This window comes from Dioscorea cayenensis, chromosome 10, assembly GCF_009730915.1.
Source record: "Dioscorea cayenensis subsp. rotundata cultivar TDr96_F1 chromosome 10, TDr96_F1_v2_PseudoChromosome.rev07_lg8_w22 25.fasta, whole genome shotgun sequence".
In the NCBI taxonomy this organism is placed as follows: domain Eukaryota; kingdom Viridiplantae; phylum Streptophyta; class Magnoliopsida; order Dioscoreales; family Dioscoreaceae; genus Dioscorea; species Dioscorea cayenensis.
This window is the reverse complement of record NC_052480.1, coordinates 10,826,859-10,885,137: the sequence shown is the minus strand read 5'-3', so window position 1 is coordinate 10,885,137 and position 58,279 is coordinate 10,826,859. Positions and strand designations below refer to the sequence as shown.

General features: G+C 34.5%; 1 protein-coding gene, 1 long non-coding RNA gene and 5 other non-coding genes across 7 annotated transcripts; 5 read left to right on the top strand and 2 right to left on the bottom strand.

The window, feature by feature from the left end:
- The first annotated feature begins 6,910 nt into the window (after window positions 1-6,910).
- Window positions 6,911-18,413, top strand: LOC120270821 (PLASMODESMATA CALLOSE-BINDING PROTEIN 3-like). Its single transcript, XM_039277886.1, has 3 exons — window positions 6,911-7,264; window positions 8,714-8,747; window positions 17,968-18,413. Exons 1-3 carry the CDS (start codon window positions 6,937-6,939, stop codon window positions 18,188-18,190), a joined length of 585 nt encoding a protein of 194 aa, XP_039133820.1. The 5' UTR covers window positions 6,911-6,936; the 3' UTR covers window positions 18,191-18,413.
- Window positions 18,414-23,919: 5,506 nt separating this feature from the next.
- LOC120271382 lies at window positions 23,920-24,021 on the bottom strand. The gene has a single exon (XR_005539993.1). It is a non-coding gene; the product is annotated as a small nucleolar RNA R71 (small nucleolar RNA).
- Window positions 24,022-38,442: 14,421 nt separating this feature from the next.
- On the top strand, window positions 38,443-38,530 carry LOC120271414. The gene has a single exon (XR_005540022.1). It is a non-coding gene; the product is annotated as a small nucleolar RNA U31b (small nucleolar RNA).
- Window positions 38,531-38,589: 59 nt separating this feature from the next.
- Window positions 38,590-38,679, top strand: LOC120271396. Its single transcript, XR_005540006.1, has one exon. It is a non-coding gene; the product is annotated as a small nucleolar RNA Z195/SNORD33/SNORD32 family (small nucleolar RNA).
- A 62-nt stretch (window positions 38,680-38,741) lies between these two features.
- Window positions 38,742-38,829, top strand: LOC120271397. Its single transcript, XR_005540007.1, has one exon. It is a non-coding gene; the product is annotated as a small nucleolar RNA Z196/R39/R59 family (small nucleolar RNA).
- A 66-nt stretch (window positions 38,830-38,895) lies between these two features.
- Window positions 38,896-39,044, top strand: LOC120271412. The gene has a single exon (XR_005540020.1). It is a non-coding gene; the product is annotated as a small nucleolar RNA F1/F2/snoR5a (small nucleolar RNA).
- A 2,000-nt stretch (window positions 39,045-41,044) lies between these two features.
- Window positions 41,045-44,125, bottom strand: LOC120270106. The gene is made up of 3 exons (XR_005539557.1): window positions 43,868-44,125; window positions 41,581-41,640; window positions 41,045-41,509 (listed from the first exon to the last, which is right to left on the bottom strand). It is a non-coding gene; the product is annotated as an uncharacterized LOC120270106 (long non-coding RNA).
- Window positions 44,126-58,279: the final 14,154 nt, after the last annotated feature.

Sequence of the window (58,279 nt, the reverse complement as noted above, 5' to 3'; positions counted from 1 at the left end):
ATGACTCCATCCTCAGTTCTCCCAAATTGCAAACAGACATCAGAAGAGCCACTCAAATACCTGAATATCCACTGAACTGCTCTCCAATGTTCCTTACCTGGGTTTGCCATATATCTACTAACTGCACTTACTGCAAATGATAGATTTGGGCAAGAACAAATCATAGCATACATGAGGGATCCCATGGCACTAGAGTATGGAACTCATGACATATAGTCAACTTCATCATCTGTCAAAGGAGATAAAGCTGATGAAAGTCTAAAATGGGTTGCTAATGGAGTACAAACAGATTTGGCATGCTGCATGTTGAATTTGTGAAGCACCTTATTGATATACTCCTTCTGACTAAGGTACAACTTGACTGCTTATCTATCTCTAAGAATCTCCATACCAAGAATCCTCCTGGCAGATCCTAAGTCCTTCATCTCAAACTCTCTTCTAAGCTGGACTTTAACTTTTTGAATTTCTTCCTTGTTCTTAGCTGCGATCAGCATATCATCAACGTATAAAAGGAGATAGACAAGTGACCCATCCATAGACTTTCGGAAGTAGACACAACAGTCATAACTACATCTCTTAAAACTTTAAGTGATCATGAATGAGTCAAACCTTTTGTACCATTGTCTTGGAGACTGTTTCAGGCCATAAAGGGACCTTTTCAGTAAACACACATAGTCCTCTTTTCCTGGGACCACAAACCCTTCGGGTTGATGCATATAGATATCTTCCTCAAGTTCTCCATGTAAAAAAGCAGTTTTTACATCCAACTGTTCTAATTCAAAATCATGCATTACCACAATGCCGAGCAAAGATCTTATAGAGCTATGTTTTACAACTGGTGAAAACACATTTGTGAAGTCGACACCTGGAATCTGACTATAACCCTTTGCAACAAGCCTTGCTTTGTATCTGTCTTCTTCAACTGCTAGTATACCTGTTTTTCTCTTGAATACCCATTTGCAACGAATTACTTTCTTGTTCTTGGGAAGTATCACCAAATTCCAGGTGCAATTTTTATGAAGAGATTCCATCTCTTCATGCATTGCAGTCATCCATCTGTCAGAATCCATAGAACTAATTGCCTCTGCATAGATGGAAGGCTCTTCAGTTGAGTCAATATCTTCAGCAACACTCAAGGCATAAGCAACCAAATCAGCTTTACCAAATCTCTGTGGTTTTTTTTATTGTTCTTCTGTCTCTATCTCTAGCAATAGTATATTGTGTGGTTGATTGTGGTGGTGGTTGTAATTGATCTAGAGTGTGAGCATCATCTTGCTCATCTAAGCATGATTGAGAAGAAGACGTAGGTACAGGTTCTGAAATCTGAAGCTCCATATGCATCCCTGACTTTTGTAGGGTTGTATCACAAGAGTCATGAGTTGGAAAACCTCTTAACATAGTAGCTTCATCAAATATAACGTCTCTGCTCACAATGGTTTTATGAGTCTCCAGACACCATAACTTGTATCCTTTAACACCAGATTTATAGCCAAGAAATACACATTTCACTGATCTTGGTTCAAGTTTTCCATTGTTGACGTGAGCGTAAGCAGGGCAGCCGAAAATCTTTAAATCAGAATAAATAGCAGGAGTGTCGGACCATACCTCAATAGGAGTCTTTTTGTTGAGAGCAATCGAGGGAGATCGATTGATGAGGAAACAAGCTGTAGAAGCTGCTTCTGCCCAAAAAGAGTTTTTCAAACCAGCATTAGAAAGCATACACCGAACCTTCTCCATGATGGTTCTATTCATCCGTTCTGCAACACCGTTTTGCTGTGGAGTTCCAATAACCGTATGGTGTCTAACAATTCCTTCTGACTTGCATAATGTATCAAATTCATTTGAACAAAACTCTAAGCCATTATCTGTGCGAAGGCGCTTTATCTGCTTCCCTGTCTGTTTTTCAATCATAACTTTCCATTCATTGAATGTCGCCAAAACATCGCTCTTGTGCTTCAAAAAGAATGGCCAAACTCTTCTAGAGAAATCATCAATAATGGTCATCATATAACTGGCACCTCCATTTGAAGGAACTTTTGAAGGTCCCCAAAGATCAGAATGCAAGTACTCAAGTGTGCCTTTAGTGTTGTGAATGCCTTTCGAGAATTTAACACGCTTTTGCTTGCCGAAAACACAGTGTTCACAAAACTCTAACTTGCTAATACTCTGACCATCTAGAAGTCCTCTTTTGCTCAATTCAGCCATGCCATTCTCACTCATATGCCCCAGACGCATGTGCCACAATTTTGTAACATCACTCTCTGGCATGGCCTTAGAGACAACAGCTGCATCACCAGTAACTGTAGTACCTTGCAAAACATATAACTTGGCAGTTTTTCTCTGCCCTTTCATCACAACAAGAGCGCCTTTGCTAACCTTCAAGACTCCACCTTCACCAGTGTATCTATACCCTTTAGAATCAAGAGTACTTAGTGAAATGAGATTTCTCTTCAAATCTGGGACATGTTTCACATCTCCTAATGTTCTAACAACCCCATCAAACATCCTAATCTTGATAGTACCAACACCAACAATTCTACATGATGCATCATTGCCCATTAGAATAACACCTCCATTTACAGTTTCATATGTTGAAAACCAGTCCCGATTGGGACACATATGAAATGTACAGCCAGAATTAAGAATCCATTCATCAGAAGATTTGGAGTTGTCATCAAAAACAACAAGGAGTTCTCCATCACTATAATTTTCTTCTATAACACTGACTTGAACAGAGTTAGCAAGTTGTTTACCTTTATTCTGATTCACAGCAAACTGATTGTTCTTATTCTTATTCTGTAATTTATAACAATCAGAAATAACATGTCCCTTTTTCTTGCAATACCTATAAATCTTGTTTTTATTCTGAGACTTTGATCTTCTTCTTTCATGATTTACAAGGCACTTTTCTTTACCCCTTCCTCTAACAATGAGACCTTCTACTTTTGCTTCAGAATTAGTAACAAGTTGCTTTATTGTTTCTTTAGAGTGCAGGGATTCATAACCCTCTTCTAAGGTAAGAGAATCACGGCTATACAAAATGGTGTCTCTAAAAGTCGTATATGAAGAAGGCAACGAACATAGTAGAATCAGTCCTAAATCCTCTTCATCGTATTTGACCTCCATCGTCTCTAAATCAGAAACAATTTCTTTAAAAATAGAAATATGGTCAATAACAGATGTACCTTCCATCATACGATGAGAGTATAATCGTTGCTTCAGATGCAATTTTCTCGGTAGACTTTTCGTCATACACAATTGCTCCAGCTTCAACCATAATGCAGCAGCACTCTTCTCCTTGAGAACATCTTGCAAAATATCGTTTGATAGATGAAGATGAATCTGAGACATAGCTTTGTGATCCCTTTTAATCTTCTCATCTCCTGTCCAAGAAGAGGGCATCTTCTCAAAACCTAACAGAGCTTCATCCAGATCCATCTGAGTAAGGACAGCCCTCATCTTGACTTGCCATAAAGTAAACCTAGTGTTGCGATCCAACAACGGAATATCGTATCTCATGGACGCCATATCTCTGATACCAGTTTGAAAAGAAAAACAACATGAAAAAGACATAAAGGTTTAACGTGGAAAACCCAGAATGGGAAAAACCACGGGCAGAGGGGCAGCAGAAGTTCACTACTTTGAAGATTGGTACAAAGAGGAGATGAAGAAGAAGGCTGCTGAATTCCTGACCAATTTCACACATACCCAGCAAACCTTCTTCTCTACTTTCCTTTTTAAAGTGACCCTTAGATACACTGTACATCAATATGAAAATAAGCCTTAGACCAACATTACAAAAAAAAAGGCCCAAAAAGACATACATGATCATATAGAAAAATAAGGCCCAGAACAATTGTTCTCATGCCTTTGGTCACAGCATCTCCAGGTCTGGTTATGAATTCAGGTCACAATCTATTTGAAAAGAAAAACAACCTGAAAAAGACACAAAGGTTTAACGTGGAAAACCCAGAATGGGAAAAACCACGGGCAGAGGGGCAGCAGAAGTTCACTACTTTGAAGATTGGTACAAAGAGGAGATGAAGAAGAAGGGCTGTCAATTCCCCGACCAATTTCACACATACCCAGCAAACCTTCTTCTCTACTTTCCTTTTTAAAGTGACCCTTAGATACACTGTACATCAATATGAAAATAAGCCTTAGACCAACATTACAAAAAAAAAGGCCCAAAAAGACATACATGATCATACAGAAAAATAAGGCCCAGAACAATTGTTCTCATGCCTTTGGTCACAGTATCTCTAGGTCTGGTTATGAATTCAGGTCACAATCACTAACAGCTCACAACCTCCGTGGTGACATCTTACCATGGCCGTTGTCCACCTTTACCACACCCATTATCAAGTCATGTCAGTGTGGAATCACAGAGAGTAACAAAAGAAGTCATAACGACCTCAACAACTGCCGTTGTGAATCATAACGGCTATGATCAATCTACACAACGCCAAGATGGACTGTGCTAGGACGCGGCTTAGGGCCTAAGAAACCAACTTAGTCACTATGGCCTCCATAATGGGCGTGGTAAGGCTGTGACAGACTCGATATTATAAAAACCTATGGTTTACTTTTCAAAAGGAGGTTCTTTTGCCGAATTTGGGAGAGTGACTGGTTTCTAAACACCTATGAGGTTGGAGATGAGTTCCATCAAGATTTTAGCAAATTCCCTCTAGTTTCTCAAGGGGAAGTCAACGAGCATTGATAGTGGAGGGTGCTCGAAGAGATTCGGCGCAGTCTCGACGATATTGGGATCCTCTCAACTTCAACCATCAGAGATCTATTGGAGGGAGTTAGTTTAGGAATTCTTTATTCTTTGCTCTTGTGGATTTATCATTATTTAAATCTTTATTCTTGATCTATAGGACCCCAATTCGAGAGGAAGTATATGTCTAGGTACTTTGACCATTACTTGTGAGTTCTTTATTGACAAGTTGATTGATCTTTCTAGTTATTTGTGATTCATTGCATGGTTGCTTGTCGATTATTTTGTTGATGTGTGAGGAAGAGATTCCCACGCATTAGAATATACATGCTTTGTTAGATCTATGCACACGCTAAGATATTAGGTATTGCTAGATTTTTAGATTAGGTTTGGATTAGGGTTGGAATTAGCCTTTTAGAGGAATTCTTGTTCTTAAGGTGAACATAGGAGGCTGGGACAGGAAGAGATTCTATCTTAAGTTACTAGTGTTTCAGACCTAGTTACCAAGAGATTGGGACCAATAGGATTCTAATTTCCCCTGGTCTAATACTAGAACATAATTGTTATAATTCAACGTAGATCATAAGTAATTGCTAAGTAAATTTCCATATGATCACCCACTCCTTCCAATTGTGCTTAACGATCCTCAATTGTATCATGTTGATTAATTTGTATAAGTAAACTTAAGAAACACCGCAGACGTTTGGAATATTGATTAGGCAAAAAAGAAGTAATAGGAACCTCTCACCACTCCCTGAGGAATAAAACCCTCGTGCTTACCCATGAGGTACTACTTGACGATCCGTTCACTTGCAATATAAACAAACTAAAACACCGACCATTTGTCAAGTTACTAACTTGGATTTAGTGTTTGATTACTGTTTGTGTGTGATAGTCTAACTACATATTATAACATCAATAAGGTTGGATGACACTAGGGGTTGTAATGGTGGCGAAGATGGCCATAAGAGACCGAGGGTGAGAACTTGTGGAAAAGAAGATATAAGTAGAAAAGTTGGATATAAGCATTTTTTTTAATAATAAAAAAATGTTAACTAGTTTTTATGGTTAAAATGTAGGGCTAAGACAAGTAGAGTAACCATCAGCTTACAGACAACACAAAAATAGAGGACCATTGACGAACCTATTTAAATAAGATTAAAATCAACCAAATTGCTCATTAACAAGCTTTTCACATATTCATATGAAAACTCGAGAGCTTCTTAAGTAGAAACTTATCTACTTAAGCAAACTATAATGAGAAAATTTAGTTTAAATTTAAGAAAAATAACCTATATATAGATTAATGATGCCAATCTAAACAAAATGCTTAAGTTTGCACCCAAAAAACATAAAAATAAAACGTAACATGTCGCATACATTATCAAAGCTCCTAACTTTATTGTTTTTTTTATCCTTTTTAGGCAGTTTTACGGGAATGAGCAAAAAAGGATCCCGTCCATCCCAGCGCTAACCTGATATAAATTTATATAATGTTATATCATTAGTTTTTAATTTAAATTTTTAATAAATAAATTACATGATGGTAAAAAAATAAATTATCCGTTCACAATGTTTCAATATAATTTTTTATTTTATTTTTACCTTTATTTTATATAGTTGTTTAAATTGCTCTTATATAACATACAGTTGAACTGATGTAAAGATAGGTCATGCCTCGACTCATGGGAGAATTGTGTAGCCGTTCTATACCCACCCTATTACCATCCCCTGTTGAGAGATAAAACATCAAAAGCATATGAGGGAAAATATGGAAGAAAAACCGAGGAGAAAAATACCAAGTACCTCAGTAAATATGTACCATGTATGAAATTTCAAAAAGCAATCCTTTTCCGAAATTACAATTAATCTAGGTTTTTACTTTAAAAGACATTAGATGTCACTTTGAGAAATATTTGTCTTAAAAAAAATGAAGATAACATGTGTTTTTTCCAATGATATAATCACATTTTTTTTATGCTTTTATTTATTTATTTATTTAAAGCAAATTAGAAAAATACCTGAGATGCTCAACTTCATACCAAATCTAAACTGATCCTTATCTAGTTTGTGTAATAATAATAAAAGGGTATATATGGTATTTCGGGTTTTATCCAATTTCACAAAGTAACAGGGACTTGAGCACGAAAATGCCCTCCCGATATAAAGCATTAAACACAAAAAACAAAAGAAGAAAGGCGAAATAGCGAGGGGAAATGGGGGTGAATTCACTGGCGGTGCGCGCAGTGGTGGGAGTGCTCACGATGATGGGAGGGATAGGGTTTATGGGGATCGCCGAAGGGGGCACATGGTGCGTGGCGGTGAGCTCCGCTACGGCTAAGGCTTTGCAGGTGGCGCTGGATTACGCCTGCGGGCCTGGAGGTGCCGATTGCGTTCCGATCCAGATCGACGGCCTCTGCTATCTCCCTAACTCTCTGGCTGCTCACGCCTCCTATGCGTTCAACAGCTGCTTCCAGCGCTCCGGACAGGCGCCCGGGTCTTGTGACTTCGCCGGCACCGCCACCACCTCCATCACCGACCCTAGTTCGTTCTCTTTCTCTCTCTTCCTGATTTCTTTCGATTTGGATCGTCCGATGAGAATTTGGGGGCATCTCGAGAAATTACTTTTGGGTTTTTGAATTTTTTTTTCGTATTTTGAGCTTTTGAACAGAAGGAGGCCATTTGTTCTTTTTCTCTTTTGGTTTTCCTTTTCATATTTGGGAGAATCTTTTGTGTTTTTTTTAGTATCGGAGAAATGACATTCAGAGATTAGGGAAACGTGTGCAGCAGATTTTGAAATATGAATTTACTGAATTGGTACTCTGCTTCACAGTAATAAAAATGTGAAATGTACGGCGAAATGTAATTTCAGAAAGGAATCCGTTCTAAGATTTTTAAGAATAAAAAAGCAATTTTTTTCCTTGTAGTTTCCTTTTTTTTCTTTTTTCTTTTTCATTTTTTCTAGGAAATCTTCTGTTTTTGGTTATGGATGTAAGTTACCGAATCGGTGTAGGCGAGGTGGGGAAACGTATATTGAGTTGCGGGGAAACACATATTTAAAAGTGAAACGCAAGATTTTTTTCTTTTTATTATTATTATTATTATTATTATTAATTTGTCAAAAAAATTATTATTATTATTATTATTATTATTATTTATTATTATTATTTTTATGGGGTATCCGTTGCTAGTATTGTTGTGTCCGGAATTTAAACTTCCTGTACCAATATCTTTCGCATTGGGTTATGAATCTTTTCGTTGTCTTTTTTTTTTCTTGATTTGTAGTGTTTTGAATATCTGATTTTGGGAAACAAGTCAGAAATAGTAAGGGAAACGACATAAGAGAACGTGGAAACGTAGTTGAGGAGGTTTTGAAGAGTGAAAGCTGCCAGTTCGGAGACTTAAAAAAAAGCAAATTTTTAATGATTTTTTATGCTTTATATTTCATAAATTTCAGCAAAAAAAGAGTCGGGGCACTATTAAAAGGTTTTAGATGGGATATTAGGGGAATAATTTGTCTGGGAATCGATTCCATGGTTTTATTCTTTTTTGAATAAGTAAAGCTATGTTCTGGCTGTAATTAACTAATTATGAAGACTGTGGGCTATGGTTTAATTACTGTCATGCTCCGAATTCTTTTAAGTCCTTTTATGTTTATGTGGCGGTAATGTTAAGAAATTTACGAAATTGTAAAAAAAGATTTACAAAAGGTAGTATATATATTATTATACCTTTAAACAAAATTAGTGTTGAGCATTTCTCATAATTAATAGTTTAAGTAAAATTAGAATTCTCGGTAAAATTATAAAGTTTTTCCTTTTCTCCGACAATTAGATTCAACAGCAAACAACTATATTCTTTTGGTTTGTTTTCAATATCCGTCTCTTTTATTTTTTCCATCTTCTTCTTCTCCTCCTCCTCCATCCAATGCATTTATCTGATAAATTTTTAATGTTAAGGTTTTGTTTATAAGTTGATTTTAATTGGTTTCAGGTTATGGATCTTGCACGTACCCATCATCTCGCAGGTGTGGCTACTATCTTTTCCTTTGATATATATATATATATATATTCTTGTGGTTTATTATTTGGTGATTTTCTCATTGCAAATAGTTGTACCTTTCCGTATCTATGCATAGACTAGGCTCTTTCCTTATGTTTGAAATGTTCTTTGTCACATTGGTGGTGGAAATTAGTCTTAGTTTTTATACAAATTCAATTGAACTCCACTAGAAGTAATGAACTATTGTTGGATTAAAATAATTTTTCTCTTAATATTTTAAAAATGTTCAATTTACTCAGAATACTTTGTATTTATATTTTTGCATTTGTATCTCAAGTTATAAGGCACCCTAATGACGAACAGTCTCAAACATGTGATTTATTTCTGTCTTTTGGTTTGGTTGAATGAGCTTAGGTTGAGTAGCATGTAATAAAAAATATTTTCCAAAATATTGTCTTTTGATTTTGTTTGATCTGATGTCATAGCATAAGTTGCTAAGTTGGCTTACCTGTGATGTTGAAATATTTCTAGTTTTGATGTAGAAATATATAGGTGTTGATGATTCACGTTTGCTAAATAGTGTTAGTGGGACGTGGATAAGAATGGCAAGTAATCATGAATTGGGGAAACTTGAATCTATTGAAACCTGGACATGTATATATGGATATAACCAAAAAGTATATGCACATTGAAAAGGTTAATATACATAAATACATACATATTTGAACATATATATGTAGATATATTAGAAAAATTGAACTTTGTGTAGGGGATTTATATCATATTCAAATCTATAATAAAGTTATGAAATTATGTGAAAATAAGAATTAAAATGATTAGAAAAATGAGAATCATTTTATTAAGTTCAAAAAATGTAAAAATATATTGATTTTAAAAAGACATGAATCATCCAAGGTACTGAAAAAAAATTAAAATTGTGTTTGAAAATCAAAAAGAAAAAAAATTAAGGTGTAGAGTGGAATGGAAAGGAAATAGCAAAATTACAACTCTACTGTTGAAATAAAGGTAAAAGTCCACATTTGTTCCCCAAACAATTCACCAAAACAATACACCAAAAATCAGTTTGATCCTTTGTGAGAATAGGAGAAATAATTTGTATATCTCATTAGTAAAGGAGTATAAAGATATATATAGAGAAATACTAGGGTTTTGTGGTATGGGCCCAATATGGCCCATTAACTAAATATAAACTATAACATAACTCTAACACTCCCCCTCAAGCTGGAGCATATATATCGAGCATGCCCAGCTTGTTACATAGATTACTAAAGACTTTAACATTTAAACCTTTGGTGAAGATATCCGCCAGTTGCTCAGACGACTGGTTATACGGCGTAGAGATGACTCCCTTTAGTACAATATCATGAACATAGTGACAATCAACCTCCACATGCTTGGTACGCTCATGGAATGTTGGATTATTTGCAATGAAGATGGCGGTCTGGTTATCACACAACATCTGCATAGGTATTGTGATAGGGAATCCCAACTCAGATAGAAAAGACTGCACCCAAACCATCTCACAAGCTGTCTGTGCCATCGATCTGTACTCTGCTTCTGCACTTGATCTCGAAACCACATTTTGTTTCTTGCTTCGCCAAGTAACCAAGTTTCCACCGACATACGTACAGAAGCCCGACGTAGACTTTCTGTCTCCTCTATCACCAGCATAACCCGAGTTAGAATATGCTGTAACGTCTAGGTGACCATGATTTTTGTAGAAGACCTTTCTCAGGGGAGCTCCTTTAACATATCGCAAGAACCCTCGAGGCACTCGCCCGGTGAACTTCTCGTGGCTCATGCATAAACTGACTCAGGAGTCCAACTGCGTAACATATATCAGGACGAGTAATAGTTAGATAAATGAGCTTGCCAGATCAAACGTCTGTATTGACCCGGGATCTTTGAGAAATGGGGAATATGTCTCCCAAAAGGGTGGATCGCCCTTTCGATAGGTGTATTCTCCGGTTTTACAACCCAATAAACCGATCTCCTCAAGTAAGTCCAACACATATTTCCATGTGAGGCGTCATCTTTCCTTTGGCATATGCAGAACTCAATACCAAGGAAGTATCCGGGTAGTCCCATGTCTCGTGTAACGAAATGTTTCATTAAATGCTCCTTAGTTCTCTGAATTCCCTGGCGATCACTACTCGTCAACAAGATGTCATCGACATATACCGCAAGTACAACACAACCGGATGAAGTGTTCTTATAGAACACGGAATGATCCACATTACACTGCGAAAACCATCTGCAGATTGCAATTACACTAAATTTGTCAAACCATGCACGAGGACTTTGTTTTCGGACCATAGATCGCTTTCTTGAGCTGACAGACTAGATTCTCCCCCTGAGCAACATACCCCGGAGGTTGCTCCATAAACACTGTCTCAACTAAGTCTCCATGAGAAAGACATTCTTCACATCAAGTTGATGAGTGTCCATGATCGATTCATAGCTACCGAAGCGGTAGAATCGCGAATGGAATTCAGACGAGCAACTGGTGAAAAAGTCTCAGCATAATCAACACCATAAGTCTGAGTAAAACCACGGCCCACTAACTGGGCTTTGTAGCGATCAACTGTACCACCCGCTTTGTGCTTGAGCAGAGAGACCCATCGGCAGTGACGATCTTTCGGCATCGCAGGCGAGGCACAGCGCCCATGTACCACGAGATCTCGAGGCTTCCATTTCCTCATCCATTGCCGTTTGCCATTGTGGAAGCAAAGCGCGCATCCCGTAGTTCACGGGAATTGACTCGATGAGACAAGGAAAGAGCAAATGTGCGGAAGGACGGGTGAAGATTATCATAAGAAACAAAAAGGGAGATGGGATGTTTAGTACAAGAACGAATACCTTTGCGAAAAGCGATGGGAAGATCAAGAGACGGATCTGCATGGTCCGGGAGAGGACCGGAGGGGGCGGAGCTGGCGCTGGTAGACGTTGGCGTCGATGATAAACTCGTCCCAAAAGCGACCAACATCCGTATCCAGATGGAGGGCGTCACACTAGGCATAGGCAGGCGGAGGGGACCGAGGGAGCAGGGATGGGAGAACAATATCGGATAGCGTAGTTAACATATCATGAGAAAGCGAATCGGAGAAAAAAATGATTGAGACTCAAAAAGCGTGACATCCATAGACACAAAATACTTCCGACTAGTCGGATGAAACAACCCGAGTATCACGTTAGGGCGCGGGAATAACCAACAAAAACACATTTAAGCGCACGTGGGCGCAACTTGTCCAAACTAGGAGTTAAATCTTGAACAAAACCAACACAACCGAAAACACGAGGGGATAAGTGAAACAACTCGGTATTAGGTAGAAGACGACGTAAAGGAACCTCTCCCCCTAAGGGTGCAGAAGGCATACGATTAATAAGATAGACTGCAGTCAAGATAGCATCAGACCACAAATACATAGGAACATTACGCTCTACCAAGAGAGTGCGTGCAACATCCAAGATGTGACGATGCTTTCTTTCAGCTACTCCATTTTGTTGAGAAGTGTGTGGACGGTGGTTTGATGAATAATCCCAAAGGGACGCTACATAAAGAATTTCTGACGTGAAGAGACAAATTCTAAAGCATTATCGGTGCGAAGACATTTGAGAACAATGGAAAATTGATTTTTTATTTCCAAAATGAATTTTTTTGAAGGACATCGCTAATGAACCGAGCGGTCTTTTTAACAAATATACCCAAGACACTCGGGAAAAAAATCATCAACAAACACAACATAGTAACGATGACCCGGAAATAGACGCGACCTTAGAAGGTCCCCAAACATCACAATGAACTAAATCAAATAACGACCGACTAGACACTAGAGTAGAACGTTTAAAGGTAGCACGATGATGTTTACCCAACTGACACGACTCACATTGAAACGACTCGACCCGAATCCAAGGCAAAGTTTGCTGAAGACGACTAAGAGAAGTGTGACCCAATCTACAGTGCCATATGAGTGATGACTCGGAGTCAGAAACAGATGCTGCTAAACCACGAGGAATATCATCACGCACCAACGTATATACGCCGTCACCACGATTACGCCCCAAACCAATCCTCTTCCCTGTCTGCAGATCCTGAAAAATACAGTGAAAAGGGAAAAATGATACACTACAATTCAAATGTTTGGTGATCGCGTAAACGAGATAGCAAGTTGACGGAAATTCGGTACATAAAAGAACATCATTTAGTCTAAGCCGAGAGGAAGCTCGCGACTCCCTCTCCGGACACTAAGCACGATCGTCCATCCAGGATTGCCACGGAATGAAAAATAGATGGAGAAAGATTTTTGGAAAAAAAGATTTTTGTACACTGCATGTGAGAAGAGGCCCCGAGTCGATAATCCAGAGCTGTCCCTTGAAGCAAGAAAGGCATTACCCGAGGAAAGCGGAAGAAGAGGCGTGGTGTGAGACGCTGCCACATGAGTCTGCTGGAACCGTCAAAGTCGACCGAGAGATAGTGGCTATTCGAGCACTAGAAGTGGGTGACGGATCGACCACCTCGGTACTAGCATTGGCCATGCTGAGGCGACTCATGCTTATCCCAACAACGATCCTCAGTGTGGCCTAGCCGTCGACGGAAAAGTACACACAAACCTATTCCGAGAATCACCACGGCCGGCTCCTCGACCACCACGAGAGGAGCCTTTACCACCACGCCCACGAGAAGCTAGCAAAGCGGACTGATCGGAGGACACAGCAGGCGATGGAGATGTGGATGTAGAAGGCAGGCGAAGGGACGCGAGCATAAGCAGCGAGCAAGATCGGGCATTCTCTCGGAACTCGAGAATCGAGCCCTTCACTCTGGTTTTGCATCTCAGCGGGGAGCCCGGGAAAGATATCACGATGACTGCAACTTCATTCCCGGTAATGCGAAGGGTGGCGGATCAAGAACTAATGGGTCGGTAAATATCTAGCTCATCCAACAGGCTACGGATGTGAGTGAAGAACTAAGGGGCGGTACGATCGCCTTGACGGGCTGTAAACAGTTGCTCATACAACTCAAAAACACGATAGATATTATTTTCATTTCCATATGTCAATCTGCACATCTCCCAAATTGCCTTTGCAGTAGTCAACATCACCACACTTCGGGCAATATCCGACTCCATACTACCGGTCAACCATGAGCGCACTGCAGCATCCTCAGCAAGCCAATCAGCATACTTGGCATCTTTCGAGTCCGGCGGATCTGCCGTGAGGTACGATGATTTCTTATAAGCCATAAGGAACTGCTCAAAACTTTGCGCCCAAAAAACATAGTTCATTCCATCCAACTTTTGCGAGGTACAATGGAGATTCTTAACTAAAGAATCATGAAACGAAGACATGACGACGACAAGACAAATCCTTCAGCAACACGACAAGGGCATCACTGGTGAGGGCTGAGGAACATCACCAGGTGACCATAGACCAACGAGAACGGCAATAGATGAACAGCGGCTGGTGGTAGAGGTGGCGGCGGTGGGTGGAAGACTAGGGTTTGGAGTGGCGGTGGCGGCGGCGAGGGTTTTGGGTGGCGGCTAGGGTTTAACCTAGAGCTCTGGTACCATGTGAGAATAGGAGAAATAATTTGTATATTTCATTAGTAAATAAGTACAAGGATATATATAGAGAAATACTAGGGTTTTGTGGTATGGGCCCAGTATGGCCCATTAACCAAATATAAACTATAACATAACTCTAACACATGAAAACCAACCGAGATTAGTCTTTATAAACATCACACTAAGGCGATTAGATCGCTCCCATTTTTCATAAAGATCAATCTCATCTGAAAGGTTGGATTCATTAATGGGAGGTGGTTCATCCTTCCTAATTGCATAATCAATGCCCATTCACCTTAAATGAAGAAGAATTCTCTTCTTCATAACTTTATAATTATCATCTTTTAATTTAGGAATATCACATTTTATGTCAAAGAAATTCACAGGTTAAATAACTGCTAAACCAATTATTGTACATGCTTAATATGTTACAGATTTTGAGGCAAATAAACATATATCATGTTTTACCAATGTAAAACATGTGATACAAAGAATAAATCAAACAATAAGAATTACATGTGGGCTAAATTCCAAAATTAATGATTCATTTGTCTTTCATGATGAAAATATCAAATTAATTCCATTTTTTAATCCTTATGGGCAAATTAAGAAAAATTACATGATATTTCATCCTAATTAATCATACAAATACAACAAAACTTTTGTGGGATAATTTTGTTGTATTACATACAATTAATCACAAGCTGATGACATATACTTTACATGACCATGATGACTTGCTGCATATAATTAATCAAAAGATGTTGTGGCTGGCCTTTGATTAATCAAAATGTAGATCACTAGGCATTAGACGGTTCATGAATAAATAGATTCACACACATGGATCAATTTTCTACTAGCAAACTTCAAGATATAAGCATTAGGATAATAACAATTTAACCACAGACCACTACTATTAGTTTGCAAAATTCAAATAAACACCCAAACATAAGACACATATCAAGGCAGAGGCAAATATGGCTCTGATACCCAATGTTAGAAATTAGCAACTCAAATCTAACGAATGTTTGAAAAACTAAATCTGAAATTTAACAGATATGCATAAATTCTATATGTTCAACAAAATGTGGAAGTAAAAAAAAATATTTAAATGGAGGAACATTTGATAATAGTCCAAACAAGAGAAGAACAAACAGATAAATGCCAAAAAAGACTTCAAATTCACCATTCAAGACCCAGTTACACAAGGAATCCAAGCTCTAGAAACCAAATTCAGCATCAAAGATCCAGAAAAAGAAAGAATAAAACGAAACCAGACAAACATCTCAAGAGAAACTAAAGCTCATCAACAAGAACATCAACAAGGTCCAAGAAATCAAATTAAATCAAACACGAACCTTTTTTCCTGAAGAAATCGAAAGATGAGAGCATTAAACTGATCGGTGGTAAGCTCGGCGAAGACATTAGCATTGGGGAAGAAGATCAACCTTGAAGATGGGATCAGAGAACGAGACGGAGATGGTGGGCTATTGGAGGAGGGAATTGGAAGGTTTGAATCTGCGAGCTTGTTGGTATCGATGGAGCCATTCATGTCTGATTCCATTGTGCCTAACTCAGTGATGAATTGCTGACTCGAAGTTTCAGACTCCAAAAGGTTTTAAATATGTACAAATTAATAATGCGCGTATAAATACTCTAACTAAAGGGTTTTGTTTTTTGCCCCTGTAAAAAAAAACCTCTTTCACATAAAGTAAATTCAAGTGGAGGAACAAAAGGGTTTGAATCTTCTGTTTGTTCTTCAAGTGGCATTTCTGTGTTTTTTTTTTGGCAATTTAAAACCAATTTGAGGACCAAAATAATTTTGGGTATAATTAGAGGACCAAAAGTGCACTTTCACATAAAGTAAATTCAAGTTGAGGAACATGTTATTAAGCTTGTATCCAAAATTGTAGCAGATTATATTTAAAGTGATGCATTAAGCAAAATTTTCTGTTGATATGTTTTATCTTGTAAGTTGAAATAAAGCCTCTACATGTTTTCAATAAATTAAAAAAAAAAAACTTAATTACATCATTAACTCCTATAACTTGTTTATACAATAATATTATAATGTATAAGGACCAAGACTGTCTTTAAGACTTAATTATATAGGTCTTTGTCTTTGTCGTGTACATATATACCCCTATAATTGGATTTAGTTTCTATTAAATTAATTTGAAGTTTTAATGATGATATATAGCTTCTTCTTTGCATCATTTTCACTAGCGTTTTACTCATTGTGTTGTTTATAGGTGCATAGAACTTCCTAAAATCATCATTATGTATGCAGATAACACTTCAATGTCATTTATCACTCTAAACCTGAATTAAACTATAGTTAAGTTCTACCAATGTCTCTCTTGCTAATCATATTTTCAAATTTATGAAACCTAAATTATGAGCATGGAAAGAAAAAAGTCTTTTGATTTCTACTGGGAGAGGAAATCTTGATCTGCTCTAATTTGTTCTTTGAATACATATTGTTAGTGAAATCTTTTCTTGGGTTTATCAAAAAGTTTCATTTAAAATGTATGTAGAATATCCCTATGCATTCATATAAACATGACTTTAAGTTTATTGTTAAGGTAACAGCCTCGTATAATCCTTGATATAATGTATAAGCCATGGTGGTGTAGCATGAATAGCATACAATGTTGACCTTAATGGATCAATTCGACCCTTGGTTTGTTTCTCTGGTCATTTTTGTTGAGTTTAATTGGTATTTTTTTAGAGTTCCAACTTTGGACTATAAATTAACCACATTTGATCAGTAACAGAGAAATATTAGTCCTTACATTTCACGACATAATGTGTGAAATTCAGTATGAGATCTTTCAGATTCCATCTGGTTGTAAATTTTATTCAGGATGAATATAAAATCGCATCTCCATAGAAGATTAGGACTTTGTGATTTTGAAGAAATAAATGAAGAACTTTCAGTCTGGGCCTCCGGTTCTGAGTTTCTAGATTGAAAGAACATGGAAGCAAGAAATGAAAAAAGACGGGGATTTGTTGTTGTTTTTTTTTTTTTTGTCAAATTAAGAAAATAAGATGGATAAGCAGCTAAAATGAGATGTACCAATAAAATTTTTTCTTCGGTTTCCCTTCAAGTTCAGTATTTACTCAGTTTTCTCCTCCATTGAGTTGGTTTTGGTGCTACTCTAAATTTGTGTGATATTGCCTCATGTAGGAGCTTCACTAAAACCAAGTATGCTTAAGTATCTATAATTCGTCTTACATGCTTTACTCTCCTGATCACTAGGTCAAAATAACTGCATTTTTTGTTGGTTTCTGGTTGATAAATTTTATATTGTAAAGCAACTTAAATCGGTGGCATACATTGTGGTGGACTAGAAGCCCTTTGCTGATTATGTTTTAATTGTGCTTATGCAGCCTATTATTAGTTAAAATTATTGTGATAATTCCCGTATTATAGGAGCTTATAGTAGGGAATTATTACACTAATATGCTTCAGTGACCAAGTATAACTCCAGTATGGTTCTTTGTCCTAATCAATTTAACTGCGTGTTAGAATAATCAATTTCAAGCATATCCAGCCAATTTGTATTGTTTTTATTTTTCCTGTATTTCAGTATGACTTCACTGGTCATTCTTTTTCTGAACTCTCTGGCTGCGGCTCTAAGCATATCATTATTTAAACAGAAATGCTGGAGGCTCTATGCCAAGTTCTCCAAATGAATCCAACAACACCAATACCCCGGAAAACTCACCGTTAACACCCAGCATCGGTGGTGCCAATGGCGGTTTTGCACCCGGCTTTGGTCCTCCATCTCCCTTCACTGATGATACTTCATGGTCTCCTCCTCTAATTCACTCCATTCGCTTATATGCTGCCTCCTTATGTTTCTTTCTACTTGTGTTTTGAAGCCGGTGATGCGCCAATTTTTTTGGTTGTTTTTGAAGAGTTGGTTGATATCAAGTTTATTGTAGGTTTGTAGCTTTCAGTCATTTTTTTCAATTAAGAATGCTTTATCTTTGAACAGAGTTTCCTATCCTGCTACTCTTGTAAATAATGCATGCAATTTAACTGGGTGCTTGTGGACTAGCTCAGTAGCACTACTACAAGGTAAAGAAATTATTCATTTTAAGATCTTATTAATAAGTTCAACTATTTAACTATTTATTTTAGGATCTTATTAGCGAGTTTAATATTACTACAATCTAACTACTTATGGTATTAAAGTTTTTGTAAAATGGTATATTTTTGTATGAGGGGTTCGTTCTGTACTGGTGTGCACCTAATAAACGACTAATGGCCTGGTACACCTGAGAGATTCAACAGTTACAAGCCACCTCTGTGCGAAATGGATTCAATTATCACAAATATTTTTTTTATGGTCTTTTAAATAAAATCGGAAATATTTATTTTGCTTCTTTAGTCGCACTTCATTAGGGGATTGTACAGGCTTTGTTGTTAAGAGGTAATGATGATATGATGGTTTAAGTAGTATTTTAAAATATATGTAACGTTTTTAGGGGAAAAAATTAGTGGTAATGTTAGTTTTTCCAAAAATTATATATATATATATATATATAAATGTATGTATGTATGCTCAAGACGATGTCTAGCATGCCACGTGGCAAAATTGTCATGTGATACTTTATGTGTATTGTGTGCCATGTGGCTATTAAAAGATTATGGAAGATCCAAGCTGAACGTTTATCTTTTGATAGAGTATCAAAATGGGTTTATTTTTTTAATTTTGAAAGGCACAATGATTGATCTAGTTAAAGGACCAATAATGGTTTCAATCTAAGTTTATTTATTTATTGATAAAATAGATAAGTTATGTCAAAGGTGTGTATAAATGTGGAGTTAATACTTTATCACACGTATGCCCTCATTTTGTATGAGTTGAAGTTCGAATTTGTTTCATTACTAAAAATATGAACATCTTACATAATAAACTTGTGCTAATAAATCATACGATAATTGGTTTTTGTTAACCTTAAAAATCAATCTTGTATGTAATTGTTTATTATTATTATTATTATTATTTATTGATCTGCTAGTAAATTCACCTTACTCTTATTCCTCGTATTTGTTAACTAAATAAATAAACCATCAATTTTATTAGAGCAATCTACATTTTTAATTTTGAGGTTTTACATAAAGTTTCCAAAATTATAAAAATTATATAAAATTAAAAAAATTGCAATGTAATTATTTTAAGAGGATTTTTACGTGTTCTGTCATTATTGACACTTAAAAAAAAGTTTAATTACAATTCTTTTTTATTTTTATCGTGCTCATTAGACCAATTTTTGTTGCTTTATCTTAGTAAAAAAAAAAAAAAATCTTTTTTAACATTTTGTTTGATTATAATTTTTAATATATATAATTAGATATAAAATATAAAATATGTAAATAGTTACTATATTTATTGGATTATTTTCAAAGGGGTCAAACCCTGTATTGATTAAGCATCTATTCATTAAATTATACCGGGAATTACGGAAGAGCTACTTTTAGATCTTAATGCTTATCTAAGGTATAGAATTCTACTTGTTTGTTTTAATATTTTTCTTGTATCTAGTGTGTCTTATATTTTGAGTTTTTTCATTTAATTTTTTTTTTATTTCTTTTAGTATTGCATCTGCAATTTTTGTTACTTCTTTCTTACTGTTTTCCATTATTACATTTAAAATTGTTTTTTGCTTATGTTATAGTTGATAGGAATGATAATTTGTCTCTAAATTGATTTTCTACTCTTATATTTTGTTCAACTATTTTGTTTAAATCTATTTTGTCTTGAATATCAATTTGATTTTTTGGAGGTATTTAGTTTTAGCACTAGGTCTTTTAAATCTCGATTTTTATTAATATCCAATGTTTCCAATAATTTTTCTAGTCTATTAATTATTTATTTTAGTTCTATATGTTTTGGGTATCCATGAGATCAGCTTTATTTTCTTATATATTGCTAAGCTTTATTTTCTTATATATTGTTAATTTGTTAAGCAGATACAAGACTATTAAATTTAATTGGTTATTTTCATAGAGAGATGTGTTGTTACTTACTACACAAATGATGTGCTTTTGCAAATTTTAAGGAGGTTTTTATATAACTCTTATAAAGTAATTCATTCTTATTAATATCTTGTATTTTTAAACTAGCTCGTGGAAGTGCTATATGTTTTGAGTGAGCTAAATTCACTTTTTTGTTAAAACTAGCATATTTTCCTTGTTCCCTAATCAGTACAATGATAACTGAAGCTAGTGCTTTAATAAGCTTGATTCTTACTCATTATAACCTTAGATCGTATCTATGGTGTGCACACTAGGATTCATTTGAACTAATTTAAAAAGCATAAGATAGGAACACAAAAAGACGAGAATATAATGAATAAAGTAATAAGAGAATACAATAAAACTTTATTTTTAATGCAATGCTGATTTGCAAAGAAGATTAAAAAAATCATAGACTGCAACGTATTCTTTCTTCTTTGGATACAAATCTAGTGTCTTCAGTCATGTTTAAGAAAAATATTATGTGGATGATTGAGATATATAGTTATTTTGAAAGGAATTCACCCAATAGTCTACAAATTTATTATGCATACAAATAGTAAGAATTATTAATATTATTACAAAAAAGTTAGAATTATTTGCAATTAAAGATGGGATGGCTTACAGAATTATGCATATATAATTTTAAAGTTGAGTGTTGCGGACTCATTAACTCAAGAACTTGCTTCATAAAAATAATTAAGGAACAAACGAAACATGTTGTCCTCTCCAAGTAGAAAATTTCAAACAAGAAATAAAGGAGTTAACAGCCCCCTTATAAAAGGAAAGCAACAAGCTAAGGCCAAATAAGCTATCAAAACTAAGCAATTAAATGAGTACCTTTTTTTTTTGGAGTAAAAGCCTCATCATTCAATTAATATTGAAGGATGGGCAATGACAGACGAACAATTAGTCTCGCCTGCCCTAAGAATAATCCACGTTCTACCCGTAAGAATCCCAATAAAAGAACTATTTTATTTTAGACTAATTAGCAATCTATACCCCATTGATAAGTATCAAGTTTTGCAATATTGCTTTTTTGAAATTAAAAAAAAAAACTATTTTAATCAAGGATCCTCAGAAGAAATATAAATTTTATATCTATTAGTATTCTAATAGCACCATGGCGGAGTTTCATCCGTGGTATCCCGGTCAGCATTTGACAACACTAGGATTTAGTTAAAAAAAAGATTTTCAAGCTAGAGTAGATACAAGCAGACAATACGAAGAATGTGATAATTATACTGTCAAAAGTATGCGAGCTCAAGGATATTTTGCCATACAATAAAAGTTACAAAAACTTACCAATGAACAGGCTAATTACTTATTATCCAGCAATTACAGAATATTTTATGAAGATAAAAAATAAAATTGAGTAAAAAAAAACGGAAACTATCTCGACATGTGGATAAAAAGCATCAAAAAGGGTAAATGACTCAAATGGTCTCTAAACTATGCGCCAATTCCTATTTGGGTCACTGAACTAAAAAGAATTTTATTTTGGTCACTTAACTTAGTAAATCATTTCAATCAAGTCACTATCACAGACGACGTTAATGGAAGGCTGACCTGCCTTGCCACCTCACCATTGGCCTCTCCTTGTCAGCAACACCCGCACACTGTTCATCTCTCACCATTCCCCTCTTACATCCAAACAACTCCTACATCTCTTTCCAAACTCCTCTCTTTCTCTTCTTCTTTATCTTCTCCATCTCCTTCTTCATCTCTTCAACCTTCATCTCCTCCTCTTCCTCCTCCCCCTCCTCCTCCATTATCATCTCCATTAATGAGCACCTCCCTTATCCTCATCTGCCCAATAAACAACACTTGAGCTACAAGCCTCATTGGCAATTCAAATTCAAAAAACAAGCTCCTTCAAATTGTGAAGCAAAAACAAGAAGATCATTGAATCAATTGTGGGGTTAATACCAAAAAAGAGAGGATCAATGCATGCATCAAATCACCTTCAAATTCTACGCGCCGGTATTGACGTGTATGCAAATAAGTCATGCATTCATGGGCTTGAGTCCATGATAGCCATGCAGTTCACTAAAGTCTCCATTGAAAATCTTTTAACCCATGACATAGAGTACATTAAGAGAATACTCGCTTATTTCATTGCAAGCAGTGAAATTGAATCAAATGCAAAAAAAGCAGAGGTTGTAATTGAGATCATAAAGGAGTATGTAGGAGAGATGGCAAGAGAAGGTAGTTCGGGGAATGATAAGTTTGTGGAGTTTATGGATAGAATGAGAGTGTTGTTGGATCCTTTGGGAGGTGTTATGATGGAGTTTATAGAGAGATGGGTATATACTTGAATGCTCATGGGGATCTGAGTGAGAGGGAGGGAGAGGAAGTTTGCAGAGTGTTGAGTTACAGGATAATGTCTGAAAAAGCTTATGTGCATGCTGTACAAAATGAGAGATTGCTAATGAGGTTTGTAACTCAAGTGTTGTTTATTGGGATCATGAAGATAAGGGAGATGCTCATTAATGGAGATAAGCTGAGTAGTAATGAGAAGGAGAGGAAGAAGAAGGTGATGATAATGGAGGAGGAGGAGGAGATGAAGGTTGAAAAGATGAAGGAAGAGATGGAGAAGATAAAGAAGAAGAGAAAGAGAGGAGTTTGGAAGGAAATGAAGCAGTTGTTTGGATGTAAGAGGGGAATGGTGAGAGATGAACAGTGTCTGGGTATTGCTTACGAGGCGAGACCAATGGTGAGGTGGCAAGCCAGCTCAGCTCAGCCTTCCATTAACGCCGTCTGTGATAGTGACTTGATTGGAATGATTTACTTAGTTAAGTGACCCAAATAGAATTTGTTTTAGTAAGTGACCCAAATAGGAATGGGGCAATACTTTAGTGACCAACTAGGTAATTTACCCAAAAGAAAATGCCAATGCATCAGTAACCACACATGTAATCTTTTCATAGAGAATGTTCTGAAGGAGACATGATGGATGTAGAAGGTGACACATTATCAATCCAGAAGACAAAACATAATAAACATGATGAAAAAGTAAGATACCCGTCTATGAGATTAATACCTAAATAAGCCATCGATTGATGACTACAACCAATAATGCATTAAAGTACATCACTCATGATGACGCCAACCAATTATTCAACGAGCCTTGCTTGCATATGAAAAGAGAAGAAGAGGAGGGCAATAGAAATCAGTGTTGAGATAGAGTAGTCAGAACCAATGGCAGGAAATCAGCAGAGTGGTATTTTAGATTATGAACGTCAAATTTGAAAGGATCTAGTTTGAGTATTGTTCGCCCTCCCTTTGTGGTGAATAATTTTGAGTTGAAGCCAAACTTTATACATATAGTGCAGCAGATGTGCCAATTTGATGGGTTTCAGGATGAGGACCCTTATGTTCATTTGACAATCTTCCTTGAGTTATGTGATACATTCAAGGCAAACAATGTGTTTAAGGATGCGGGTTGTCTTCGACTGTTCCTGTTCTCTATGTCAAGAGAGGCCAAGCAGTGGCTAAGTTCCTTGCCATCGAGATCTATCATTGCATGGGGTCAGTTAGCTGAGACATTCCTCACAAGATACTTTCTTCCGACCAAGATCACCAAGCTTAGAAGTGATATCTCTTCCTATAGGCAGTTGGAGTTTGAGACTATCTATGATACGTGGGAGAGATACAAGGACATGTTGAGTAAGTGCCCATAGCATGAAATTGTTGAGTGAATGCAAATCCAGATCTTTTACAACAGGTTGAATGTGGCTACCAAATAGATGCTTGATGCAGTAGTCGGGGGATCATTATGTAGTAAGCAACCTGAAGTCGCTCGCTCAGAGTTTGATCGAAGAGATAGCCACTAATGGGTATCAGTGGAGTTTTGAGAGGAACAATGTGGTAATTCGACTTTTTCATATATATATATATATATGTATATATTTTTCTTTCCCTCATGTTTCAATGTGTTATCTTGAGTAATTTTAATGTGTGAGTGTGCTTAAGAGTGTCCCAAGTCATTAGAATAAAAAATGAGGTCAATCGGACACTAATTGAGTCGTTTAGAGCCATTTTTGTATAGGCTGAATGGGCATACCGGGGTCCATACGGGCTGGATACACCCTGGTATGAAAATTCCAGAAATTTTCTACTAGGTCAGATGGGCCGTATGGGGCCGTATGGGGGCCATACGGGGATCGATTTGGGGCATAAATTCAGGGTTTAAAAGCCCTTTTTCTCATCTTTTTTCTCATTCTTTTTACACATTTCCTTGAAATCTTTCCTCTTCCACTTTCCTCCTCCTCTAGAACCTTCATCCCCACTTCTCAAACCCATCATCCCTTGCCTTGAATCAAGAAGAAACCCGAAGATCTCTTCTTCCTTTCTTGAGAAGTGTTGTTCCTTAGGGTTTTGAGAAGCTTTGAGGTAAGGATGTGTTTTATTTTATCCTCTTCTTCTCCCTTTCTCTTATTTGGATTTTCTTTAAAGTTATTGATGGATAATCATGGGTTTTGTTTGGATTTAAAGAATAGAAGAAAATTGAAGTTGTATAATCTTGAATCCATTGAGATTTGAGAAAGATCTTTCATGTTCTAAATTAGGGTTACTATAGCACCAAACCAAGTTTGGTTTCTTTTGCTTTTCTTGTTAGTTTTGAGGGTTGTGAGAGTTTTATACTTGTTAGATCTTCTTGCTAGAGTGTTTAACAAACCCTAGAAGCACTCATTTTCCCATTTTGAGCTTTGTTCTTCATTTCAATTGATCAAGTCATTGATGAGGTTTCATTACTTATTTGGTTGTTCAAATGCTTTTAGGAGGTGAGACTTCAAACAAGGGGATAAAACCGGTGGAGAAGTAACACCAGGGTGTTTTAGCTCGCCAAGTTTGTGAGTGGGATTTACTAAATCATGGGCTATGCATGCTTTCTAATACTTAAATTGTTTGCCTTTGAATGATAAACTTCTTGTTGTTAAAACTCTTGAAATGTTTTCCATGGGATCTAGAAATATTGATGATTTATGGCTTGGATTATTTCATGATTGTTGCTAAAGATTATATATATTATTTGTGGTTTGGAAACCTTATGTTTTGAAATATATGTTTTCAAGTTATGTATTTCAAGAGACTTGATATTCTTCTTATAATGACTAAAAAGGCATGTGTAAACCAAATTGAAATTCATTGTGATGATGTTATATTTGAAATATATTTTCAAAGATTACACTCGTATGATGTTCTTGATGAAAGTGGTTTTATTGAAGATGTGAAAATCAAGTTATTCACTCTTGGAGTGAAAGTTGCATATATGAAAACTTGTGATCTCTTGATGAGAATTGTGCTATCATGTTGATATTTATATACTGAGCCTATGGGCAAGATATTTGTTAAAAGGGTCGTTTGGTTCGCGGTAATGTAGAAAGATTACCACCTGTTATGTGGTAATCTGAAAATATTACCACGTTTGGCATTGCACCGGTGGTAATGTGGATGGTAATATCACATTACCAACTTATAAATATTACCAAGAAAGTGGTAATCATATTACCACCAAATTTGGTGTCTATCTTGGATTACCATGGTAATCTTATAAATTTTTATATTTTAACAAATTGATTACCATGACAACTAAACACGGTAATGAACTATTCTCAGTAATAAGAGTTCCCAACCAAACATGGTTACATTAAATTACCGCAATATTTCCCAACCATATAACATTCCCACTCATATTACCATGGTAATCTCGTTACGTGGTAATATGTCATTACCACGAACCAAACGACCCCTAAATGTTTTGATGGTGACATGAGGGGATCCCCAATACCTACTGCAGTAAGGGTTAGAGTTTCCACGGGGCGACCTTGTTGGGGTAGCGTGGAGTACTCAAATGAGGTTTCACCCTTTTAGGGGGTGCGTAGAGAGCCTGAAAGATGTGCAGGGTTCGGTGCCCAGAGTCACCACACGGGTTCCCCAACGGCCAACACCAAGATACGTGCATCTTGGTGTCTCCTAACCTAACCGAGGCCACGGTTAGCGAATGGAGGGTTTTTGAGACTAGTTGTGATACTATTGACTATTTTAAATTGTTGGTTTATTTATTTCTAAACATTTTGAGCTATGAGTTATTAAAGAAATATATGAATTTGGGTTTCATACTTGCATGGATTCCATGATGATGTAAAAGGTGTTCATTGTGCATTTCTTATGTTATACTTGTTATCTAAAGTATTTTAAATATTTTGAGAATCGAAACATATTTTGACATTTTATTTTTATTCAATCATGTATGAGATGTAGTTCCATGTTTAGCCCCTCACTGAATAACTTGGTTACTCATCCCCTTTTCTTTTCCCTTCCAGGTGATAGCATTGGAGGAGAGTAAAAGCGTGAAGTGCTTGGCATAGTTTATCTTGTGATTTTCTTAAGCTGTGTATGATGCTTAAACATTTTGGCATGTATTAGAAGGATCCACTAGGATGTTATACCTTCATATTTGGTTTTACTTCCCTTGGATATTCCTAGTTGTGTCAGTCATGACTATGTGATGTATAAGAGTTATACCCAGTGTTTTGGGGAATATTATCCTTATTGTTATGGCTTTTTGTGTTGTGATTATCCATGTTTTTATCTTGTGTTTCAATGTTGTTCTTGTGTAGTAATGTTGTTGTATGTCCTCATTGTTAAATTATTTCTTTTTGTTATAGAATTTTGTACAGGGAATAGGATAGCCTTACGGCAATTTAGGGTTGAGGCAGGTGTTTGACCTCCCCTGGGTTGTCGTGGCGGTATGTCATGTGTGGGACCCATGGGATAGGGCGTGACAAACAAGCTAGCCAAGACACCCGGTATTTATGAGGTGGATGTCTTAACTACTTTAGCAGCACAGGTTGAGGCAATTAACAAGATGTTGGATACTTTACAAATGCCTTCCAAAGCATCGGTCATGAGTTGTGAGGTATGGGGGTCGCATGTTGGGTAGAGTTGCCCCTACTGATTTGAGTGGTGGACTGTCAGAGCAAGTAGATTTTTTGGTTAGAATAACAGGTATCCAAACAACCTTTACAATAGCACATACAATGACGGGTGGAGGAACCACCTTAACTTTTCATGGAGCCAACAGGGGCAAGGGCAAGGTGTTAGGATTATGCCCTCGAATGCCGACGAGAATACTTGTATTAGGGCATTTCATTTATATTATACATTGTTATTATTATTAATAGGCATTTATTTTGATGTTCATATAAATCTTGTGATGACATTATAATTAGTTTTGAATATCATAGTTCATATGTATTAAGTTAAACCTTCTACTCTTTGTTTATTTAATCTCTTGGGAACCTCTAGAACACAGCATTGCAAACTTCTCAAAAGTATCCCTATACTAATCCACTAGCATTCACTGAAATGATGATACACAACTTGGCCTAGCATGTTAGCACTCGTACCATTCGATGGTCCAACCAATGTGTCATCAACAGCAAATAAAATAAACAATGATGGTGATGAGAAAAGGAAGTAATTGGATGTGGTTGTCTCTAGTCAGGAACATCATAAGATGAGGAAAAAAATGAAAATATATTTCCTCACAAGGAGAAAGAATGACCATGGTTTTACTGGTTGAGATGAAGTAATACAAGCAGTCATCAACCTCTATCTCAATACACAAGAAGATAGGTAATACTTTGCAGTGTATTATGACATGTTTCTATGCATTATGAAGAATATATGTTTAATAGTTGGTTTTCTAAATTAGGAAGAGTTGTTACTATGTCTTTTCATTTGTTCATGTGTATCATTTGGCATAATTAATGTTGGCTATCACATTTTCATGATGTAGCTATGTTATCAGAAGGGATGACTACTGGTTTACCATTCATGACCATCTCTACGTCCTTCTTGAGAGCAAGGAACAAGTGCCAATGATGTTGTAGATGTGCTCATCGTTATCATGTGTGATGAGTTGCTCGTCAACCCCTCCGTTTACCCAAAGCACGCTACCACCAAGTGGCTTCTTATGCTTGCAATGTTAGTGTTTGATTTGTTTTAGCATTTGTGTGAATTTTAGAATTTGTTTACTTGTAATTCTGATCGGTTAGTCCCAAATTAGGACTTCTTGAGAAATACTCGATTGGTGTAAGAATTCAAAAATCTGGCTTTTAATCAGGTAAGTATCCTACATATAAATCATATTATATGTATATACTTTAGTTTTATGAACATCTGAAAAATTTTGAGAAAAATAATGATTTTATGTATTTATTTATATTTTGAATTATTTATTTATTATTATTTTTGGAATTATTTTAAATTATTTTAAAGTTACAGCTAATGATATTTTATTTTGGATTAGAATTATCTGAAAGGTTTAAATAATTTATTTACATTTGGATTACTTAATTTTTGAATTCCATATATTTATATACTTTCTGATTAATTACTATTGTGTTTTTCTTTATTATCTATTTTGGATTCAATTAACTGGATTATTTTGATATGATAAAAATGGGATCATGTGACTGCAAATTACTTGCATTTTGCCCAGTATGAATTTTGATAGTTTATTGTTTTGTGAACATGAAATATTTTGACAAAGTACTCGTAGTCCCCAAACTAACTTTGTAATAACCCTGTCACTGGGGGTTAAACACTGACCGTGTCGACATGTACTCTGATATAGAAACTATAGTTTCGCACCGCTTTCCGTCGGTGAAGAATAACGGCCTTTGATAAATCTGGCTCGGGTCACCGAGAGTAAACTTATGAGTTCTGATATTTTGGCTCGGGTCACCGAGGATAAATATATGAGTTCTGTTATTTTGTTTTGGCAATAGTTGTTTGGGGGACCTATATGCATGGTTTTGACATCTATGTTTATTTGAAATAAATTTGATTTCTGATTTTGATTTTGATAATTTTTGATTTTTTGCAAATGATCCCTATAATTTTTTTAGTGGGTGCTTACTGGGCTGTCAAGCTCATAATTTATTGTTTAATATCTTTTCAGATCAAGAGTAGAGTTGAGTGGCGGATAGCTTAGCGGGGATCGTTAGACAATCGTCGAGTATTAGCATGTATTAAGTCCCGTTTTTTTGTGGGGCTATGTTTTATTTGTATAAGTTTTTATTGTTTTTTTGCAATCCACTGAGTTTGATTATTTGTTCTGTTTTGGATCAGGTTTTGAGGCCTTGTATGCCTACATGGTTTCGGCCTTGTAGGTGTACGACCTTTTGTCGGCGTCCCAGGTCCATAGAGCTGGGTTCGGGGCGTGACAAATATCAAAACTCATAAGTTTACCCTCGGTGACCCGAGCCAGATTTATCAAAGTCCGTTATTCTTCACCGACGGAAAGCGGTGCGAAACTATAGTTTCTATATCAGAGTACATATCGACACGGTCAGTGTTTAACCCCCAGTGACAGGGTTATTGCAAAGTTAGTTTGGGGACTACGAGTACTTTGTCAAAATATTTCATGTTCACAAAACAATAAACTATCAAAATTCATACTGGGCAAAATGCAAGTAATTTGCAGTCACATGATCCCATTTTTATCATATCAAAATAATCCAGTTAATTGAATCCAAACATGAATAGATAATAAAGAAAAACACAATAGTAATTAATCAGAAAGTATATAAATATATGGAATTCAAAAATTAAGTAATCCAAATGTAAATAAATTATTTAAACCTTTCAGATAATTCTAATCCAAAATAAAATATCATTAGCTGTAACTTTAAAATAATTTAAAGAATTCCAAAAATAATAATAAATAAATAATTCAAAATATAAATAAATACATAAAATCATTATTTTTCTCAAAATTTTTCAGATGTTCAGAAAACTAAAGTATATACATATAATATGATTTATATGTAGGATACTTACCTGATTAAAAGCCAGATTTTTGAATTCTTACACCAATCGAGTATTTCTCAAGAAGTCCTAATTTGGGACTAACCCATCAGAATTACAAGTAAACAAATTCTAAAATTCACACGAATGCAAAAACAAATCAAACACTAACAAAATTACCAAGGTCAAGACCAATAACCAATTCCCCTACAAACCTTAAGATTAAAATCAGCGTAGCTTTGCAAATTCTAACCCAAATCAAAAATTTCAAACTTCTGAGAAAACTAGGCATCTTCATCTAAAACATATCCAAACCTCACAATGATTTGAGACGTACATAATTTAAGCAACTAGTATTAAAAATCATAATTATGTAAACCAACATTTTCAGACATGCCTATTCCAATAAAAAATATCTCACAACATATAACTTCAAAAGTAATACAATCTTACTGACAATCAGATAACTTAGAAATGAAAAACTTTCCTATTTTTTTTTTACCTTATCCAATTCAATCTTCATGATCATCAAAAATGGCCATAATACTTCGGGCTATGCACAGAAATATCATCCTAGACACTTATACCAATAGGGCTATATCTCACAAACTACAGATGCATAAAATCTAAAATTTTGCAGGTACTTAGGTAACATCAAACTATATAACTTTGTTATATTACTCTTCTCCAAATTCCATATACAAGACCATCAAATTGTCTAAGCAATCCTTATGTTCTCTGCAGAAATAGTATTGAGCACACCTATAGAAATCTGATCATATCTCACAATTTACATGGTTAAAAATTCTGAAATTTTGTAGAGTCAAATACAACATCGTCCTATATAAATTTTTTATATAAATATAAATCTAAAACAGAACTTACAATTATGAAAATAATCAAAAACTGTTCAAGGGCTGAACAGAAATCCTGTCCGCGTCTCCTGCGTCTAAAAATTTATAATTTGCAGGATACTACTCCAAAAATTCTGAAATTTGGTAGCAAGCTAAAAACGATCTCGGTCTACAATTTTTCTATTTTGATCTCTTCCAAATTTCATCTCTAGATCTTCGAAATAAATTAGAGATCTCTACTGTGCTAACATGAACTTTCTGAATTTTATCCTCAAATTAAAATCAAATCAATTCTCACCACCCTAACTAGTAACACGTCACAAACAAGCATAAGAAAGAGAAATAACAAAATAACTCGGAACCTTACCTCAACAATAACAGTGAAACGAAAACCATGACGATGAAACCCTTCTCCCGTCCTCATCGCCGACATCACCCGCAAAAAGGAAGAGAAAGAGATGAGGCAAGTCTCTCTCTCTCTCTCTCTCTCTCTTTTACCTAAACGGTGATCTAAAACCGAAGAAGCTGAAGAGACGGCTAGGGTTTTGAAACTAAACATAACCAAAATCAATGGCTAAGATTAAAAGTAAAACCAACGGCTAGGATTAAAAGATAAAAGCAATGGCTAGGATTTGATTAAGGGGTGGGGCTCACAATCTCCCCTCCTTTAAAAGAGTTTAGTTCTCTAAACTCAAACTTTAACCATTGAAGCAGACTTCCAGTAAGATTCAGACTATGAAAAAGTTCGAGCATCATCGAATTAGCTGATAAAATTCAAAGACAAACGGATTCAAGTAAAACTTGACTAATGATATTTCTAAGGGCGATGGTCACAACAAATAAAAAATAAACCAATCTTTGGTTTGTCTCAAACTCATGTCAAACATAATATAGAATTCAATACCCTTGGACATCCTCTATTAAACATCATTCTGAGCATATATTATCATGTGTTTGTTATCATCTGACTTCAAAAGAATTTAAAACCGCAAATACATTACCATCATTGCAATCCAACAAACCTCAATTAAAATTCCCAATCCCTGTATCACTCCATGGATGTGATGACTAAATCAAACAAGTTAGAAAATACTAAAATGTCATCAGTTTCTTTCTCATCCACTGGAAATACATGTTGCCTACTAAATCACAAGACATGATTATCATATATTTAATTTTACAACCAAAAAGCATTTATGAAAAAATGGATAACATTAAAATTATGCACATACTCAAGTCCAACAATATCTGGGCACTCATAATTTTTCCTCATTAACTGGAGATCAAATGGCTAATAGAACCAACAAAAAATCATAAGTCAAAACTTCACTATATATAAATAGGAACAGAAAACATTACTCATTTTGGAAACAAGTAGCCTTGACAAAAATTTCCCAGCTCAATAAATATCTTTTACCTTACTAACATCAACAATGCAATAAATTTATCATTACATTAGCAATCATCAAGTATTCACAAACCATAAATTTGCTTGATTTCAATTTTTTTTCCTCAAATGGATATTATAGCAGTACTTAAACTTGCCAAACCTCATGATTCCTATTTCCAAAAGATTTAGACCCACCAAGATACAATGTGACCAAGTTCCATAATATTCTTAGTTTTTCTCAAATTATGACATCAATATAAATCTCACCCAATTCAGCACATTTATATTCTAAGTTAGTCTTACAAGATTATGAATATCTTACAAAATACACATCCAATTGTAGAAATATTTTACAAAAAAGTAGTTAAGACCATATTGAACAAGTTCTCTATAATGCACTTTGGCTAAATCTTCCTCTACAATCCTGAAAAATACCATTTAATCTTCAAGTCCTGCATAACAGTAATATCCAGAGTAGACCCAATTATAAGAGAATATCTCTTAGGATATACATCTAATAAATTCAAAATTTCACAGGTAGATAGCTATGGATAAATGCCACAATTCTCTAGTTTTAAACTTCCCCAAATTCTATATCTATAGTCTCTGAATTTGGACAAACTTTCAGGCAACTCAAATCAAAATCTTGAAAGTCACAATACTTATGCTTCAATGTATAACAATACAAGAACTCAACTCTAATCATTTTTTTTTTGACAATTTGAATTGAGGGAAAATATATTTTTGCTTTGGTTAAAATTTGTGATTTGATCTTGTAGGATTGCATTGTATTGGAAATTGCTTGATATGGCTATTTGATATAAAGAGAATAAGGGATTGCCTTGTAGGTGTACGGCCGTTTGTCGGCGTCCCGGGTCCATAGAGCTGGGTTCGGGGCATGACATGCAATATAAAAGATGGAGTTTATCATGGATCAAGCACTTTGTATGGTAGAGGATGGGATATTTGTCTTCATCAGAGCTAAAATTTTTTTGATGTCAATTGTACTTAGTAACTACTATAACCTCCTTCTCTTGGATAAGCACAACATGAAATATGTCTATTACTCCTTCCTCCAGTTACACACATATTACACTGACACGAGAAACATTGTATGTATCTCTTGTAGCTTTATAAGATTAATAATCTCATTGGCTATTCATCAATGAGAAATCATGTCATTGCAAGAGGCTCTCTTTGAAATGTGCTTAGAAATCAAGATAGGATGAAACATGCTTAAAGATCTTCCATTAGAGCATGATCACTCCTACCCACAACAGGAATCAGGCACCATCAATTGTCTTATTTTTATGGTAAGCTATGTGGAGCAAATTCTAAAGCACAAGGAGCTAAACGTAATGCTGGTAGAAATATTATACCTAGAACAGATACTGGTGTACGCTTGCCACAGGGGAGAGTCATCGATCATGAAAGCTGATGGAATTAAGATCAAGGACAATGAGAGGAATGACAAAGCCAATTTATATCAGTTATAATTCTCTGTACTAGATGATTGCAATTATCCTCTAAAAAATTTGAATCAATACTATAATAGCATTTAAATTAATGGTAGTAACCTGTTTTGGAAAAGTAGACCATGTAATTTTGACTGACTATTATATTATACACATATAGTACATATGTTGCATAAAAGGATTTCTAATGGTTACTCTCTACAAGTGCACGGATCATAGCAAGGGTTGTCAAACCATAGAGACTAGAACTCCTAGTACTAATTGATCTTCTAATCTCTAGCCAATTATAAATTCAAAGGAAAGATAAAAACTAGATGACCTAAAAGGAGGAAGGATGATAGGTATGTGCTGGAAATGAACTAGGTGAGAAACAGAGAGATAGAACAATGCCCCAGACTAATCCCCTTGAGAAATGTGTATAGACTCTTCTACAATGACTATCAGGTACATCCTACGATTCCTATGTATGCTCTACAAGCAATGTTCCATCTATGACACTCAAATACATCGAGTTTTACAATTGTAACTACTGGAATCATGCATGCCGAGTTTTGCAATCTCATGAAGGCAACTACAACAACAGAAATCAACACACGTCAAGTTTTACAACTATAACTACGCAAATCATACACCCCAAGTTATGAAACACAAGGTTTAACATAGGAACAACAATAGAACTCCATAGCCAAAGCAAAAGAGTAAGTCAACATAACACACAAACATCCAAGTTCATAGATCTGAAGCAAATGGAGAATGGTTAGCCCCTCATAGTTTTACAAATCTATACAAGATTAATGAAACAAAAGAAATTGAAGGCATGAAAGACTCCCCTCTTGCCTCTCAAACCACTCCGCTCCACTCACGCTCTTGCACGATAGCTTCACTCTAGCCCAAGAAATACGTAGGGTAAGATCTTAACAGCTGCTCCAAGAAGAAGAAGAAAAGATTCCCTAAAAAATTACCTAGATCTGGCTTAAAAGGACTTTTAGAGCTTAACACGCCATAAGCACCGGCGTGCATAGCCCATGTTTTCTAAAACAGGACCATGCTTTTCAATTTCTTTAAATCAGAGATTTCCATGGCTTAAGCTCGGGCATGCTTGGTCCGTGCTCTCCAAAAGCACACCCGTGATCTGGGTACCGAAACCGTGCTTTTTCTCCAACTTGTGCTACAGTGATTTACTATACTAACTTAATTACAGTGTTTTATGCTACAACATCGGTGCTTCGTCTGATGAGGAATTCCAGAGATTTGCATGTGTGTGAAGCACGCCCATGTTTGGCCCATGCTTCACCTAAAACATTGTATTTTGACTTTTTTTCACACTACATTTGTGCCGAATCTTGTTCTTTTGCCCAAGAACCTATTTTCTTGTATAATTAAACAATAATACCCATCATAGCTTTGAATACAACAAATAAATACTTAAATACAAGCTAAATATATGAAAAGGGTATAAAAATATCTAATTGAAATGCACTCATCAAATGTCCCCACACTTGAACATTTGCTTGTCCTCAAGCAAAACACATTGACACATAAGAAAGAAGATGAGTGTATGACCTTTGATCTTAGTAATAGGAATTTCAAAAGTGCAGAGGAAAATCAGTGGCTAAAGCGTGTTCAATTGATCAAAAATGACAAGTTTCACCCTTACCCTGTACTCCCCGTGTGTGCATGTGTGACTACCCTAAATTATGTGCCCCATGCATTGTTGCATGAACTTAGCTAACAACAACCTTATTCTAAACTATACTAAATGGGTAGTAGCTTCATTCACCCTAGAAATAGCCTTTTCTCCATGTAGATCATCAAGTGTACACTTGTAATACCCAAAATTTAATTACTCAAGAGCGGTTTTCACTCTTCTAGGGCGATAGCTCATTCTACCATCTTTTACAATGTCTTTACAAAGAACCGGTAGGGCATCCTCAAGGAATCAGACTTTCCAGCTTTTTCCTTTTTTACACAAAACATAGAACAATCATGGTCATTTAGATAGAGTTTCCTCCTAAGTACAAGTGGCTCCACAATTAGAGTAAGCTGAGAAAGAATGGGGGGTTTGAAAGATAAGAGTGAAAATACTCAATAAAAATAAAACTAACACACTAGTGCCCCCCTAGACTTAGAAATTCCAACCAACATAATCATAGATCATCATAAGTCATGCCTCATCACAATGAATACAAAAGTAAAACTTCCCTCACACTAAAACCATACATTATCCTCAATGTACAAATGCATGTATGGAGAAATAAATTGAGGACATAAATAAAATTGGAGAGAAGTTTGAGAGACTTTCTCGAGCCCGAGGGAGTGATGTGGTCGCTGCTGTCAAAGTGTTAGTTCCATGTTCCAATGTGAATCACATCTTACAAAGAAAAAGGGTGCTCAAGTGAAGCTCAAGAAAAAGAAAAAAGAAGGGTTTGAAAAAATTTTATGTTTGGTTCAAGGGGGAATCCCCCCAAAATGAGGGGATGAGCATGAAGTGTTTGAGAGGCATGCACTCCTCCCTCATTCTTTTCCCATGCCCTTTCCCCTTGTTTGGTTCAAAGAAAAGGGGAAGGAGGGGAAGAGAACGTTTGAAAAAAATTGTATGTTTGGTTCAATGGAGGAGTGTGGAAGGAGTGAGGAGAGATTTAATGTATATTTTACTAATTTGCCTTTTTTTTATATAAAATTGATCATAATAATTTTTTATACGTATCTAAGATTATTTTGTACGAACTTTGTAATATTAATATTAATATTACTGATAATATTATTTGTGCAATAATATTATTATACAAATAATAATATTATTTTAAAATTAATACTATAATTATTCAATTTTATATATTTGTTTATCTTTTTCTATTATTATTATTATTAAAAAATATTATTATTAATCTTTAATTGACACATTAAAAATATAGGGTTTTTAATAAATGAGAATATAATGAGAATTATAAAAATAAATGAAAGATAGTATTAGTATTTTATATTATTTAATAAATAAAAAAAATAACAAACACTCACTCCCCCAAAATACCCCAATTTAGGGGAGTGGGTTATAAAGGGTGAAGAGGGGTGAGACACCCCGCTCACCCCCTTTCACTCCCCCAACCAAACAACAACTACACCCCCAAGCACCCCCTCATCCCTTCCCACTCCCCCAATCAAATAAAGTCTTAGGGTTTGCTTGGTTTGAGGTTTTTGGGGGTAAAGTAAGGGAAGGGTTTTTAAAAACCCATACTTGGGTAGGAGGTTTTAGGGGGAGGTAAGGGTTGAGAGGGGTTAATGGAGGTTTCAAAACCTCCACTTTTCTCTCATTTCTCAACCCTCCAAATTGGAGGGTTATGGAGGTTTTGAGTACCAATATTTTTTTATTGACCAAAATGCCCATACTCATTTACAAAAATTACAAGATATTTGATTAATTAATAATATAATACTATTAATGAATATTATTATATTATTCAATTATACAAATTAATATTGTTATATTAATTAATATCATTATTAATATTATTATATAATATTAATTTTATAATTGTATTAATTAATATTATTATTAATAATAATTATTATAATAATTATTATATTAATTATATTAGTTAATATTATTATATTATTAAATTATATTAATTAATAATATTATTAATTAATATTATTAATAATAATATTTATAATAATTATTATATTAGTTTATATTAGTTTATATTATTATATTATTTAATATAAATTAATTAATAATAATATTAAATAACATAATAAATATAATAATTAATATTATTATATTAATTAATAATATTAATTAATATAGTAATAATTAAAGGTGAGATTTATATAAACAATGAAGTGAATGATGTATAAGTTTCATGTAATTGTAAATAAAGTTACAATTTTTTGTCTTTCATCCTAAGGGTAATTTAGTAATATTACTATATAACCTTACCTCCAATTACCTTCAAACCAAACACAACAAGATTTCAAAACCTTTATTTACCTTACCTTATCCCAAGCAATGAAAGGTTTAAAACTTCTTTTTACCTTACCTTACTTTACTTTATGAAACCTTCTTATACCTCCATTCAAGCAAGCCCTTAGTGCATGCCCAAACATAGTCATGCACATGCCACAAGAGAGATCAACCCTTGCATCCAAACACACCTTCAAAGACTTCTATCCTTCCACTTTTGGTTCATAGTATTTTTTGTTGAACATGTGATATATGTAACACAAACGCTAAAAATCCCTATTTTATATTTACTAACATTATAAAAAAATTATATAAATAAAAAGTAAATCAGTTATTTTAATCAAATTAAGATGAGCGAGTACAGAGGAAAAATAATCTTTCCTCAGGCTCGAATCACTCCTTTGTGGCGACTGGCCTTATTAATTGGGCCGGATTTCATCAAACAGGTCGAGCCCAACCTGTCTAAAGAAACCCTAAAAATCGCTTTATAAATATTAGTCCCTCTCTGAAGTTCCTTTCTCAGCCTCCTATTTGTCTTCCGCTCATCTTCTTCCTCCCAATAGTTCCAATGTCTATTTTTCTATTGTACATGAAGCAATCTCCTGGAAAGTGATGATAGGTTATGTCGCCCCAGTCATAGGATCCATTGTTTTCAATGGATGATGCTGATTGACAAGTTTATCTATCTGATTCCTCTTTTAGTGTTTCATCTCATTTGTTTTTTTTTTCTCCGGATTTTCATTGTTTGAATGGGGAGAAATGATGATCTTCAATCCATAGAAATTTCTCTGAAAGTTTTGATGATGAATACCCCTTATACATGCACTACCATCTGATCTCCCTTCCCAACTTCTCTTTTTATTTATTTATTTATTTACTTGTTTTTGGCGTTTTGAATCTCATATGCAATCAGTGATGAAGATTTATAGATTGCTGAGTTGCTGCAGTGATTATGCTATCAAATCAATCACCATCTTTCGGCTGAGATTGCATAACTAATTTTGATTTTTTAAGTGGTTTTTTTGTTTATTTATTTATTTATTTTTTTTTTTTTGAGATTTTGCCATTTGGTATCTGATGCTCTGATGTTTGTGATCAATGACAGAGCATCTCGTTTTGATGGCAGATATAAATTTTGTAACAGTTCTTGCGACACTGGCTGCTCTTATTCAGTGAGCTTCTTGTTACTTTTTCCCTGTTTACATTTTTTTTTTAGTTCGTGCTTTCATGAGAAATATATTCTAACTGCTACCTTAATTTAAGATAAAAGGTCGATTTTTTTTTAATATTTCTTTGGAAAGTATTATGATGTTAGTATTAAGCATATTCCTTGCATCAGCTTGTTATAATTTTGGCAGTTTTGAAGGTGTATATTATTAATTTTGCCAGTTCTTTTTAAGATCTAATAAATTTTTATTTTGTAAATTAGTAAGTTCAATTAAAAATTTTAATTATTAATATCATATTTAATATAAATTTTAAGTTTGTTCCTCCAAAACATTTGAAGGCTAATTATATGTGTATAGTTTATAAATTAATCATTATGTATATTGTTGAATGAAAATTAACTATTTTTGAAAATGTGTTTTGTTCAACTCTAACCCCGCGTTCTGTGAATTAACGCAGTTTTGGGTTAACACAATTTTATTTAAATGTATTTATCTATTAAATATGGTATTTAAAAAATTAAAAATTTTAAAAATATCTTATATTATGGTAATTTTAAAAAATTATGATATTGTGATTAATTTTCAAAAAGGATTATTTTGTTGTTCTAATTAAATCACCAATTAAAAAAATATTAACTTTATTTGGTTTTAAAATAAATTGAAATGAATGTTAACATATTTAGTTTTATTTTGAATTAATTAATTCAATTTATTTTCTATTCTAATGGAAGGTTTTCTCTAATTTTTTTAATAGAATAAGATAAAAAATAGGAAAGGAAATAGCGCACTGGATAAATTATTACAAAAGAGTCTCTCAAATATTACACAAGCAGCAAAGCTAACGTATGACATGTCACAAATCTACAATTCCATCCATAAAGTTAATTTCACAATCAATCATTAACTATTCAAGAGTAGGAGCTAAAAAAAAAGCATAACCTCAACTAGGTCAACAAAAGCCAGTTGATGATAACCAACCAAGCAAAAACAATAATGAACAATCTTTGCCTTCATTTAATCCGAGAACTTCAATAGCTTTTACTCCACTTTCGACAGAAATCACTAAATCGACATTAAATAAAAAGTAAAAAAAAATAGGGTGATGAAATATATTTTTGTTTGAAATTGTTCCATTGGAACACAGTCATTCAAATCAGTGTAATCACATAGCATATAATTTTATCAATTATTTTTTAGCAAAACGAAGATATAGTTTAAAAAATATGAAAAACATTAGAAGTCTAATTCCTATGTAATATAATACATAAGCCGACTTATTATTTTGTCCAGAAGTCATCAAAATGACAGAAGAAAAAAAAGCAAAGAATTGTTCAATGGTTTTTCAAAACTGAGTTAACCTTTCATGGAAAAACCATCATATTATTTTCAAGGCTCATCCAAAATAAGACTTTTTTGAATCTAACGTCTAAATCATGGATGAAGAGTAATATCATTCAGCAAAAAAAAGAAAAAGAGTTCATTTCTGGGTTACAAACACAGATGAACAAAGGAAGAACTTTATAAATAGAAACTCAAATCATAACAATCTCTTAATTTTTTTTTTTTGAATTTGATCTTGATACTCTAAAAACAGAAATCAACAACAATCTCCACAAAAAAAGATCCAAAAGATAAGAAATAAAACCACAATCAGCACACAACTCCCTATTAATAAATAAAACATAAACACTAAAAAAAACCAAAACAATGAAAACCATATACAAATACATATATTGAAGTCTTCACACAGAAAAAATAGCAAAGCTTTCTTTCAATTCAACAGCATAAGTAATTTGATGCAAATTAAATGAGAAACATGTTCTTGCCCTCATGTCATCATCCATCATTCCATTCATAATGTGAAAACATTCAGAGCAAAGGCAGACAAAGATTATGTTCAAACATTCAGAGAAAAAGACCGGAAAAAAAAACTCATAAGTTTAATATTATTTTTATTATATTAATTAAATAAAACATAATCATTAAGTTTAAACAAAGTGTTTTCTTGTTCTATGACCATCAAATAAGAATCCAAGTATCAGACAAATAGATCCCTCTTAATCATTACATTAAAGAAGATAAAAACATAAAACATAAAACATAAAAGAAGGAGAAGACAAGTAGGTTTAGTTAATCTAATCATAGAATCATTAGCTTGTACTTTCAATCTCACCTAACAAAACCATCATGTTTTACTTTGAATTAACATCAAAGACAAGTCGAAAACGTCATGATGCCACTAAACATTGATTATAATTACATAATCAGTAAATGTTAATGATGTAATCTAGATATTCTCATTAATGGTGTTAACCAAGGAGGTACTTACATCTAGATATTCTTCTAAGTATTCTACTAACTCATGAAGGAAAGGCTCTGGCAAGTTGGTTATTTTATTATAGAATTTTTCCAGCCAAAGCTCAGTGTTGGACTTGTTTTTCGAGCCTTTCACTGGTTCACCAAGAGGAGTTTTGAGATGCTCTGCAGCAAAAGACTGGACAAGCTGCAACAACAACAACAAAGAAATTATTGGTAATGTATAAAATGTAGCAACGGCTTTTTAGATCATTATACCTCTGATGTATCCCGAATTATTCGTAGAGTAGAGTCCACTTGTGCATATATTATGCTTCTCTGAAACAACAATGAAAGTTAAAGCCTTGTTGATTGGTAAACAGCTTCTAGAAGTGAAAAATATATTTCCGTATATATGTATAATTGAACCAAAACCACATGTCTGACAATGAATAGGCAGTTCTACCGTTGATCTGAATGTTTCCATGATGTGAAATAAATATTCAAACAAACAGATATTCAGTGTGTAGTATTACAATAAAGAAAATATTGTTTGCTGTTCAGAACCAAATCATCTGAGACAAGGAACAATAGTGAAATAAAAATTCAAACAAACAGATATGTCTCATGATGTGAAATAAAAATTCAAACAAACAGATATTCAGTATGTAACACTTCGTGATTGTGGAATACTTCAATAAGTGTTGATTGTGGAATACTTCGTGATTCCTATGAGGCTTTTGCAATGTGTTGCTTTGGGAGATACCTTGTAGCGTGCATGGTATGTGGTCTTGAATGAACTTTTTTTGAGTGTTTCTTTGACAAAGCTGGTTGTAGGTGCAGGAATAATTTTGATTGGAAAATGTTCTAGATCATAATTTTCTCTTGAATTGTATTTGGTGCTACTAGTGTATTTTACTTGTGAAATGTTTTAGTTAACTGATATTTGCGAGAAATTTACTCATTATGTCCGTGTTCTTATAAAGCTAAAAACTTTTAGAAGATGCTCTAAAATCTTGTTTCTACTATTGTCTGTCTACAGAGAAAAGTTCCTTGATAAACATTTAGAGATATTTTAATGTCTTGATTCATCTGACATTAAAGAATCCCTTGTGCTTTACCTATCAAGTTATTATTGTTGTATGCTATTATTGAACTGTTAGCTTCCTTGTAAATTCTGAATGTGATTGTTAGCAGTCACATTTGACGCTCACATTGGTCTGTCATCTGCTTATGACAAGTTGCACCTGAGTTTATTTTTTCTGGAATATTTTGCTTTATGCGATATTCTTTTGTCAACAGTCCATCATGCAGATATCTATCTCCATATTTCTCACTGGTTTTTCCTAATTTTAATTTAGCTCCTCCTATTTAGGTGGTGAAGAGAGAACTATTGATTTTATGAAGAGGCAGGGTGGTTCAAGCTATCATGCATCCTTGTTATGAAATGCTTCTGAGAAGGGAGTGATAAAGCATACTTTCCCAATGAATTACATCAGAAGATCTAACCTACTATGAAAAGAACGAACAATCATTGCCTTGAGCCATCAACATTATAGCCCTTAAGTTGGTTAACAATAAAAGTTTAAGTATAGAAACAGTTGACATAATAAGAGATTCTTTCAATACAACAAGTAGTAAATACCAAAAGAACTTTTCCTATACACAACAACAACTATAAAACCAGCTATACTACTCTGTATCTCAAATAGGTCAGGCCTGATATAAAATATAAACAAAATACTTCAACCAAAGATAAGCAACAATAAGGCAAGCTCATTAACTGTCGTGGTCCAACAATCATAATCAAAAAGGTAAGTGAATACAAAAGGACTTCTAAAAACTCGTAAGAGGGTTTATTTACTCACCATTGCTGAATTTTGTGCAAGAACTCAATTCCCATGAATAGCATTCTTCTAGTTCAATAAAATCCAAAAAAAAAAAAATTGATAACAACAGATGTACGAGCATCAGAATCTTTAGCATTTCAATCCAAATATCCGTAAATAGAAGGAGAATTCATTGTTTGGCATAATTCCAAACACGACTACAATCTCTAATCCGATACAATGAATAAGATTTCATACAAGGGTTTTCTCACCCATAACAAGTACCGTAGCTAGTGTCAAAAAAGGATGAAGTTTAGTATCTTGAACTATGAATTTATTGAACTCCACAACATATCGATGAGGAATTAATAAAAAAAATTGCACATATATGTTACCATTAATAATTTGGGGAATTGAGATCAAGAGAGAAACCTAAATATTACAGTGTCAAGAAACTAAGAAAACTAGCAAGTAATTTTCACACAAGATCTAAACCATTTACACAACAAAAAACAGCACAAAAATTACATCCATGAATAAATAAGACTTGAACAAGTTGGCTCTGTGTCGTCCCTAAACAACAAGCCATCAAAATAGAGCCATCAAAAGAGGAATTGCATCAAAATTGAACTCAAATTTTAGGCTATTTCAAATTTCATTAGATATTCAGCCGGCCCAATGTAAACAATCCAGATCATGGTAGTGGAGATCATGCAAGCATATTAAAAGGTTATCACCTGATGGCTCAGCCGTTATGGATTTTGGAGAGGAATTTGGCAAGGTCGTTCTTAGCGATGCGGAGCACGGTGTTCTCTTGGCGAAGGGCTTCAAGCTTGACGGCGTTGGGAAGCTCAAGGGATCGGCGATAAGAAGCCTAATCGAGAAAAAGCCCGTGCGGGAACGTCGGCAGCAGCACCGGCCGTGGCTTCGCCGGCAATGGTGACGCCGAAGGAGAGGAAGTTGGGTTGGAGCACAAGGCAGGGTTTGATCTACGGTTGGGGCTCAAGCGAATCCCAACGGGTATGTTTTTTTTTATTATTATTTTATTTTAATTATTTTTTTAATTATTATAATGAAATTACTATTTAATAATATTTAAATAAAATATTAATTTTTACATCCGTTTCTAGTCCTTTTCTATTAGAAACGGATTCGAAACGGATATTTTTAATATTTAATAATATTTAAATAAAATATTTATTTTTAGATCCGTTTCTAGTCTTTGTCTATTAGAAATGGATTAGGAACGGATATTTTCTAATATTTAATAATATTTAAATAAAATATTAATTTTTACATCCGTTTCTATTCCCTTTCTATTAGAAACGAAGTAGAAACGGATCTTTTCAAATATTTAATAATATTTAAATAAAATATTAATTTTTAAATCCGTTTCTAGTCCCTTCTAGTAGAAACGGATTGGAAACGGATAGTTTTTAAAATTTTAATAAATCATTTTTTTAAATGTCCGTTTGGAAGCCGTTGTTATTAAAATCATATTTAAAACGATTGTTATTTCGTTGCTAATCCGTTGCAAGTACAAACAGAATAAATTCCGTTTCTAATATTCTGTTTTTAAATAATAACTTTCTTGTAGTGACATGATTAAAAAATATATTTAGATGAAAAATAATTTGCTCAACACGAAGATTGACGGAGAAATCTTTTAACCACTCTAAATGCGTAAAATCTTACTTAAAATAGTGAAAATAGTGTTTTATCTAGTTATTGACAAGTTTTTTGTCCAAACTATCGTATTTAAATGATAAAAAAAAAAAAAAACAATGAAACCCTAGATAAGGGAGACAACCCAAAAAATTCGTTAAAAAGATAAATTTATTTTTTTATCATATCCTACTTGTTTCTATTCTGACTCTCCCATAGGATTTATTATTATATTTCCGGTATGATAAAGTGGTCAATAGGATAAAACTATCATATCCTATTGACACACTAAACAAAGGACACCAGGAGGATATGATTGTCTATCATATCTTATCATTCTCATCATGTCCAGCAAATGAACCATAAGTTTTTTTAATTTGATTGTTTAATGTGGAACCTTTCCATGAAGTATTAGTTAATTCAGCAGAAAAATCTATTTAAATCATGTGTCTTTATAAGATTTGAACAAAGTTGGGATTTAAAATTGTGGGTATCGACTCAAAATGTTGAATTTAGATAGTGTAGCAAAAGTAATATCCAGAATTTGTTTTCTGGATTATTTCTATAAATGACGTGATGCTAATTGGCATCTGTCATAAATGTGTTTACAATTGCAGACAAGAATTAAATATAATGGTGTTTACATTGAGATTTGTATGTTTATATGTGCAATAATAATATTGTAACTAAAATTAAAAAATTCAAATTTTTAATTTTGAAATATAGTTATAGAAACGAGCCTATAAAAATTGAAGTGGGTCATTACCATAAATACTCATGGGACATGACCACATGTAACACAGATTAAAGGTTTTTATACTCTTAAAAATGAAGATAAAATCTTAACTGTACACCTGACCCATTTGTTAAATCTAATAAGAGCAAAGAAATGAATTGCTGACAAATAATATTTTCCCCAATTAAAGGCATAATGCAACAGTGAAGTTACAATTCTGATTGCAAAAAGCCATGAGAGCAATGATAATAGAAAAAGGCAACAACATGATTTTCATACAAGTTATATCGCTTTGTAGTTAATGTTGAAAAATGCCCTATTTACATAAATTATACACTGTGAAATATTGAAAAATTTGGTCAAAAGTGATCTTTTACCCCACTATTCTTTTACATCATGTTTGGATTTAAGCATAAAAAACAAAAAGAAAAAAGAGAAAAGTCAGTTGAGAGTAAGTAGAACCTTAAATTATATAAATTCTATTTGTAACTTTTGCTTCGTTGGTTTTTATGCATATGTTTAAGCTCTCCACGTTGAGAACAACTGCTTCATCTTCACACTGCAAGACCCAAGACCAAAGGATAGTGTCTTACTTAAGGGCAGTTTGATTGTTATTTGGTTGTCAATAAATAGGTGTAATGTAGTTTTACAAGTGAAACTTGTTTTATTGTGTTTGGTTCATATAAAAGTACTTTTTACATGTGAAAAGAACATTTATATCTAAACCTCATTTTATAGCATAAATACTAGAAAAGTTTTTGTTTATACTCACCCCCAAGCCCAAATTAAATAGAATAATAGTATCATCTTCTCCATATTTTCACATAGGGCATATCATCTCTTTCGACTTGCAGGAGACGATCTCCAATATATGATTCTTTTTGGCTTTCTCGCCGCTATCATGCCACCAAGCATTACTTCGCCACCAAGCCTCGCTTTGGCATCGTGCATTTCTTTGCCGCCAAGACTCGCTTGGGCATCATGCCCTTCCGTCGAAATGAAATTCAAGTGTGGTATCCAAAAAGATACGAATTAAAGTGTGGTATCCAAATTGATATTTGACCAAGTTTGGTACCCTTGTAGGATTTTTACCAAAACTAAGATACACATGTTTGACATTTTATTTTTGTTTTTAAAAATTTGACAACAATTCTCATGTTTTCAAACAAATAAGAAATAATTTTTTTGTTATGTTTTCAAATTTTTTGAAAATATTTTCAAAACATATCCTCCAACAACCATGAATCTCCTCCTCCTCCTCCTCCTCCTCTCTCTCTCTCTCTCTCTCTCTCTCTCTCTCTCTCTCTAGTTTATAATTTTTATTTTTTGAAAAAATATCAATTTTACTTACAAATTAATTCCTAATTCTATTAGAAATTTATTATCCTATTTCTAATTAAAGTAAAAAAAATAATAATAAGCTCTATCTTTTATTTTGAATAAGAGTAGGAGAAAAGGAATAGATAATTAAGAAAGAATGTGTTATTAATTATCCTATTCCAAATAGGAGTAGGAGGTAAAAAATAATAATAAAAATAATAATAAAAATGATGATGGAAAAAATGATTTAAAGATATATATATATATACTTTTAAAAAAGTAAGAGAGCCAAAGACCAAGATTAACAAGGGAGACGAGGCTTGAGAAGGGAAAAGAAAGGATCCAGTTACCAGCAAAAAGGTATGACCTGGAATTTTAAAAGAAATATATACTGTGGACATGCATGATGTCATTTGGTTATGATGTTCTCTGGTTAAAAAATACAATGAGATAAAACACATGCATGATTCATGTATGAGTGCATGAAAGCCCATCTCTCTTATCATTTAATACATCCTTTTTTTATTCTCCATGCATGCAGTGGATTGAGTATATTGCTTCCATGTTCATTCCTATAGCTAGCTCTTCTTGTGTTGACATGTGTGCATAGTATTTCTCTGGATACATTCCTTGTGGACCTTGCTTTTCTCCCTACTTTATGCCCCATCTTGTTAGTAACGAAGCAACAAGCCTTCTTTTGTTGTGAAAATTTTCTCTTCATTATCATTCCACCATCCCAAGCAACTCTATAAATTTGTTTATCTTCTCACAAATATTTCTTCTGAAATCTTAGAGGGATGTAGTGATATGATAATAATAATTATGGTGGAGCTTACTAACATGAACCAACAAATCAAAAAAAATTGTCCTACTTAAATTAACCCAAAAATGTATAAGCCCAAGGATGACATAGGCACTTGTTTGATAGCATGCCATCAGTCAATGTTGACCAGTAACATCCTTGAGATTTAATGATGAACGTTTGTTATATACTACCATATGTCAATAGTTATAAAGAATCATCTCCAACTTAACTAGTTGTTTAATTCAATAGTCTGATCATTGAAAACATATGGCCTTTCCTTGCTATAGGCATGGTGTCTGTCCAATTCCTTGTCCTAAACTATGATAGGTTATGATAAGGCTATGAGATTCATGTTATTGATTATAGTCCAAGAAGTCTTCTAAAAAAAATAAATGCAGGCCAGGGAAGATGGTGAAACAGACAAAGATTAGGGCTAATCGGTGAAACTAATAGGAAGAATTTTAAGGGTTATTTTTTTTAAAAAAAAGAGGGAAATATATATATATATATATATATAAAGGGCTTATGTGCAAAATTAAAAAAATGTTGAAAATGAAAAGTTTGGGTGTTTTATTACAAAATACAATGTTAAAAGGTTTAGTTGCATGAGTCCTTAAACTTGGTATAAAAAAAAAAGAAAAAAAGAAAGAGAATTTAAGGTCAAATGTGCAAAAGCGCATTGGAGGAGTTAAAATGCTAAAATAGAGATTTAGTGAAATAAGGGGTATTTCTATAATTTTCAAGGTCACTTTAAAACTCTCTTTAAACTCACCTTGAGGCCTAACACCCATTGGAGTGAAAAAAGGGTTCTTTATAAAAACTCTCTTTAAGCTCACTTTGAGGCTTTGGCACACATTGGAGTGGAAAATGAATTTCTTTATAAAAACTTTCTTTGAACTCACTTTGAGGTCTTGACATTCATTAGAGTGAAAAGAAGAGTTCATGAAAAATTTTGATAAAAAAAAACTCTCTTTAAACCCATCTTTAGGTCTTCACACTCTTGGGGGTAAAATTTTTTTTTCTAAGATTTCTCCAAAACCCACCTTGAGGTCTTGACACTTATGGGGGTAGAGAGAAAATTTATAGAATTTTTCCAAACCCACCTTGAGGTCTTGACACTCTTGGGGGTAAAGAGAAAAATTATAAAATTTCTCCAAAACCTACCTTGAGTTCTTGATACTCTTGGGGATAGAAAGAAATTCTATAAACACTCTTGGGGGTAGAGAGAAAATTTATAGAATTTCTCCAAACCCACATTGAGGTCTTGACACTCTTGGGGGTAAAGAAAAAAATTATAAAATTTCTCCAAAACCCACCTTGAGGTCTTGACACTCTTGGGGGTAGAGAGAAAAATTATAAAATTTCTCCAAAACCCACTTTGAGGTCATGACACTCTTGGAGGTAGAAAGAAAATTCTATTAAATTTCACTAAACCCACCTTGAATTCTTGACACTCTTGGGGATAGAGAGAAAATTCTATAAAATTTCTCCAAAACTCACCTTGAGGTTATCTAGGCAAATAATAAATGGTATTTAATATCATTAAATATTTGACAACTGCCATTGCGTGTAACCCGCAAGTGCACGGGTTTGTCGAGTAATAAATTCTCAGGTGAGTGGGGTATCGTATTCACAGGGAGTAGGGAATAAAAATACTTAAATTGCTATTTAATCAAGTGAAGATGAGACAATGATTGTGTTGATAAGATGTAATGTAAACAAGAATAAAAGAAACAAGAAAAAGAAACACATATAAGTTAGAGGAAAGACAATCGATAAAAGTGGGGTACTCGGATATTGTTCCGCCTAGGATTATCGCTTCAAGTGCAAAACCAACTATTACGCTTCCTAACTAACGCATTAATGAGTCGTGGACATCCTAAGATACACGGTCCCAAACCTAAAGTCAACCGTGACTAACTCTATACTATGCCCCGGTGGAGAAATTGATCAGTCTCAACACCTCACACTGTGTAAGGTTGCAAGAACCTCTAGGGATTCCAAGTGATAAACCCTCTTCCTATATGTAGACCTAACCCTTTGGTCCAGGTGAAAGGCCTCTAGTCACAATTAAGCCCCAGACACTAAAGTTCACTTCAACACTTCATTCTGTCGCTCACGCAACTAAGCCCCACGGAGTTCATCTTCTAGTACTTCACTCTATTGTGACCGTAAAGAACTCGAGGAAATGGAGGTAGGATAAATCACATTGGAGGGGAAAGGGGACACTCCGCTACCTCTCGACCCTCCCTCTCGACCCTCTCCAATCTAGCTTTGTCTAACCTTCATGGTGTGTCACTCACTCACAAGGGTTACCAATGTGAACTCTCAACCCTAGTGTCACTCTAAGGGAGTATTCAATCAATCAAACATTCAAGATTGGAACTTAATTAAAACATCAATTAAAGAAAGCATAATAAAAGGTTTAATGAAACAAATACATCCTAGGGTTCACAAATCCAAGTACCTACTAGGGGGTTTAGCTCTCCATGGAGCAAGATACAATCAATTATAAAATCGAAAGTAAAAACAAATAGTCCATAGGAAAACCCCCTCGATAGTAATGTCGATGGTCTTGTGGAGTAGCCTCATCTCCTCCAAAGGTACCCTTGTCCGGCCTAGGGCACACCCGTCGGATCGATGCCAACGAAAGCCCCCCCAATAACCTTTTTCCAAGTGGAGCACGGTGTTGAAGCCGTAGAACCACTCCAAATACTTGCCAAAGGCCTCTCTAAACCCTAGCCGATGGCCTTTCAAAAGATGGAGAAAAGTTGGAGAAAAGGATGAAAGATGGGCCCCAAAATCGGGCTTAATCGCTGCTTAAATAGGGCTGGAATTTGGTATTCACACAGGCCTATGGATGTTCCACATGCCCCTGTGGAATTTCCACACGGGCGTGGGTAATTTCCACACGCCAGTGTGGACTCTTTGGAATTCTGATTTTCGGCCCGCTGTGAACAGTAACTGCTACAGTGCTTTGCTACAGCGGTTTACTACATTAACCTACTACATTACTCCACCAAAACACTCCCGATTCCACACTTTTCATCAAGGCAACATAAACGGGCACACGTCTATGCCGTAGATCGCAATGCTTCTTTAATAAAAAGCCTTATTGTGAAGATTTTGCTATCAATGCACAAGTTGGGATACGCAAATGTGACTGCCTTCGTGGCCCTCTAACTCATTGTAATTGCTCGAATACATAGAAATTGGCACACATTCAAGTATCCTTGACCCAACTTGTGTCTTCGTATTTGTTCCTTCCAAGATTCCTCCAAATAATGCATTCACGATCTACTTTTGGCTTTTTTTCTTAATACTTAGCTTCACAACCCTACATGCGCAAAAGAACACAAATACACACGTATTAGCACTAAAACCTGATAAAAGTAATGCTCATCATAAGGAAAAAATACTTCGCATTCTTAACACACAAGCACTTATCAATATTACTATGCAATCTAGCAGTTTCTTTTCTAAGATGGTTGTCTTGAATGATTTAACTCTGGGAAAATGTAACATTTACTTTCTCCTATATCTATAATACTATTTACATTAATTTTATAAGCGTCTTTAAATTGAAGGATACAATCTAGGTTTAAGAGATTATTATTACTATAAATATTTTAGGATAATGTTATTTCTTTATGACTTTTTGTTATTTCCTCATAAATTTATATTTCTTCTTGAGTTGCTTCTGTAATTGATAAGGACTAAAGTTACCTATTGGATGGAAGTGCACAGTCGATCAAGTAGTATAGAGTGCTATGAAGCAGGGTTATTGATCCATGAAGAACTAGAGAATACTAGTACTAATTCTAGTGCCGTCAATTAAGCTAAACAATGATGTGGGATGTGAATCTAAAATAAAACTAAGAACTATAAGGCACAAATAGAAAATACAGCAATACAAGCATGAAAGAAGAGTGTTCAAGTATAGACTTCCCTTAGTGGTTTGTTGAGTCCTAGATAAGGATCTCTAAGGTTTTGCAATTTTGTTGAGCCAAGAGAATTCCTAATTCATATGGCCCATTTTTTCAAGGTGAATAATAACTAATCTTATACAGTGCTAACACAGACTACCCTACAATTGCATTACGCTCTGTGAATTCAACCTAGTGGAAACAAGAATTCAATGAATAGTTAACTCCTCTCTCGAGGTTATTAATTCTAATCCCATACAAAGCTAGTATGGAATTTCTACCTAATGCCTGCTTTCTACAATTTCAATGCACTTTGAATCCTATGTCAACTCGCTCAAGAGGATCAAGGAGGGAGAAGTCTCAACCGCAAAATAGCCTATTACTAGGCAAACTGGTAATCCCCTGAAATTGTATATGCTTATACTAGGAAGATCTTTCAATTCATCACACAAGTACATCAATGATGAATTCCCTGATTTTTCTACAATAGAATTCAAGTCAATTAAAATACGCAATTAAACTCAACATCAATAAATTGTAATCAATCAAATAATGCAAAAGTTGCAAAGTCTACAACTAATTTTAGTTAAAAATATAAACCTTAGGTTTCATCCATTCCCAAATACCAACAAGTTAGTTCTACATTAACGGAGAACACTTATATATAGAATCCAATCAATGCGGGAAAAATAAATGAAACCATTGAAAATCTCATTCTCTCTTTGCCACCTTGAAGCACTAATGAATCTCCCACCTATCTTCCCCAAACATTCTAAAAAACACACCTTGAATGCTCCAATGATACCCTAAAATCCCTCAGTAAAATCTTTTATACCTAACCACTTATAGGATACTTACGGGCATAAGAACAAGGATGTAATGAGCTAGAGATGATGAGTTACATGCCTTAGGGGCATCTTATAGTCGTAAGCTCTGCTTGTAAGGTCTTCTATCATGATGTTGTGGTTCAGCTTATGGCCATAAATGATAGATAGTAAAATTCTCTAGATGGCACATGTGACCTTCATTACAGGCGCATGCGCTCCTAATAAACTTCTTTGGATGGGTTTTATAGTCTGACTTATGGGCATAAGTCCTACCAGTAAGTCCCTCTGTTTGGTAGTTATACTCCTACTTAAGGCATAAGTATGCTCACAAGGTTCTTTGGATGAGGCTTATGACCATAAGTGTGGCCGTAATAGGGTCATAAGGTGTTCTGTCTAGCCTGTTCCATTGTTCTTGATGTCAAGAGAGTTATATCTTCTTCGTTTTGGCTCAACATTACTTCTTTTGGCTCCCTCCTCTCATTATGCATTACCCGCCGCCTGAAATCACATTGTACATCATGTTAAGTATTGTATTCTAAATAAATGCCCTAATACATGCTAATTAAGTGTATAAAATAGTATAAAATGATTTTCAACTATACTATTACTAGTAATAATGACTAATTTCCCTTTATTTTCATAGAAAGTTAAATTTTCTTTTAACTCAATGTTTTCTCTTTCTAGTTGCTCTATTCTTTTTAATAATTGAACTATCACATATTTATAACATTCTTTTCATATAATTATAACATAATTAATAATAGTACTTGAGTTACTACCAGTTCAATATTGATTTGGCTAATCACATAATTATATCATTCTTTTCCACAAAGTTTGCAAAAAGATATGTTGCATTTTTCATATGTTGTTTTATATCTAGCAATATGAAATTTTTAAACATATTACATTTTTTGCTTGAAATTTATTTTGTGATCTATAAATTCATGCATACAAGTATTATCTATCTTTTACTTATAGATTTCCAAAAGAAATTTAGGATTTTTATCTAAACTATAAGCCATCCAGTATCTACAAGTTTTATGTCATAAAAAACTTGATTAAATTTTAAGAGATTAGTTTATTTAGTAAAATCATCATCTTTTTCTCCAAATGTTCTACATATATCATTGTCTAGTGTAGTATCATTACTTGTTACACTTACTATGTCTACTTCATCTTATAAACTCTGTCCCTAGTACAATGCCTTTGTATAGTGTCATATTTCCCCACAAATAAAGCATTTTCAATTTACAGGTTATTTGTGAATTTTAAACTTTTTTATTTGATTTTCCCTTGATCTTTGTTTTTTATAATTTCTGCTACGTTTTAGTCCTTTTCTAGCTTTTATTTCTCTATGTACTACAGGTACATACATCCTATTATAATAGCTATAGTTTGCTATTTATTGTTTTGCTTCATTTTCTAAATATTTCTATTTTAAATAATTAAAATTAAACAAAAATAGAAGGTCCTATTCCTGTAACATTTTCATTATATTGACCTCTAAATGCTTTATAAATCAAATCCCCTAATGGCTTTAGTAACTTGCTAAACTATTTTTTAGTTAATTCTGGGTTTGAAAATGTTTTTCCTGTATTTGAAGTTAAGGTTACATAACTTTGGCTAAATTTTGTTATATCATTAAAGCTATCTAGATGTAATCTTTCTAAGTCTCTTGCAACTATGTCTTGCAATATGGTTTTCCTCCTAGAGGGATTTGTTTCTAATATAATTTGTCTTATTTATGTTGTAATATTATATGGATTATCTTTCGTGCCGATTAAATATTAATAATCATTTGAAAATTTTATTTTCCAACTATTCATCTTGTTCCTAGTAGTTGTTCCTAACAATTTTTTTTTTTAAATTTACTATTCCTACATTTTCTAATTCATGTGGTAATTTTTCTAATGCATTAAAGCCATCAGATTACCATCAGTCTAAAAGTTCATGCCAATTTTGAGGATGCACTATACTAATTATTAGCATGCTATCATGGTAATTTTGTTGTGGCATAGTTTTTATTACTTCTAAGGGATCTGGTTTCCCTCTTTTGCTAACATTCTATAAAATTGTTTTGGATAATTAAAAATTCATAATTAATCTATTGTCTAAGGGGTTGTGTTGTTCTTGAAGTGTTTTTAGTAGTTGTTAACCTTGCTGCACTAGATGAGCTTGCTTGATTATTGTTAGAGCTTGCTTGATTATTACTTCCTATGCTTGGGGTTATTTGCACATTCATATGTATTTCATCATTATTATCTACTATTTCAATTTTTTTTTTTATTAATTCAACTTATTGAGCAATTTCTTCTTCTTCTTCTTTAAGATGTTCTTCAATTCTCATTCTTTAAGGGTACTTATCATATTCATATCTACATTCTATTTAAGAAATGTACATTATCTATATATATATTGAAATTTCTAGAAAATTTCTTCCCATACATAATTAGGATAAAACTGTTCTACTAGGCTTTCGATTAGTTATGAAAGATAAGGTTTAATTACTCATCTACTTAACTAATGATTTCTTCAATTTTAACATTCTTATTAAAGGTTTATGTTTTGAAGCTAACTGAACCATTGGTGTGACACCCGCAAGTGCACGGGGTCATCAAGTAATACCTCTCGTGCAAGTACGAGAGGGTCGTATTCCCAAGACCTAAGGAGCTACCCTTACTTCCTCTTCACGTGTTGTCTAGCCTACGGATTTGAGTGAGTGCTCCAAGCTACAAAAGAAGTAGAAAGATCTCTAAGACGGACGTCTATAGTCGAGGTAAAGAGGGGGTAAAAATCAAGGGATGAAGTTGGTCATGGATGTGGATTCCCCTGGGGCTACTAAAGTGGGAAGGATGCTAGACTGCCATGCAACTGGTTGTTTCGACCAAGAGATTCCTAAGATAGGTCAACCCGATGGTCATAGCAAGTGACCCTAATATAATACAAGTATTGATATGAAATTTCTTTTGACCAAATCCTCCTACGATTGCATTAAAAGCAGGGAATTCTATAATTAGGGATGATACTCAAACTAGGTCCAACACTAATGTTGGAGAGGCACAAAATACCCGATGGTCACTGCGTATTTGTACATGGATCCCTTCCAAGCTAAGTGTGCCTAGTACAAGGGTGTTGGTCACGCAACCAAGTACAACCTAAAAGTCGACATACAGAGTTCTTATGCATATCAATACATCAAAGTACACCAACCTCGAATCTCAAACACACCAAATGCAATATAATAGATCAAAGCATCCAACTACACAAGTTCACAGACATCCGGTGACCTTAGTGCTTAGTTGTTCATACTAATAAAATACATGATAAAATCCACAAAAACAACCAAATAAAGCAACATAAAAATCCCTTAAGTAGTGAATGTGGAGAGACAAGTAGTGGAGATCTTCAAATGACGTTATTAAAGAGGTGGCTTCCTTGCTGACACACCCTTTGCATGTGTACCGCAAGTGCACAAGTCATCGAAGTAATAAAATACCCTAGTGAGTGGGTAGTCAAATCCACAGGGAATAGTTGCCTAGAAACACAAATATTACTATTTAACTATAGTGAAAACCAAGTTGTGATGTTGATTCAAAATATCAATGTAAATAAAAGTAAAGAGAAGAGAGAACAAGGAAGAGTAAGAAAGAGAGGTAATCGATGGTAAAATAGGGTACTCGGACATTGCTCACCCTAGGACTATTGTTTCAAGTGCAAGACTAATATTATGTCTCCTAATTGAAGTTTAATGAGTCGTGGAGATCCAAAGACACATGATCCCAAATCTAAGGTCAACCGTGACTAGCCCTATTCACTATGCCCCGGCAGAAAAAAAATACTCTCGATGCCTCACACTGTGTTGGACTGCTTGAAGCTCTAGGGATTCTAAGTGATGAACCCTATTCCCTAACATAGATCTAACCCTTTGGTCCAGGCAAAAGACCCCTAGTCACGATTAAGACCCAGCATTTTGGATTACTTCAACCCTTCACACGGAAAAGAACTCTTGGAACCTAGAGGTAGGATAAATCACGTTGGAAGAAAAAGGGAACGTTCCGCTATCTCTCGACTCATCCTCTTAACCATCTTCAATCTCGCTAAGTCTAACCCTAATGAAGTTGCTACCCCTTTATAGGATTACCTAAATAGATTATCAACCCTAATGTCACTCTATGGGAAAATCAAATCAACAAGCACACAAGATTAAAACTCAATTAAAATATCAATTAAAGGAAACATAATAAGAGCCAATGAAAAAAATCATCTTAGGGTTTACAAGTCGAAGCACCCACTAGGGATTTAGCTCTCCATGGAGCAATACAAGATCAACAATGAAATCAAAAGTAAGTGCAACCAATCTATAGAGATAACCCCTTTGTCGCCTGTGTTGATGGTCCTGATGAGCAACCTTGTCATCTCCAAGAGTTCCCTTGTCAAGCCTAGGGCACACCTCGCCGAATCAATGCAGACGAAAGCTCCTCCAATAGCTCTCCTTCAAAGGATCTCGATGTCGAATACCATAGAACCGCTCCTAAAACCCTAGTAAAAGCCTCTCCAAACCCTAGCCCCGTTCTCCCCAAAAGATGGGCCAAAGATAGGAAAAAGATCCCCAAATAAAACTCTTAAAGAAGTATTTATAGGGCTGAAATCAGTCATCCACACGGGTGTGTGAATTTCCAAGTCTTCTTTTCCTGCGCTGTGAACATCAACTACTACAGTGATTATGCTATAGTAAACTACTATAGTACTTGATAAGTGCTTGTGTATTAGTAACACGAAGTATTCTTTTCTTATATTAAGCATTACTTTTCTAATTTTATAGCTTATTCATGTGTATATGTGTTCTTTTGTGCATGTAGGGTTGTCGAGACAATTGTGGAATAAAGGAACCAAAAGTAGATTGTTGATGCATATTATTGATGAAATCTTGTAGTAAACAAACGCGAAGACACAAGTTATGCTCAAAGACATATGAGTGTGTGCCAACCTCCATTGTGCTCGAGCGAACATATAAATTAGAGATGCACAAAGGCAGTTACATTCATGTGTTTTGACTTGTGCAATGCTAGCAAGATCTTCGTTAATATGGCTTGTATTGAAGACGCAATGTGATCTACCACATGGATGTGTGTCCATTCATGTAACCTCGATGAAAAGTATGGATTCGGGAGTATTTTAGCGAATTAGTGCAGTAGTTACTTGATCGCTTCCCCACAAGTGTACGGGATCGCCAAGTAATACCTCGTGTGAAGACATGAGGATCGTATTCCACGGGGCTAAGGATCTCCTATTACTCCTTCTCGAGCTATTATCTAGCCTAAGATCTCAAGTGATGGGTTTTACTCTAATAGGTGCAATTAAAACTAAAACAAGATTAAAACAATATTATGAACAAATTAGAGAGAACAAGCAATAAGCAAGCAAGATAATCAATGAAATGCAAAGGCCTATGGATGTGGATCCCCTTGAGGGGTTATCATGCAACATGGATGATGATCTAAAAGATGCAAGGGTAAATTGGACCATGAGATTCCAAGATTAGAACAACCCCAATTTCTCGGGCGATTGAACCCTAATCCCATACGAACATAGATAGGAATTTCTTCCAAAAATCTACATTCCCTACGATTGCATTAAGTACAAGGAAATCTCGCTTAGGAATAAACCTACTCTTCTTCGGATTAAACCTACATGGAGGGCTACCAAACACCCGATTTCTGGCGTGATGATACAAGTATCCCCTTCTAATCCATTCATGACCTAATACATGCGAGCAAGTCACATCTACATGCATCATTCATAAAAGAGCTACGGATTTCTCCTTGGTGTAACACTTAGCATGAAAAACAATGGATTAGATCTCAAAAATA

Bases quoted from the DNA above. Each gene is read 5' to 3' on its own strand.
- LOC120270821 (XM_039277886.1), top strand. From the start codon at position 6,937: ATGGGGGTGAATTCACTGGCGGTGCGCGCAGTGGTGGGAGTGCTCACG. The intron at 7,265-8,713 runs GTTCGTTCTCTT...AATTGGTTTCAG, and splicing joins CACCTCCATCACCGACCCTA to GTTATGGATCTTGCACGTAC. The intron at 8,748-17,967 runs GTGTGGCTACTA...TTATTTAAACAG, and splicing joins ACGTACCCATCATCTCGCAG to AAATGCTGGAGGCTCTATGC.